Source organism: Carassius auratus, chromosome 15, assembly GCF_003368295.1.
Source record: "Carassius auratus strain Wakin chromosome 15, ASM336829v1, whole genome shotgun sequence".
Classification (NCBI taxonomy): Eukaryota; Metazoa; Chordata; class Actinopteri; order Cypriniformes; family Cyprinidae; genus Carassius; species Carassius auratus.
Genome location: NC_039257.1, coordinates 335,330 through 390,368, shown reverse-complemented (window position 1 = coordinate 390,368; position 55,039 = coordinate 335,330). Strand labels below are relative to the sequence as shown.

General features: G+C 35.0%; 1 long non-coding RNA gene across 2 annotated transcripts; it reads left to right on the top strand.

The window, feature by feature from the left end:
* The first annotated feature begins 264 nt into the window (after positions 1–264).
* Positions 265–29,976, top strand: LOC113114618 (uncharacterized). 2 transcript variants are annotated; one of them, XR_003293771.1, is made up of 4 exons: positions 265–587; positions 13,465–13,612; positions 26,461–26,561; positions 29,485–29,976. It is a non-coding gene; the product is annotated as an uncharacterized LOC113114618 (long non-coding RNA). The 2 variants fall into 2 exon arrangements; XR_003293770.1 differs by lacking the exon at positions 265–587 and adding an exon at positions 12,132–12,187.
* Positions 29,977–55,039: the final 25,063 nt, after the last annotated feature.

Genomic DNA, 55,039 nt, shown 5'->3' with positions numbered 1-55,039 from the left:
CAGAGGATGTGTTCAGGGTCAAACTCACTGTGTAAACGTCTGTCTGTAAAACAACACGCCTGAGTGGAGATTTTTTAACAGTTTGATATGTTTTGATGGAACTCTTTTAAATATTTGCTATGATATGATTTCTCAGTTGATCTGTCTTGAGACAGTTATTAATCTTCCAGTGTCATTCAAACATATCACTCAGTATAAAAAAAACACACAAGTGGCAGTTCTACACGGAGGCCTAGGGAGGCCCGTGCCTCTATAGACATGTCCCTGGCCACCCCCGTGCTGAAAAAAAAGTAATATGATTTTACACGCGAGCGCCAAAAGCGGAACTAATGTGACGCAACGTTCTACACGGGTAAATTAGTGCAGCGCACCCGAACACTTAGGACGTTAATCATATTCAGGGATGCAAACATCGCGCTTTTCGGCGCCTCCCGTTTTTTTCACATCAGTTTGGGTGACTTGGACAGAAGACTATTTACATCATTACATTAAAGTTTACGGAAACGTTGTTTTCCCTCCTCTGCAGCTCTCAATCGTTCTCCATATTCAAATAGCGCGCACCTCGTCCATTTACAGCAGGATGCATGGTAAAACTCTTTCCAATATTATATACTCAAATTATAATGCTTGATCTGTAGATAAAAAGGCTGTGGATTTGCATAAAATGACTTTTATTTTGTGTATTTGTATTTTATGTTTGTTGCTGTTTTTAAAAGACTCGCTTGTGCCTGTTAGATCACACACGTTTTAAAAGCCGTAAACTTTTAAAATCACATTGTGAGCTCAGTTTTGAAGCGTTTCATATTATCATGGTTTTGTGCACTGAAAGATTATTAAAAGCTTATTTAATTTTTAGCCTGCACAATAGGCTACATTTAAAATAAGCATAATTTAATTGTATATTATTTCTGTGTAGTGTTATCATCAGCGATCTGACTCAAGTGATTCACGAACCAGCTCTGAAGTCGCGATCTGACTCAAATGATTCGCGAACCCGCTCTTAAATCGCGATCCGACTCAAATGATTCGCGAACCCGCTCTGAAGTCGCGATCTGACTCAAATGACTCAAATGATTCGCGAACCCGCTCTGAAGTCGCGATCTGACTCAAATGACTCAAATGATTCGCGAACCCGCTTTGAAGTCGCGATCTGACTCAAATGATTCGCGAACCCGCTCTTAATTCGCCATCCGACTCAAATGATTCGCGAACCCGCTTTGAAGTCGCGATCTGACTCAAATGATTCGCGAACCCGCTCTTAATTCGCCATCCGACTCAAATGATTCGCGAACCCGCTCTTAAATCGCGATCTGACTCAAATGATTCGCGAACCCGCTCTGAAGTCGCGATCTGACTCAAATGACTCAAATGATTCGCGAACCCGCTCTGAAGTCGCGATCTGACTCAAATGACTCAAATGATTCGCGAACCCGCTTTGAAGTCGCGATCTGACTCAAATGATTCGCGAACCCGCTCTTAATTCGCCATCCGACTCAAATGATTCGCGAACCCGCTCTTAAATCGCGATCTGACTCAAATGATTCGCGAACCCGCTCTGAAGTCCCAATCTGACTCAAATGACTCAAATGATTCGCGAACCCGCTCTTAAGTCGGGATGTGGTATAGTTTCCACATACTTGTCTAAATTGTCCAATTTGAATAAAGTAAACAGAGGTTTATAGCCAGTAAGCTTTTGTTTATAAATGTGAAATTTAGCTAACAGGAAACATAAATTAATTATGTAATATTTTCCAGTATTCTCTTTTGAATGGTCAAACAATCCAAATGAAAACAAAAAGAGAAGCCACTTACAAAATAACACTGAATAAATGGTAAAAAGTCTGACCAAAATTTTTCAGTGTAGGAGCATTGCCAAAATAAATGAATGAAGACTTCTTCAGAAGAATGACAAAAACAGCAACTCGCGTCAATGTCTAATTTTAGTTGGGTAACATTTGTGAATTAACTTAAATGTTATTTATTTTATTTTGTTGGTAAGCAGATATCTATGATCCAAGGTCCATACTTTCTCCCAAGGTATATTCTCCACAATGCTATTCCAATTAGGTATTATGTAAGGAATTGGTATTATCTCTCTCTGAAAGAGAGCTCTAATTTTATAGTTATTTTTTTCTTGATCACTCAAGTGGCCATGTACTTACAATACCTTGTTTGGTGTGTGGTTCACATTTGTCTGCTGTGCTGTAAATAAACAGTCGTGGAGCAAAAAGCACAACTCATCTGGTTCAATGTGTTGAGGACTTGTTTTTGCATTTTTTTTTTTTTTACTGGAAAGACACACTGCAACAAAAATCCATTGAACACTTCAACATGGATTTGACTATGAATGCTTAAAATCACTTTGTGAGCTCAGTTTTGAAGCGTTTGCACACTGAAAGATTATTAAAAGCTTATTATATTTTAAGCCTGCACAATACATAATTAAAAGCATAATTTAATTGTATATTATTTCTGTGTAGTGTATTGTAAGCATTATAAATATATACACTTCTGAATTCTTGACATTCATATATAAATATTAAATTGTGAAATGTATGATTGCCTGATTGAATTTTATAAGAGTACTAATAGTAATTAGTTTTTATTAACATGTTTAGATTGTGTAAAATTACTGTTCATATTTTTTCAAGAATTACTTTTTGTATTTATTTGCATTACATTTAAATAAAATATGTTGCCATTTTTAATGTGCCCCTCTGGTTAAACACTGGCCCCTCCTTGGCCCCCCTAGTAAAATTTGTCTAGAGCCGCCACTGAAACACACACAAAAGCAATACAAACAGGCAGCACAAAAATGTAAAAAAAATATTAACTCGGGAAAGTACCACTTCAAAAACAACGCTAACAATATGCAAAGTATCAAAAAGAACGCAACTAACAACAAAATGTATCAAAATAATTGAAAAACAGTAAAATGTAACTTAAGGGTTTTAAGTCGTCGTCTACTTTTGATGCATTGCATATTAGTTTTTGTGTAACTTTAGTTATTTTGTGAAACGTTTGGTAGTGGTAAATTCTTGAGTTGATCTTTTGTGATAGCTTTGTGCTACCCTTTTGGATTATTTTTGTGTGCTTTAAAATCCTGTGTTGGTAACACTTTAGAATAAGGTTCCATTAGTTAATGTTAGTTAACTACTTTTCATTAACATGAACTAAGCAAGAACAATCCTTCTACAGCATTTATAAGTCTAAGTTCATGTTAATTTCAACATTTACTAATGCATTATTTAAATCAAAAGTTGTGCTTGTTAACATTAGTTAATGCACTGTGAATTACCATGAACTAACAATGAATAACTGTATTTTCATTAACTAACATTAACGAAGATGAATAAATAACAGTAATAAATGTATTATTCATTGTTTGTTCATGTTAATTAATACATTAACTAACATTAACTAATGGAAACTTATTCTAAAGTGTTACCCCTGTGTTGTGTTTGGTCATCACAATAAAATGTAACACACGTAAAAACCAAACAAAAGTAAAAAATTAAAATAAAATCCAACATGGTAACTAAAAAATTTACAATATGTTACCAAAAAGTAACACAACAAAATACAATAACAAAACTAGCATAAACTGTCTTTTACACACACACACACACACACACACACACACACACACACACACACAAATATACAGTGCCACTAAAAAGTTTGTGAACCCCTTGAGAATGTAATGAGTGTAATTACATTCGGATGACATCATCCTGTTCAGAAGTTTTCACCCCCAGCTCTTAATGCATTGTGTTTCTTTCTGGAGCATCAGTGAACATTTGAACCTTTTTTAATAGTTGTGATTGAGTTCCTCAATTGTCCTCTGTGTGAAAACAAGGATCTCAAAATCATACAGTCAATGCTGGAAAGGGTTTAAAATATGCAAAAAATGCTGGAAAATTGAAGAATTGCTACTGAAATGAAATGTAGATAGTTACACAACCAAACATAAACCAAACAACAAGAAAAATGTCTTTCACACATACATCTATACAACTGCAATTTGTAATCATTAGTAATAATATAATGAATCATTTTTGATAATATAATTTTAGTTAATTTAGTTTATGTGCATTTAAATGTGTGAATGAGTGTGTCGTATATTTGCTCGGCGTCATCATTCAACAGTGAGATGAACTCTGAGTATATTTACATTTGAAATAGAATAGCGTGTGAGAGCTGTGTGCGTGTGTGTGTGTGTGTGTGTGTGTGTGTGGCGGTCACTGTGGTTGAGTTTGTTTTGATGATCAGCCATGGTACAGCAGTATTCTGTAGAACGCCATAATAAACTAATTACACTTGCACACGCTGCCAACACTCCACTCGCTCGTCCAGAAATAACATCAGCTTCCTCACCGATACACTACATCACCACCCATGAGTCCCAACACACACACACACACACACACACTGGATAACACACATCTCAGCATAGATGGGTTAACTTGAAGCTGGGGAAGACTGTGTGTGTGTGTGTGTGTGTGTGTGTGTGTGGGGGGTGGGGGGGGGGGGGTGTACAGGAAGTGCTTTCCACGTTAATGAGGTCACACTGCATCATTAATCTAGTGTCAAATTCATCCTTTCAAACACACACACACACACACACACACACACACAGTGATTGTATTTCAGTTCTGTAACCAGTTGAGATCATTGCAATTAAGTCTGATTATAATGATTACACAAAATTACTAATAAAAACTGTAAATGTATTTGTGTGGGTGCAGTTTTTGTGTGTCAAGTCCCTTAAGGCAACACACTACCCATACAAACACACACACATACACACACACACACACTCACACACACGCACATACACACACAAAGCAGTACTGCTAGAATTACATTAGAGACAAACTGAACATTCACTTGACTGAGATTCATTTCAGTCTCATTCAGATAATTGCACATGATTACACACACACACACACACACACACACACAGAGGAAAACTTGAGTTGTTTACAGACCTGTGTTACATTTAATTACAACTACATCAGCTTTTATTGGCCATGTTGGAATTTAAAGACACACACACAGTTAAAAGCTTGAACATTGTGTGTGTGTGTGTGTGTGTGTAATTGCCCCTTGGGAGTGTATTTTGTTCTCTCTCTACACAATTGTTGTGAAGATAAACACACAATCAGTTGTTATAGACCATTTATTCAGTTTCTCTTCTTCTGCTGTTTGACTACAAGTTTCCGTTCCATATTTCATTCGTCTTTGTGTAAAGCGAGACAAACCTCTGCTCTTTTCTACGTGTGTGTGTGTGTGTGTGTGTGTGTGTGTTTGATTACACGACCTCATGGAAATTGCAAGAAAGACTCATAATGAATGTGTGATCATGAAACAATCCAACCTGAAGCACATGAACATCTGGGGCCTGATGAACGAAGGCAGTTAGACATAAATGTTAATTCACACATCACTGAACAAGTTAAAGGGGAAGTCTCTTAATGATAATTCGGTTATAATTTACTCACCCTCAAGTTGTTCCAAAATTGTATGACTTTCTTTTTTCTGTTGAACACACAAGAAGGTATTTTACAAAACAGCTGCTGGCTTGGTAGCCATTGACTTCCATAGAATCTGTGTCCATATAAGTCCAAGAAATTGTTTGGTTATCCACATACTACAAAATATTTTTTTTCTCTCTTTTGTTATGGGTTACAATAGAAACCTGCCATTAAATGGTTATAGGCTTTGTACGGAAAATTATGAAACACAGTAATTCATGAAACAGCAAAAATCGAACTTCAGTGTACAGTAATATCAAACCATTTTTTTTCAGTTTACACAATAAATTGGCTTGAGACTGTCCCATAGACTGCCAGGTATATAAAAGTGTCAAGGTCCACAAAAGGTAAGTGATTAATGACAACATTTTCATTTTAGGGTGGAGTATACCTTTAATCCGCTATCATTTCCCACTGATTTTAGAAATAAAGTATGGGTAGGGCTAGGTTTAGCGGTAAATGTGTGTGTGTGTGTGTGTGTGTGTGTGTGTGTTGGAAATATACTAAAGCAGTTGTCCTGTATTTTTATCAGGGATGCAGCTTCATAGACAGAGTCTCATCTGGTCCTGATTTGTAACATTTTGGCGACTTCTGTATTAAAGCATGTTGAGGCTGATTCTTACACTGCTGTTAACACTGACACACACACACACACACACACACACACACACACTCTTACACTCGCTCAGTGACAAGTCCAGGTGTGTTTTATTGTTCTATGGGAATCAGTTCCTACCGCGGTCCACTTGTTGAACTAATAGGGTATTACTGTGTGTGTGTGAGCGTACAGCTTGTTTTATAGTGTGTGTGGAACTGACTTTATAATCGCTTACAGACATTTCCCATAAAACCCAGTTTCTTTCTTTCTTCTGCTACTTTTCCTCTCTCTCTCTGTTCTCAGGCCCGGTCCTCGTTATAAGGTCATAGGCTGAGCGGCTCGTCAATCACACACTCATTAGTGCAGTTTAATGACGCTGTGACCCGCCCACCTGCCTCCGGGGCTCCAGCAGGGGAAGTGAATGGGCCGAGGGGCAGACGCCTGTATTGTTTCTCCTCGCTGCGCCTCGCTCTCGGAGAGTGAAACATTATTATCCTCAAATCAAACTATTACAAACATTTCTGTGAAATACTACAACACTGTATGTGAAGTGTAGATGAAAATGTAAAACAAATAAAAATGTGAAATGTTACCTTACTAATAATGAACTAAAAGTAAACCCAAAATAAAAATAAATTAAACCTAAATAGTAATAGGCTATAAAAAACCTAATCAAAATGACAAAAGCTAAAAAAAACATAAAAAATATAAATATAGTAATATAAATAGTAATAAAAAAAAATCTAAATAACAAAAGTGAATAAAATAAAGATTAAACTAATTTTTCAATTAAAATATTCAATAATAAGCTAAAAGATATAAAGTAACTATTATGATATTAGTTAGTGATATTTAAAAAATTTGAAAAGCACATAAAATTACAAAAAACGTAAGAAAAATTGCAAAATAAAAACTTACTAATAATAAACTGAAAATATAAATATAGTATAGTAATATAAAAGTAATAATTAAAAAAGCCAAGACTAATAAAATAAAAAAGCACATGAAATTACTAAAAATATAAGTTATTTACTACTAATAAACAAAGTATAAATAAAGAAAATGTATGTAAATATGAATAAGAATATATATATATATATATATATATATATATATATATATATATATTATATAAATATAAAATAAATATTTTTTTACAAAGTAATAAAAAGGACAAAAAGACATAACATTATAAAAAAATAAACTAATCTTTAAAATAAAATAATAGACTAATTATAAAAACTAATTTAAAATATTAATAAGAACTATAATAATAACACTGCTAAATGAAATTTGGCTAAAATTGCACTGATAAACACAAGGCAAATGCACATGAAGACACATACTGTTTTATGTCATTCGTTGTACTTTTGAAACATTGTATGAAATATTCATAAATTGTGGGATACTCTGGCCGTGGACCAGACCAAGGTCATGGCTTAACTTCTCAGAGGAGTGTGTGAAACTGAGCTGTTCATTCATCATCTCGCTCTCTCTCACACAGAGCTAACTAATTATGATGGCTTGAGCCACTAATAGGCCTGAAACTGTGGATGTGAGTGAGGTCACAGGTCGTGACCTTTCACCCCTGACAGCTCGTTCGCCTCTCCAGCGAAAGGTCACCAAAGAGCACGTCTTCCTGTCTGTGAGCTGATTGGCTCCTGGGGAATTCCTCTGAGCGCAGGGAGTGGAGGAACATTCCAGCACGCGGAGGAGGGACGCCGAGAGATAGATGATGCAAACACAGCGAGAGGAAAAGAAGACAAATTGTTGCGTTCACTGCGGCTTCTCTGACCTCAGCCTTGATAATCGTTGTCTACGGTTTCACGGCGCAGCTGTTGTGTTAGTGGCTAACAGCTAACAGAACGCCGCGTGGACGGAAACGCCAAACACCCACTGAACAGCAGACCCATGCAAATATGTCTGTGTTTCACAGAAAAGCACAAGGTTATTTTCTACAATAGAAATACATGACTTGCAAGAATTCTTGCAGTTCATTGCTAAGATATTTTAATTTTTTTTTTATGCCATTTATAGGAGTATGCAAGTAGGAATTCATGCTATAATCAACAGAACAGCCCCAGTTATGACATACCTTCACTTTTTTGTTATTGTAGCAAATAAACTAAACTTACTTGTAACTAACTTACAAATATAATATGTGCATGTCATTTTATGTGTTTATTTATTTATTAATTAATTGATAAATAAATGTATTTACTTTGTTACTGAACTATTTATTTATTTATTTTATTTACTTATGAATAAATTTATTCATGCATTTATTTATTTATTAATTTTACTTATGAATGAATTTATTTATTTGTTTGTGCATTTATTTATTTGATAATGCATGAATTTTTTAATGAATGCATATTTTTCCTCCATTTATTCATGATTAAATAAATTAATGTATTTATTTAGTTATTATTTAAATTGATATATTTTAGTTATAACACACGCAACTCAATATTGATACCAACAGAGTTTGAGTAAAATTAATATTGTGCAAAAGAGTAAATTTTTAAATAGACCGATCTGTTTTTGTGCATTTTTTATATTGAAAAAAGCAAAAAATACCTATAGCCAACATTTATTCCAGCGTGTCAGCTGTGTTTTAGCACAGAACACTGGTTTAATTGACTTGTCCTGGATTCTGCAGTGTGTGTTATGCTGAGAGTCTCTCTGTACAGTAATTCTGACAGTTATTCTGTGGCTACAGTGAGTCGTATGGCCTTTGACCTCCAGACTTAATGCATTCAAAGTCTGTTTCACTGCTCAACATCAGGACTAAGAAAGAATGTGTGTGTGTGTGTGTGGGAGAGAGACAGTAACTGTTCTTAGCTAGCAGAGATGTATAGTAACGAAGTAGAACTACTTCACTACTGTACTTAAGTACTAAAAGGCGGTATCTGTACTTTACTAGAGTATTATTTTTTTCTCCTACTTCCAATTTTACTTCGGTACATATTTTCGCTGAGTTTAATACTTTTACTCCGATATTTTTTTTTATGTGCTGCATCGTTACTCGTTACAATTATAAAAATGTTACGAATCATTCCATTACAAACCACTGCCAGAACTGTAGATGGCAGGTTTGATGAAGCTGCCACATCATTGAGCGAATCAAGCGAGACTGCGCGTGCTGACTGAACTGCTGTGAAGACAGAAATGAACACCGAGCCGAGCCAGATAATGACTCGTTCACGAATCAAGAACCGGTTGCATCGGTTTTCGGATCAGAGGGGTTACCAGGATGTCATGTTTGGGGGGGCATTTGGCTTTTTTGGGGGGGCAACATAAACAACTGAAAAAATCGGCGCAAAATTAAGCTATACTACACACAGTCTGTTTTAGTGCATATCTTTTTTCTAAGCCAGGAACCCAGAGATAGGTACAGGGCCCCTATTAGACTATATATAGGGCTGTAACATAAAAGTTAGTTAAACCCGGTCAACATTAATAATATGATGATGATATTATTATTATTATTTACAGATTCATATATAGAACAGATCACAGTGATTGCCTGATGATGAGTGACAGGTGTTTGCTTGTGAGAAGACTTGCTACACGGGTAGGCTTTTTTAAAATTAATCTGAAGTGACGTTTGTATAGACAAGAGGTAAATTAATTTGTTTCTTCTAAGCTGTTCCAGACGTAGGTGCTACCATAAATTCACCAGTTAGCCTCTTATAAGTTTCTTTGTGAATGCGGCCCCAGGTAAAAAAAAAAAAAAAATGCATATGCTCATTTGAACAGTATGAGAACAGTATTTGAATGGTATTCTCTGGTTGTAAGTGGCTTTGGATAAAAGTGTCTGCTAAATGAATAAATGTAAACATGTAGGCGGCCTAGATAAAAGGGAACATATTAGGCTACAGGGGGTAAGGAGACTTGGAGAGTTGAAATAAAAGATATTTTTGTGAAACTATAAGAATTGAATTTATGATCTCATTAGCAGAGGCAACATAACTATTTTTAAATATGGTTTTATTTTATTTTATTTGTTTATTTAATTTTATTTATTATTAGTGGTGCTTACATAGGCAAATGTTATTATTATTTTACAGGGGTGTGGAGTCTGTATGGGTTTGTTCTCCCTCAGGGGTTGAGTGATATAATAAAAATCTAATAAGTCTGTTTTTATTTGATTTTTTAGAAATCATGATTTTATCCTGATTCTTTGTCATGTTGTTTTTTCTATTTTGCAAGCTGTTTGAGCATCACGGCCAAACTAATTTCCCTATTATAAAGCATTTTAAGGTAACAAAATATGAAAAAGTATGGCAGATATTTAGGCCAAAGTGCATGGATGAAGATAAAAAGTCTTTGTTATTATTTTATCTTTGTTATTAAAAAATGAGGACAAAGATACACATTAAAAATACAGATATTATACAAATAAAGTGTTTTATTTTCAGGTACAAGAGATGTATAGCAGGAGCATTGAAAAAATTAATGAACAAATATAAAAATATATATACACTGATTCCTATTAAAGCAGCATGTACTGCCTACTGTCCCTTTAAGACCTGCATGCATACAGACATGCATCCTCTTTCAGTTGTTTACTTTCATTTTAGACATATCCAACTTAGTCTATACATAAACCTTGTGTGTTTCGACAGTATTAGCACAGAACATAACTTAGAAATCAGGCACAGTTTGAAGGGCTTTTTCGTTTTCGTGCCGCGCTTTGATTAGAAGAACCGAACGTCAGAAAAGCACACGAATGAAACTTTTAAATAAGCAGTAAGGATTTAAAGCAGATGCAAAATAATAATAATTATCATTATTATTATTATTATTTTGTGAATAAGTGCAGTATCCTGTTTGAGTAACTCTGCCGTTGAGATAACACTTATGTTAATGTATTATAATAATTCCGTGGCGCCAGAACTGCTGCAGCTGATAGAATGTGCGCTGAGGCAAGATCGTGGAGGCATTTTTATCGTCCACAACCAAAAATATTAATATACTACCCTCGGCAGAAATTGAGGACAGGGGGCAGACCGGACCGCGAGGCACTTTAGCGTTGGACCTCAAAGTCGTAGTCGCAGAATTCTCTGACTTTCAAAAAAACCCTGTCTCAGTCAAAATCACGATGTTGCGCTCTCAATGCACTTCGATCCCATACGCTGTTTTGGGGTGGCAACTGGAGTGGCTAAGCTCATTTGTGCCACCCTTGTGGACACGCCACTGCTCTAAGGCTCTGCCAGGTAAACATTTCATTGGCGTTCTAGTCTCACATGATGCACTTTTTCTGAGCCCGTAAGCCTGAAGCGCGCGCGCACTGTCAAACAGCGCCAAACTGGATTTTTGTTGGGTCAGACTCATCTGCTACTGATGGAAAAATATGCACAAAACAATCAACTTTTAAATGTTTATTTATCATCAGAGGGACAGTCCGTTTCTCGGGGAGGCAGGGCTTATCCTAGGGGAGGCACTGCCTCCCCCAGCCTCCCCCTAGACACGCCCCTGTTTCGGATGACCAGTAACGTTAGTTCTTTCTGACAGTTCGATTCAATAAACCAGTTGAAGAAAACAGTTCACCGATTCCTCAGTATCATCAGCTCCTCGGTTCACGAATCGGACGCGTCTGACAGAAACTGTTCTTGACTCGTGAACGAGTCATTATCTGGCTCGGCTCGGTGTTCATCTTCAGTTCTCTCTTCACAGCAGTTCAGTCAGTTTATTGTTTGAGTCAATGAATTACTCCGGGATATTGGTTTGTTTTAACTCAGAGGGAGTGTCAGACACATTAAACAAGTTAACAGCTTAATTCATCTGTGGATTAATGCGTATTGGAGACGCGAACTGTTTAAAACGATTCAGTTCGATTTGGTGAACTGTTTCAAAAAGATCCGGTTACATCGAATGATTCGTTCGCGAACCAGATATCACAAACTGCTTTGTTTTTAACTGTCTTACAACAGACACGGAAGAGAAGACAATGCTGAATAAAGTAGTAGTTTTTTGCTATTGTATTTTCGATGCTTCAAATTCTAAATGACCCTCTGATGTCTTATGGGTTTGAAACAACATGAGGGTAAGTTATTAATGACATAATTTTGCAAATTGGGCGAACTAACCCTAGTAACCGTTTTTTTGTTTACAAGAAGTTACAGTCAAAGGAATTGTGATTGTCCTTTAGGTTAATCATTTGAAATAGTACAAACAATATGTTCAAACTTTTGACTATTTTCTTTAATAGCTACATAACACAATACTTCTACTTTTACTTTCAGTACTTGAGTAGTAAATTTTAAAATAGACTACTTGCAATACTTAAGTACAAAAAATTTTGAATACTTTAGTACTTCTACTTAAGTGTGGTGCTTAAAGAGCACTTCTACTTCTACTCAAGTCACATTTTTGATAGAGCACTTGTACTTTTACTCAAGTATGGTTCTCTAGTACTTTATACATCTCTGTTAGCTATTGACTCATCTGCATAGCATCCTTCTGAACACAAATGCATGCTCAGAAGAGACTGATTTGAAGTGTTTTATACAGGCCATATAAAATTTGTATTTTTATTTATTTTTTTATTTAAACGTGGTGTTTAAGTAATGCATATTGTGTTAAAGTTATTATTAATATTTTTTTAATTAGCTTTTAGTTTTTTTTTTTAGACATACATTTTTCTGTGTTTGAATTAAGGTGATTTTTTTGGTAAAAAAATTGGTAAAACTAGCATTTGTGTATTAATTTTTATTTTCTTATTTTTAAAACATTACTATTAATATTATAAAATGACTAGTTATATTTAAGTACATAGTAAGTATATTAATTACAAAGTTTTTCTTTATTTTTGTTCAGTGTATTAGTATATTGTGATTTTAATTTTATTTTAATTTTTAGTAATATTATGTACTTGTGTTATATTTAATTAATACTGTTAATGAATATTACTATATGTTTTTGATGTAATGTTAGCATGTATGCTTATATTTATGTAAACTAAAAAAGTCTCAAACCTTTGAAAAAATAAACATTTTTTTTTTTTACTCTGAACTAATTTTAATCAATACCTGTCATACTGAATGACAAGTATATTTATAAACAGGTTTTCACCATGCAGGATATAAGCCATTCCACCTTTGAAGGTTTCCAAAATAAGGTTTCTTAGTAGGCAGCACAATTATAAGCACGTATAATTATGCTGCCTACCTTTAAGAAGGCCAGGACCGCACCTATGATGCCTTAAAATGCTGTCTAGATAGGCGGCATGTGGGTTCAAACAGAGCTAGTGTGTGTGTGCATGCATATATGTATATATGGGTGTATTCAGGTTCATATATCAGTTTTTTTTTCTTCTTTCAGAGGAATAGGGAGTAACTGGAGGAATTTTGAGATGGAACAGATTACCCATAATTCACGGGGATAACTTAACTGGACCTGTTTCCTGTCTGTCTGCGGATCTGAGCAGAGCTGAGCGTTTGGAGCTGGTTTGTTAACTCACGTGAGAAATGTAAAGAACAACTACACACACAGACTTTTCAAACTAGTTACACAAACAAGATACTCACATTTTCTAACACAAAGCCTTCACAGATTATGTTTTTGGCTTATTTTGTTAGCCTTATAGATATTTTTGACATTCAAAATGTTTTGTTTTAGCAAAGTGGTTAGCGGTTTAAGACTTTTCCCCAGTTTAACACTGCATGTAAACATCTTGACTGTTCATATGCCTTGTGTTTGATATCAAAACTGTAGGATGCAACGAAACCCAACAATTTCAAAATGTACGCGTGTTTTCTTGTGTTGTGGGCTTTTATAATTAGCGGGTTTTTGATAGTTATCAGTGTTTTGTTGTATGTAAACACACTCGACACGCACTGACAGCAGTTTGACGCTACAGTTGCTAACATTGCTAACAACTAGTTGCCAAGGCAGTGTTTCTCAATTTCATTTAACTTGATGTACTAAAATAACTAAAACTGAAATAGAAATTAGTATCTTTGAAAGAAAAAAAAACTAATAAAAATTAAAGGGAAAGACAACACAATTACTAAAACTAAAACTAAAAAGGAAAAATATAACAATAAAAACCAATTCAAAATATTAATAAAATATAATAATAGTAATATATAGTAAATGGAGGTTTGTGTGTTTATGAGTTCAGTTGATACCAGTGTTATTGTAGTATCATTTATATACTGTTGTAATATTTATTCATACCTTAAATGAGATGTTTTCAGTTTCATTTTAGTTTTAGTACCTTTATGTTTTTGTCCTTTTTTAAATATTTATATTTCTAAATTTCAGGTTTAGTTACCAAAACAACATTTCTCAGTTTCATTTTTATTTTCATTTAATATTTATATTTATTTGTTATTTTAGATAAGCACTGAAAACACATTTTAAAAGTTGTAGTTTTAGTTAACGATAGCTAGGTTTCCATCCTTTCCATACATTTTTTTTTTCATTCCACTCCATAAAATCTTTTTTTTTGCGATATAGATGATGGAAATTGCATTTATCCATAAAATTTTTGATGTTTTGATATTGACAGCGAATATGAGTCAAAAAAAAAAAAAACCGTTGCAAAATTTGCTGTCAAAATTGAAAATCCATCTAACTTGCTTTTTACTGATAAAAATGTGTGATTGTTGCATTAGTTTAGGTGTATCGCAAAAAAAAAAAAAAAAAAAATCATAACCGATAACCAATGTTCGTTAAGCCATTATTAATCATTAACCGACTAAATTAAATTACAATTAAATTATGTGGCTGTGACCTATTAAAAATACCTAAGTGACAAAACAAGAAGTGGCAGCCTATATGCAGAATTTTGTTTCATTTGTGTGATGCTCTCTTGAGAAACCACCATCCATATTTTACTATTTCCTATATTTTACAAAAACACAATATTTTTTTATTCTGAATGAAAATAAACCAAATATTTAAAATGGTTGCAAATTATGTCTTACTCTTATATGACCACAAAAGAATAAATATTGTAAGTTTTTTCCACTTTTTCAAACAGAACTGAGAACAAAACAAGAATGAAAATATAAGCTAACAAGCTAATGTCAAATTTTGTAGGCCTACCTTTTTTACAAAATTAATGCGTAATAACTTGCAACGTAAAGGCAACACCACGAACACGGACATTGCCTGTAGGTTAATTCTGTCATGTTACACCACATTTATTTTATATAGATTTGAATGCACTTAAACGGAAAAAGATTGTCGACACATTATCCATCAGCTATATCTGTAAAAATTATGAAGCGCTAAATATTTTTCCGCAAAAATTCCTTTAATGGAAACCTGGCTCATTTTTATTAGGGATGACATCATCACGCACACCATTTTATCGGTAAAAAGCAAAGTGGATGAAAACAGTCTGGAGACAGCAAGCCTTTTTTTTTTTTTTTTTTTTTTTTTTTTTTACATATATTCTCTTTTTCGATAACAAAACATTATAAATAAACTAGATGATAACTCGGCTAATAATAAAACAGGGTATGTTTAGAATAGCATACTTGCAAACTATTTTTGCTCTTTTTGCAGTATGCACAGTATTTGTTGTCTTTGCCCATGTAATAAAAAAGTGCATTATACAGTAAACCATACTGTTTCCCACAATGCAATGCCTTTGACTTGACCTTGCATGTATAGTTTGATGAAAGCACAAGTAATGAAATCAGCTGCCATTTCCTTCTTGACAACTTGATATTCCATCAACATTTCAGACAAATTCAAAACTGTTGTTTAAAATACAAAATAATATTTGTATGCTGCCCACTAAATGAAACATGTCACATTACATACTCCATACTGTGTCACACACTATTATTTTTATGTTAAATGATCAGCCAGTGTGCAGTATGTAGTATGTAGTAAGCAGCACATGTGTGTCGTGTCACGTCAGGTCGCTCGGTTTTGGAGTGAGTCCAAACCTGGTCTAATTTAATCAGAGTTTTTGGCAGTGCTCTCTCCTCACTCAAACTATCTAATTAATTCACTAAGTTAATTAACTCTCCTCAGCCTGAATCTAATTATGCCGTCCGTTCACAGACGAGTGGCTCTAAACAAACATGTTTTATTCCCTCATTTACTCTCCGTCTCTCTAGGAACAATTAGAGAAGGAGAGCTTTGTGTTGGTCCTGCTCTTTTTCTTCGTGTCTTTGTGTACGCAGTGGAATCTACAGCGCACATGCTCAGGTTTACTCGGGTTAATGTTTTCTCCTGAACTTATCTTCTCTGTCTGACCCATTTCCTCTGGATAATCACTTTTGGGAAAGAATCCCAAAGTCTCTCTCTGTCTATCTGTCCGTATCTCTCTGCTTCTTATCCTCTTTTTCCTCATTCTTTGGTTTATGGAACTTAGCGGGTTTTTTTGTTGTTGTCTTGTTCTTGGAAGCTTTTAACCCTATAAAGCCTGCTGTGTTGTATTTGATACACAAGCCTCTAAATGATCAATTATTATGTAAAATCTTTCAGTGTAATTGTAGAAACGTCCAGCTTCAGCTTCTGCTTCTGCTGTCAAATCTTGACTGATTTTGATCAAGTAAAGTTCAGAATTACTGCAGTAATATCTCCAGATGAACTCTTACTGGACTGAAGCAGCTCAGCTTTACTTGATTCTCCATCAATCATGTTTTAGAGTCTCAAATCTGATCCTCAGGATCTTTTGAGGAGCATTTGTGTCCAGAAGCTTTCACTTTTTCACTACTTTCACTGTTCCTCAGTGGAGGAAAGATCTTCACAAGCTTCCAGAACATCTCACATCTTCTGAGGAAAATGCATTTCTTCAGCTCTCAATCACTGCATTATATGTTTGGATCTTTTAGATCTCATTTTACTAAGACATTATTGGAGATACAGAGCGATGATTGATATTTTTAGTTAGTATCTGCACCAAATGGCATAGTTTGGTCCGTTTGATTCTCTAATCAGTGCATATCCTAAATATATTAGACTATATGAGCCATAAAAGCCACCTGCTATATTCTCAGTGTAGTTTAAGGAAGTAATTGAAAATTCATGATTTGTTCACCCTTATTTTTAGAGAATATGTTAAAGAATAAACCCTGACATGATTATTAGAGGAACCCAGCTAACAAGGAACATTCTTGAAACTTTAGCTAACCTTCAGACAAGGTTCTCTCAAACTTATGCACAAACATTCTTCCACAAACATTGATAGAATGTTTGTTCAGAGTTTTCTGCTCTTTAAAATGTTGGTTCAATACATAGTCCATGGAATGTTTTATGGAACGTTCATCTAACGTTTTTTAAATGTTAACTGTTTTAGAACATTCAGAGATTCAAAAGTAATACTTGTTTATGTTTGGAAACGATACAATGGAATGTTCATGTAACATTTGCATAAACTTTAAAAATACACTGGACATTTTAAATGCTCAGAGGACATTCAGAAATAACTTTTCATAACTTAATGGGAACATTAGCAAAATGTTCTTAGAACACATTTTTGTTAGCTGGCAAGTCATACAATGTTTTTTCTTGTAAAAACAACTCAGCTTCCAATTTTTCCGTCCACTTTCAGTAAATTTGTGATGTATTGTGTAACAGGACACACTGTGCATTGACTATCCGAACGGCATCCCTTGTAAAAACATGCGTGACCTTTGACCCTGCGTGTGTTTTGATAGTGGTCATTCCTGAGGTTTTCATCACACTGCTCTGTTTTAAATCCTTCTGATGGCTCACACACACACACACACACACACACACACACTGTGTCTCCATATTTCCGTGAGTCACTGGGATGATGGTTTGTTGCTGTTTGGATAACTGGTAAAGCATACAGACTCCTGCGTGTGTGTTGAATGATTGACTGTGACGCCTACAGGTCATGCTGTGTGTGTATCACCACACACACACACACACACACACACACACACACATTTCCTCGAAGGTTTGTTTCTGTAAACACTGATTGTTTATAATGAAACTGCACATAATGAGAACACATTTACACACTGTATTCAATATTTACAGATGCACACTTGCATGACCATTCAAACACAAAGAAAACTGTCATCAAGTCATCAAGTTAAACTGATTATTTTGCCATGTATACACAGTTTCTACATCCTGTACAAAATTAGTGTGCTGCAAATTGTCTGTGTCAATCTGGTCTCCAGAAATGGTTTGGATCTGTGTTGTTTTGTAGTGTAATTTATATAATATTAGAGCCATAAACTGTATATAAACATGGACGTATTGTAGTGTCCGGGACGTCACCCATAGGTTTCTGAAGAGCATTTTTGAAGCCAGAAGTAGGCGGAGCTGGCCGTCGCCATCTTGGCAGCATGTCACTGCGCGTCACTTCCAGATAATCGAAAATGTGCAAAGAGGCGGGATCTGGTTGCTGAAACCACGCCCACCTAGCTCGACAATGGTGACAGCAATGGCAATCCACCTGTCACTCAAGTGGCCACGCCCTTAATTATGCAGAACTTCAAAGCTTAATATAATTTAAATGGATGATTTTTTTTATCTCACAATTCTATTTTTTATTCAGTGAGAGAAAAAAGCTTTAGACTCCTTTCATATGAGTCTTATGTGTTTTATCATTCAGCAGCTGAAAACAGTGTTTGTTCAGACTCTGTCCATGTTTCAGCATGATCTTGCTTCTGTTTTGATACACACACACACACACTGAGCGAGAGAGACACACACGCACATAGAAGGTCAGAGATACTTGACATTATGTTAAGCATGTCAGTCATCCTTCAGTCTCTCTCTCTCTCACTCACACACACACACACACACACACACACACACACACAGTCCAGTGGGAGCCCTGTGGAATCTGTCCCATAATGCACCATGGGAAACACCGAACTGAGATCTCTTCATTCTCCTGCTCTCTCTCTCTCTCTCTCTCTCTCTGTGTGTGTGTGTGTGTGTGTATTTGCAGAATCTTCTGGGTTGATATTTTCTGAGTATCTCATTCATCAATGACAGAAAAAGTTGTGCTTCATCCAAAAAAGCTGGCCAGCAACTTTACGCTGCCTTTTAAAATACCTCAATTTAGTTCAAATATTAGGCAGTATCATATTTATTCTTTGCCGAATATAAATAAATATATGAAATACTTATGTCATTTAATATAATATAATTTTCCTTGTAATTAAAATATTTTACAAATATTTTACATTATATTTTTTCCTGTAATATTTTACATTTTTATATTTAATTACATAATGATTTATGCATATATGCAACACTGAAGTATGAATAAAATGAAGAAAATTATCTTTTTTCCAAAAATAGCATCGTATGCTTATTATTGCATTAAGTTATGCATTAATTTAGCTACCTGATAAAATCAAACTTGGACTCCAGTGTAAATTAAATCAAAATCCCTTTAAGGCAAGTACGTTCATTTGGCGGCAGCTCAAGCACAACTCTTCTTTCCTTGAACTGATAAAGATGGAAATCTCCAAACCTGTTTGTCATGATTAAGTTTCAGTGTCACATTTCAAATCTGCAACAACAACGTCATATATTTTGCTACTTTAGCTCAGTTTAAACTATAAATCTATTTCTTTTGAGCAGATCGGGCGAATGCATGTGTGTTGTGGAGTAAACACAGTATCAGATACTGGCTTTTTTTCTATGGATGCCAATTTGTTACATTTCCATTGATTTGAAGAGGCTTGTCTCCTCCTCATTCTGACTGCAGATGCTGCCTGTAGTGTTCAGTGTTTTGCCCTTTATACAATATAATATGCCCTTATTATTCATGTCTCTCTTTAATTTACGGTCTGTCTAGGGGTTCCTGTTTTTGTTCTGCTTAATGTGAGCTGAAGTCACAGTTTGTTTGTGTGTGCAGTATGTTTTATGGTGCTAGTGGATACACATATTCACACACACACACACACACACACACACACACACACACACACACACATACATCAGTCATTCAAATCCAAACGAGTCTTAGATTCTTTGACCTATAACTTTCTCTCCACTCTTTTCCTCCCTTGCTCTTCTTCCTGTGACAGAAATAACCATTTCCTGTTTGGCTCTGGCTGCTTAGGCTTCACTCATGTGGATCTAAAAAGGTCCAAATCAATCAATCATTAAATAGATCAAGAAAGTTAAATGTACAAACCTTCTTTTGGTTTGAAAATTTGCAATTAGAAAATATGTATTTTTATTCTGAAAAGAAATTGAAATGCAATGCTAGTTCAGTTATTTAAAATTAAAATGTTAGATTATATGTTTAGAAAAATATATCTATAAATATTAGACAACTAAAGGAATTAGAAAAGCTGCCTTGGAAAATGACAAAAATATTTATAATTTGGATCAATAAAATGATTAACTGGAAATAAAAATAATACTGAAATAAAAATGAAAAAATTCTTAATAATAATTTAAAAAAACTATTAAATGACAAAATTTAAATATTCAATATAAATATAAAATAATGTAAATAAGTGGTAATAATATATATAATACTATATACAGTTCATAAAACCAAAATAACACTAATATAAATCTTATCTTTAGTTTTAATGCAATTTTGCTAAAAAAAAAAAGGTTTATTTAATTATTGCTTCATTTACAGTTACAGTATTTACTACTTTTATTATTTGATTTAAACTACTTAAGCTCTTCTATATACAAAATAATAATAATAATCCACAATTAGTCTATAATATCTGCTTCTACATGACACGTTTATTTTAATCTGGTTTCCCAGTTCTCATACTTAAACACAAAAATGTCTGATCTGTCAATGGTTTGTGGGTATTATCATCTGAGCATATTTTCAACACACTGTGATTTGGCTTGACCGATCTGGCTTGTTATTCGGGATGCATTTGGGATGTAATGCTTTAGACTCGGAAGTGATGACAGTTCAGCTCATTCAGCTGAGAGCTCCTGCTAAACAATGAGAGAGAAATCAAATACTGCTCTAATCTGTCTAATCTACACCGTCTCACACACACACACACACTGAGAGGAGGATGTCGGGACAATGGCCTGGTCTCAGGGGCTTCGCTATTGTGTGAGTTTCATGTGGAAGCTGACCCGTCTTTCCCTTCCCACACCCCACCTGAGAGAAACCTGAGCTCTGGCTCTATCAGTATCACTCTTTTTGACATAATTACACTTACTTTTCATCTGCATCCCTGTTTAATTAATGCTACTAAACCATCTGGCTAACTCAACCATCACTAGTACTGTAGCTCATTGTATAAATGTAAATCAAACGTATAACACTAAGTATTCTGAAGTAGCATAATCACCCATAATGCATTGAAACCATTCACTTGAGACATGCAAAATGTTTTAAAAAGTGCTTTTATTTGAATTTAAAAAAAAAAAGTCACATGGTCTTCAGAAATCATTCTAAGATGTTGATTTGCTGCTCGAGAGACATTTCAAATTCACATTTCTTTGTAGAAACTGATGCATTTTATTTTTCAGGATCCACAGATAGAATAGATTTTAGCATTTAATTTTAAATCGTATCATTATAAATGTCTTTGCTGTCACTTTTGATCAGTATAATGTGTCCTTGTTTAATGAAAGTTTGAATTTAATAACTTGATTAGTTTATTACTGTCCTCTTGCTGTTTGAGTTTATATATCTTGTTTTTTTTAGCGTGCATCATGTTCTCATTATCAGCTGCGTGTCCTGTTAATCAACATGGTTCAATCACTTTATTGAGGTCAAGTGTTTGTTAAAAACATAAGTGTAATATAATCTGTGCATGTGAATGAAATAAAACACCCGTTTGGATTTGATTGACAGAATAAACACAACACATCTCAGCATTTAATCGGAGACAAATTGAGTCCAGATGTAGCGGGAGAGTCACACACACACGAACACGCTCCGATTCCCGCTTTCTCACTGGAAGATCATGAGCTTTCCGTTGCCAGTAGCTCAACAATAAATCCCTAAATATCTTTTTCCAGTCGTCTTTATTGATCTGTGAGTTGGACGCTGCTGCAGCTGTGTGTGTTTTTGGATGTTTAGTTTGTTATGGACTAGTCATGTGAAGCCTAACTGATTTCTATCAGTGCAGGTAATGTTAGTGTGCATTAGTGAAGGAGTGCTAGACTCTCGCTCATTGTTGGGTTGATAGCAGCTGGTGGGTAGATCTGTATCAGTCCACCTCTTTCTCTCTCTCTGTAGGGTCAGTCTGAGGTCAGTGTGCTGCCCACCTGTCAGCAGGTGCTGGGACACAATGACACACCTGTCCCTGCACACACACACACACACACACACACACACACACTGATGAACTTTTGCTCATGAGGTGCGTTTGCACTGCCAGTCATGAAACCTACTGAACACAGTGAGCATTGAATATTTTATCTTTCTGTTTCCCTCTCCTGTCCATCTGTATGTTTTCTTGTCCCAGAGTGCATTGCTGGAATATGTGTGAGAGTGAACAGGAGATGAGGTCACAGGAAGTCAAGCACTTAGTGTGCAATTGTGTGGAAAAAGGACACTTCCTGTCCACTTACCCAATTCCTTATGTGGAAGGTCATTGTTATGTTGAACAGCAATAAAAAAAAAAAGAAAAAGAAAAAAAAAAAATATATATATTACATATACACTTTAGTTTTGTCTTGTTAGGCTGGCCTTTTATTGTCCACACCTGTAATAATCATGATTTCTAACCAGCATCTTGGATAGATTATCTCGGGAAAGTAGAAGTGCTCACGAACACAGATTTAGACAGATTTGTGATCAATATTTGAGAGAAACAGGCCTTTTGTGTGCATAGAAAAAGTCTTAGATCTTTGAGTTGAAAACGGGGGCGTAACTAAACTGATGCATTTATTATTTTGTTCAGTGTAGGTAGATAAATTAACGAATAGTGTCACCAAACAGAATTAAAAACAGTATAGTAAAATCTAAAATAAAAAAATTCATGAATAATAAAATAATTTACATTTACTTAATAAAATAAAATATAAATTAAATATCGCTATTGCAAAAAGTGTTTTTTGACAAACAAAACTAATATGTTTTGACAGCGCCACTAAGTCACAAAGTATTATTTTTCGGCCTATGAATGGAGCATTAATCTTGAAAAATGCTTTTACAGTAAGACAAATTACACAAATCGCCTCTGTCTTTTTTTTTTTTTTTGCTAACTTTACACAAAAACTCTTTCCCGGCTGAAACACAGCAGACACACAGTGAGCAAGGAGAAAGGAGTTCTGAATAATCTGCTCTAATGTTCACTTCTTTTCACAGTCACACACACACACACACACACACACACACACTCGCTGTCTGTGAGAAGCTCTCTGCAGTGAGAAATCCGACCCGGCATAAAAGCTTGGGAAAAATCCCCACAGCTACTAAATGGGTGATTAACATGACTTAGATGCCTGGATTTGTGTGTGTGTGAGTGATGTGTGATTGGTTGTGTGTGTGTGTGTGTGTGTGTGTGTCGTCTCTGCCTCTGTCTCTCTGTAGTGTATGATGACAGTGTGTGTCAGTGGTGTATTATTGTGGCTCCAGGTAAGTGAGATCTCATCTGACTGTGTGTGTGTGTGTGCGTGTGTGTCTGTGTGTGTGTGTGTGTGTGTGTGTGTGTGTGTGTGTATGTGATTTGTGTTCACTCTGTCTTCTGATATCACACAGTAGACACCTGTAACTCTGCTGGCATCTGAGCTATCATCAAATATTAAATCGCACACACACACACACACACACACACACGTTTGTTTTTGTGAAAAGTGTGTTCATCCCATAGGTGTAATGGTTTTTATACTGTACAAACTGTATATTCTATCACCCTTCACCAACCCTACAACTAACCCTAACCCTCACAGGAAACTTTGTGCATTTTTACTTTCTCCAAAAAAAAAACTCATTCTGTATGATTTATAAGTGTTTTGAAAAATGGGGACATGGGTTATGTCCTCATAAGTCACCCTCTCCTTGTAATACCTGTGTCATACCCATGCAAACACACAAACACACACACACACACACACATTGATATCTTCAGTAGATTCAGAATGAAAGAAATAGCTCGTCATGGCATCATTAGCACACTAGACACTCAAAAGCTGTTCACCCAAAGTTCACCCAAAAATGAAAATATGCTGAAAATGTCCTCCAAGCTCCGAGTTTGTTTCTTCATCAGATGGGTGTGGACGGTGAATGGGTGAATGGGTGCCGGCATATAAAAACATCACAAGAATCCACACCACTCCAGTCCACCAGTTCATGTTTTGAGAAGACAAAAGCTGCCTGTTTGTAAGAAACAAATCCATCATTAAGACGTTTTTGACTGTTGCTTCCAGCTAAATAATAAGTGCATGGGGTCAGTCTGTGATTGAGGATAAAACCGTCTGTGTGTCCGGAGAGATTGAGACAGCACTGCTGATTGATCAATACTGTCTGCTGTCTGATTTAAGAAATTGTTTTATTTTTTTTTATTTTTATCACTGATGCAAGATCAGTGTCTCAACTATTTATAATGTCTGAATTGACTGACAGACAAACTCTGACCTGACTCTGATATATCTGTCTGTCTTTTGTATTCGAGTACAGATTTAAAACTATGAAAATGTTCACGATGCTTACAGTGTGTATTGTGTTCTGCCTTCCTGTGTTTCTATTTGTGGTCTGTTTGTGCCTCAACCGGTCACTCTGGGTTAGTGTGTGTGAGTGTGTGTGTGTGGGTGTGTTTGTGTGTCATGACCTCTCATTGTTTTCCTGTCATTCTTTCACTGGGTAGAGAGAACTCAAGAGGTCAGAGGTCAGAAAGTCAGTGAGTGTGTGTGTGTGTGTGTGTGTGTGTGTGTGTAGCTGCACTGCTCTCAGACATTCTTCCGGCCTTTCCCACAGAAAAACAAGAGTCAGTTTTTTGAAGAAAATATGAATGTGCAAAACCCAGTGCCACGATGTTGGAATGTTGTAAGCGATGTGTGTCTGCGGGATTTTTAAACCAACTCAATTCAGCTGCACTGACACTATTGAATGAGAACAGAATTAAACTGAGTTGAGCTAACATACTGTCTTTATACTGTCTTCTTTAGAGCTGAATTGAACTTGTTTCAATTTTATAATTAATGAACTTTACAACACTTGAACTGAATCAGCAATTGATTCTGTTATCTTCTGTAAAAATGGTTATAGCTGAAATTAAACTCGTTTCTGATTCATAACTGATGGGCTTGCAACATCAGTGCTGGCATTGAACTGAATTGAATCAGCATTGAACTGAATTGAGCTGAATCGTACGTAGAGCAGTTTTAGAGATGAATAGAACTCGTTTCCATTTCATAATTGGATTTTGCAACACTGACACTTCTTGAATTAAATTACATCAGTATTGAACTGAATTGAGCTGAATAATGACATGAACTTTGCAACACTGACACTGTTTTTGAACTAAATTGAATCAACATTCAACTGAACTGAATTAAAATGGTCTTCTCCTTTTCAACACTGACACTTAAATTGAATCAACTTGAGTCAACATAGACACTTATTGAACGGTGCTATCACTGATTAAATTTGCTTTAAAGTGAATCTCATTGAACTGAATTGAATCATCTTTAAACCAAACTGCACAGAATCATTTCAGTTTCATTGCTCAATTGCAACACTGACTTTTTTTTAGCACTGTAAAGATTTATACGTCATTTCATAATTTCATGACGCAATTTGCTACATTAACCCTGATTTTCATGCTTATTACTGTGAAAACTGCTTTGAAACGATCTGTAATCAATGTGACTTGACTTAAACTTGTTAAGACACTTTTTTGATCACCATCTGATTCGATAACAGTACCATCATGCTCTTCATTGCATCAGTCCACACACTTTTCGTCAGCAGCGTAAAGAAATGAAAAGCGTGCTGATTGCCATGGCAGCTAATCTCTGTCCATCACTGTGGAGACACACACAATGGGACGCAGGACAGCTGGAGCTGTGTGTGTGTGTGTGTGTGTGTGTGTGTGTGTGTGAGAGAGAGAGAGAGAGAGAGAGAGAGAGTGGGAGAGCTTGTCTCTATTTGTAAAGCGTAATATCCGAGGGTCTCCTGAAAAAGAGTCATGCAGAGCACAGTCTGTGTGTCTGAGATGTCGAGGTGTGTGTGTGTGTGTGTGTGTGTGTAAAACACATCTAATCTCCTGAACCACCACCTCATCATTTAACATGATAGTAACACACATCAAAGCGCTGCTGCGGGCCACACACTCTCAACCCTGCATGTGTGTGGGATTATGCAATTACACTTCCCTTTCTTTTTCACTCATTCCAGTGTGATGTCATCACCTTCAGTCTTTCTTTCATCTCATGTCTTGTCTCTCTCTCTGTCTGTCTGTCCGTCTGTAGGAGGGTAACAGTAGCTGTGGCGTCTGCTTCACTCAGATCGGTTCGAGGTGGAAGGGCTTGTTCGAGCCACATTTCATCACGTTACACTGGATTTCTTAAAGGTACAGCATATGAAATGAGATAGTGTCATGTCACACGTGTAGAACACAGAAGAAGATGTTTAGCAGAAGCTCCAAATATAATGAAAGAGAATGGGGCTATCCAGCTTTAAAAAAAAATGACACAAAACCACCATTAAAGGATCATAAAAGATCACATTTCCCTTCTGGTGCATAAACATTTTCAAACAAAGATGTATCAACCCAGATTTGATGTTTTTGACAAAATGGCATTAGATTGAGAAGAGTAAAAACATTACCTAAACAACTGAAATAAAATATAAATGTATTTTATTTCAGCTAGTTGGCAGATTTTTTTAGTTTAACTTGAAGTACTTATATAACTAAATTAACTAAACGTAATACGTATATATATCTATATATATATATCTATATATATGTATATGTATGTATCTATATATTTATATTTGATTGTGGTATTTATTTATTTTGAACATTACACACATTGCACCATTGTTCAAATGTTTTGAGGCAGCAGAAAATTAATACTTTGATTTAGCAAGGACACATTAAATTGATTAAAAGTGACAGCAAAGCCATTTATAATGTTTCAAACGGTTTATATTCCAAATAAACACTGTTCTTTTGAACTTTCTATTCATCAAAGAATCCTGAAAAGTAACATGTAGCACAGTTTCCACTAAAATATGAACTGTTTTCAACACTGATAATAATCAGAAATGTTTCTCGAGCAGTAAATCATCATATTTTCATGATTTGTGAAGATCATGTGACACTGAAGACTGGAGGAATGATGCTGGAAATACAGCGGAGCATCACAGGAATACATTATATCTTAACAAATATTCACATAGAAAATAGTAACCGCAAATTGTAATCACATTTCACAATACAACTGTATTTTTGATTAAATAAATGCATGCTTCTGGTGAGCAGAAGAGACTTGTAAATGCTGTTATAGAGTTTTCTGACAAGATTTCAGACTTTAGTGGATCACATGGAAACTCTCGGTCAGTGTTCGGTCGTATTTCAGCTCCAGGATCTTTCCCCTGATTCTCTCTCACACAGAAGTGACTCTGCTAGCGGATGGTTCACGTTATATTATAAAGAGAATTACGAAACTGCAATTTTCCTAAAGTTACTGTTCCACCTCATGCGATCCGCTGCCAGCATTCATCCCCTGCTTCATTACGCCGTTTGAGACTCACACGGGACGGAGTTTGAGCCCAAAACAGCCCTCGGGGGTTAAGCTACACACCAGTGGACGATGACATCATGTGAGGGCACACAAAAACACTCAAGATGGCCGGAAAACACACACACACACGTAGCCTGAGGTGTGTGTGTGTGTGTGTGTGTGTGTGTGTTTTCCGGCCATCTTGAGTTTCCTCAGCAGTGGAGCTCCAGGCCCCTGGCTGTCGTGACTCTGTGTGTGTGTGTGTGTGTGTGTGTGTGTGTGTGTGTGTGTGACTGTGTGTTTCCTCGACTGTCGTGCGCTCAGAGCTGGAACATGTTTCTAGAGGAGCATTTAACAAGCGATCACGTTTACCAACCGACTCACACTGACTAATGCAATACAACACCACACACACACACACGTTTGTTTTTGTGTAAAGTGTGTTCATGCCATAGGTGTAATGGTTTTTATACTGTACAAACTGTATATTCTATCACCCTTCACCAACCCTACACCTAACCCTAACCCTCACAGGAAACTTTCTGCATTTCTACTTTCTCAAAAAAACTCATTCTGTATGATTTATAAGTGTTTTGAAAAATGGGGACATGGGTTATGTCCTCATAAGTCACCCTCTCCTTGTGATACCTGTGTCATACCCATGTCATTATACACACACACACACACACACACACACACACACACACACACACACACACAGTAGAGTTAGTGGTGAGTCACGCTAATGGCGAGTGTGTATTGTTTAAGTTATTTAGAGATATACAAATACATTCAAAATGTTGGTGAGCATTTGAATCTTTTTGAAAAGTCTTTTCTGCTCACCAAGGCTGCATTTATTTTATTTGATTAAATACAGTATAAAATGTGACATATTATTGCAATTTAAAATAACTGTATTCTGTGTGAATATACTTCTTTTCTGTGTAATGTATTCCTGTGATGCTCCGCTTTATTTTCAGCATCATTCCTCCAGTCTTCAGTGTCACATGATCTTCAGAAATCAGAATTATATCATGATTTAATAATCATTTCTGATTATTATCAGTGTTGAAAACAGTTGTGCTGCACAATATTTTTGTGGAAACTGTGATGCATTTTATTTTTTAGGATACTTCGATGAATAGAAAGATCAAAAGAATGGTGTTTAATTCAAATAAAATATTTTGTAACATTATAAATGTCTTTACTGTGACTTTTGGTCTTTCAATTCTGTCCTTTATATATAAAAGTTTTAATTTATTTTTTAAAAAATGTATTACTTTTATATATAAAAAGTCGGAGTTACCTTTTTTAAAGTCGAATTTTCAGTGTGGTTTTATAATGAAATAATCTGAGGCTTAATTTACTTTAAATGTGGCTAATTGTAGATTGAAGATTTAATTAAAGGAGTTGTTTTTAAGTGACAGTAGTCTGTCACATTTCACCAATGAGTGAAATGTGACTGTAGTACACTTCTAAGTGCACTTAAAATGTGTACCTAAAATTAAAAGTGCACACTATACTGACTGAAACTTTCCTACAGAAAGGAGAAAACTTAATTACACACTTAAGTTACTGAACCACACACACACACACACACACACACACACACACACCAGCCTCAAGATCTTATCTGATGCAACAGTACTTAACAAAAAACTTAAGTGAAACAAGACCCTGAGAGAGACTGAGTTAGAGAGAAAGAAAGAGTAGAAGCTAATGCCACGCTGCTGATATCATCGTCATCTTCATCATCTTCTTCATCAGGTTTAAAACAATGCGCTGCGGAGGGAGGAGGCGAGTGAAAGGAAGAGCTGCGTCCCTCTCACCTGCTCTGAAGGTGTGTCGGTCTGACAGCTGAAACCAGAGACGCTTTTAAGGTTTCCGGTTACAAGCAGAAAAATAGAGTGAGACCTGGACTGCTTCCTTTTATCTGCTGGAACCCGACTGAATGATGAGAGACGCGTGGATGATGGATTCAGTCGAGAGCAGTCCAGTGCTGTCAGTCAGAAATCAACAGATACCAGAACTACTGCAGTTATTCTCACTGATTTAATGGGATAAGGAAAAACGGCAAAAATAACGGCTTGAAGGAGATCAGATATTATTTACTATGATTTTACTGTAGTAACAACTGCAGCGGGTAATGTGCTGGCACCAGTGATGGTACTTTATCATTTCCATATTTCTACAGCATGTATTTACATGGTTCTCCAAGGTACTTTTCAAAATAATACTATGCTTTTACCTTTACAGATATCCTCAAAAAAAAAAAAAAAAAAAAAAAAAAAAATATATATATATATATATATATATATATATATAAATGATAAAACTTGCATTTTTCTAAACTGAACCATAATTATAGCCAAATAAATAAATATTTAAATCAAAGTAAATATTTGGTTACTGTGAGGGTTAAAAAAAGATAAAAAATAAAAGTTAAAAAACCTTAAACTTATTTTGTTTCAGTTTATTTCATTTTTGAAATAAAAAGTAATTAAACTTAAATAGAAATATATATGAAAATTTTAAAATTCAAACTATAATAGTATCTCAATAATACTAAAATAACAATATTCAGAGAAATCATCAATTCTTCTTTCAAAAGAATTCAGATTTGTTGAGACGTTCATGAGGGTTCGATACTGAGCTGTCACTGCACGGATGAATCTAACACATGCTTGTGTGTGTGTGTGTGTGTGTGTGTGTGTGTGTGCATTTGCAGCTGTTTAGTTTGGCTTTGCTTCAGAGACATTAATACTATTGCATCTTTCCTTCAGATGAGTGGAGGGAGAGTCAGATTTCTGTAGCCCTACTTACACACACACACACTCAAACATTTGCCATACATAAAAACACATTCGTAAACATAAAATCACATACAATTACAAATGCACAAAACACAAGTTTACATATATAAACATATTTAGGTCACAGGTCACCCAAAAAACCTAAAGAAATAAATATTACAAATGTGAAATTTTTAAATATTTGAAATATATTTTTTAAAAATGGCAAATATATTGATCCTAATAAATGCTTTATTTAAAAAAAAAAAAAAAAAAAAAAATATATATATATATATATATATATATATATAGCCATTTTTCCCTTTTTTTATTGACAATCATTCAATCAATCATAAACTGACTAGTTGCATGTGTGACATAAAATCAAGTTTAATGTCCTTGTGAAATGTTTTCTTGCAACTATAGATATAAGACAGAATTTGCATTAAAGAAGTGTTGAATTAAACACTTCTGAACATACCTTCTTTATGTCTATCAGGTTTGCAAGAGAAGCTCGTCCAAATCTAGAAAAACGCCTGTCTACATAACATTTACAGCATAATTTTTGCATCAGATGCGAAAGCTGTTCTAAAAAGTAGGCGGCATAATCATATCGCCCTCTAAGAGCCCTTATTTTGGCCAGATATATGGCGGCATCACATTGTAATCCAGAAAGGATTGTGTGTTTGTGAAACACATGTGACTTAAATTAAAGTATATTCCAGTTTTAAATGTGCATCTGATTACAGATAGCCTGGGATTACACAAGATTTGTATTTTAAAGACAACCAGTTCTAAGGAAGAATCATTAGCTTTTTGGGTTAAAAGAATTTCTTTATTAGAGATAAGACTGAATTGAAATCTACACGCTAATACACGTTGTCACGCGATGCTTATGTTGTTAACATTATAAAGGGGTCATCAGATGCCCACTTTCCACAAGTTGATATGATGCTTTAGAGTCTTAACGAAAATTTCTCAGTGGGAGTGTAAAACAACACCCTTTCTACCCTGTCAAAATCAGCTCTTTTCAAAGCACGCAGTTTTCTAGCTCTTTCCTTTAAATGTTAATGAGCTCTGCTGACTCCGCCCCTTTCTTCCGAGCCGCTCTCTGAGGGACTGTTTACTTCAGCTGCATTTATCATGATTTCATAAAAAAAATATATATATAATTACTATACTCACTTCTTCTGGAGGTGAAGCTGGATTATGAATCAGGGTTGTGTACGTACAGTAGTCTACGTGTGGGGCGGAGATATCAAAACAGGGGCGAGGTTCTGTAGAGCTATGGGCGTGTTTATTTTGGTGCTTTCAAGTATCAACATCGTTTGGCAAAAATCTATTGGTGCACAAAAAAACGGACCATTTTCTGTGTATTCTGTCCATGTTTAATATAATACTGTGTAATTGCTTTAGCAGCATGTAAATGTCAAACTCTGTTATAATCAGTGTAGAGCGTTTCGAATCAGCGAGGATCCGTTTCATTTCTCTGTCTGTGTAGCTGCAGACAGCAGGGCAGATCAGTGGGGTTTGATACGGAGCCAGCGAGCGAGAGCACGAGGTGATGTGAGGTAGTGACACACGAGGAATGGAAGTAATTTGCGAGTCAATTGGCTGACTGATTTTAAAGCAGTCTGTGTGGAAAAGCACGCTGTGTCACACACACACACACTCTTGCACGGACTCGCCAACATCTCATTTGCTCTCGGAGAGAAAGAGAAAGAAAACATGAGGTGTATTATTATTTTACCAGTCCGAAAACAATTTTCCACATCTTAGAATAATAGTGCAGCGATGAAAACCCTGAAATAACACAAATGGAAGAATGGGAGTGATGTAGTGAGCAAAACATGTGACACGAATGAACCCTCCTTGAGTTTGAAACGGCAGGAAATTTCAGGACATGCGTCCCGAGATGCTTTTAAACACATTTAAGTTTAAACACACATGCACAAATATTCATAAACACACTTTTGGAGCGTCTCATTTATATCGTGATTTGCATCGTTAATGAGCTATAAATTGCTCAGATTCATGTCAGATTTATAAAGGTTAACGTTAAAATGAGTGTGCACGAGTTAACAAAAGTTTCATTCAAACATGCATACTGTATATTGTGTGTGTGTGTGTGTGTGTGTGTGTGTGTGTGTTTTATTGCCAGAAGTATTGCTCGGACCATCTCTCCGAGGAGACACACGGAATTCTCTCCTCTGCCAGATTCCCAGAAATACTGAACACACACACACACACACACACACATAGAGAGAGAGAGTGAGAGATATTCCCATTCCGAGTCTGTGCAGCATTCCAGTTTCATATTTTATTCCAAATGTGAAAAGCAAACAGGATCTGAGCACAAGTCACTTCAGTATCATTTCCTGAAATCCATTCTTTATTATTCTGACTGTGTCGCAGACTGAAGGAATAACTCACCCTTGACCTGTGGACTGACTGGAACACGAAAGGAGATGTTTAGCTGAATGTTCACGCTTCCAACAAGCAAAAGCACGAACACTTAAGAGCACATATTTGGGTCTGTTCCTGACGTAAAGCTGTTTTATAATTTCAGAAGACCTGGAATGTTGTGTATTTTCCAGAATATAAATTGCATTTTTCTATCATCTATTCCAAAAGTGACTTAACATGAAGCATGCAAAACATGTTTTGAAGATGACCAATGCATTTCTTTGTTTTTGTTTTACACTTTTGAGACAAATTTTGCTATTATTAATGTTAATAATGCTTTTATGGAGCTTATTGTCTTTTTTTGGGCTTATACAGCTCTAGTCTCCTTCCGCTTTCATTGTTTGAAAAACAGCAGCGTTAACTTTTGTCTTTCACATGGACAATACTCCCATAAACATAACCATGGTAAAGTCAGACTGAAGGTACTGAAACAGTGCAAACACATCCTGCACCGGCCTTCGTTCTCTTCGTCTCGTCTGGAGGATCCTCAACATCTCTCCGGAGAGATTACTCAATTTCAAATGTGAAATACCTGGAGTGTGTAACGTCTCACACAATCCAGTCCGTGCTTCCTGTTGGGAAAACCGTCAGCTTTAATGTCCTGAAAGCTGGAGAGTTTATTGTCCCCAGGTGACTCTTTTTTTCTGCCCTTCTATCCATTTGTTTCTGTTCCTCTGTTCCAGAATGACTTTAACAGCCCAACAGTTCAGAAGAATTATGTGTTTATGTGTTGTGTGTAGTTGTGTCGTTTCAACACGACCCTAACAAACACCAAACAAACCATGAGGGGACACACACCCTATATTCATACAACACATTATTTGGCAGGACACCACTGGGACTCTTTGTGTTATATGTCCAGAAAGAAATACTAGTGCACTGCATACGCCTGCTGGAAAAACAGACTAAACCAGTCTAAGCTGGTTTGCTGGTCTTCCTGCCTGACAAAATGTGATGAGGCCCCTGTAAAAGCAGCCAATCAGTCAAAAAACGAACTTTATTCTGCCTTCTATAGATTCTGTCATTGTATGTACTGTATAAATGAAGTTAATTTGCAAAAACAGATAAATAATGTTTTTTTTTTCATTTTTCATCTCAATCAAACTGCAGTTGAGTTATTCTGATTAGGTTGAAAAAAATGTGCTCATATTAAAAAAGATTTTTTTTAATAAACTCTTTGTATGCATAAATATTTATCCCTGGAGCAGAAAAACAGTCTTAAAATAATTTTGCATATTACATGAAGATCATGTTCCATGAAGATATTTTGCACATTTCCTACTGTAAATATATCAAACCCTAATTTTTTATTAGTAAAATGCATTGCTACAAACTTAATTTGGACAACTTTAAAGATGATTTTCTCAGATTTTCTAATAGTTGTATCTCAGCCAAATATTGTCCTCCTAACAAACCATATGTCAATAATTTATTCAGCTTTCAGATGATGTATAAATCTCAATAAAAAAATAATAAAAAATACACTTACTGGTTTTGTACTGTAATTTATGTTTTTAATATATGTTAAATATATAAATTGTTAAATTAAATAATTTATGTATTAAATGTATTATTTTTGTGTGTATATGAAGTTGAAATTGACAAAAAGTATTAATTATGAGGAAAGAAGTCATAATTATGAGATGAAAAGTCAGACTTATGACATTGTTTTATGCCATAATCATGACTTTTTATTTCAAAATTAAAAATGTTTTCATAATTATGATTTACCAAAGCCTGATTTTGTTTCATATATAATTATTATAATTATGAGATAAGAAAGTCAAGCATATGAGCACAACAACACACGGCAAAACATTAAAGTGTTTCACATGGAAAATTTCTGTATAAAAGTTAAAACTATGAGATAAAGGTATTTTTAATTATGACAAAAGTCCAAATTATGAGATAAAAAAAATCATAAATGTGGGATAAAAACTCATAATAATGACAAAAAGTCAAAAAAACAAAAAAGTCAAATTTATGAGATAGTCAGTATAATACCATATATGGGAATTTATATCTCAGAATTTTGACCTTAATTTATGTATTATGACATTTTATGTAAAAATTATGATTTTGTTTCTAATATATTTATTATAATTATGAGATTTCATGTCATAATTATGGTGTGAGAAGTCATAATTATGACATGAAAGTCAAAATCATAAGGTAAAAGATCGTGACATAAACTCAAATTTATGAGATAAAAAGTAAGAGTTATGATATTGTTTAATGCCATAATCATGACTTTTTATCTCATCCTTTCAAATTGTGTCATAATTATGATTTACCAAAGCATGATTTTGTTTCATATATAATTATTATAATTAAAGTCAAGATTTAGAAAGTCAAAATTTTAAGATAAAATATCATCATAATTACAAAAAGTCCAAATTATGAAATAAAAAAGTCATAATCATGATAACGTCAAGGTTGCAAAAAAAAAAAAAAAAAGCTGTCTTAAAAAGTCATAATCCTAATATAAAAGTTAAAACTTTGAGAAAAAAGGTCATACTTATGACAAAAGTCAAAATGATGAGATAAAAAGTCATAAATGTGGGATGAAAATTCATAATAATGACAAAACATTTTTATGAGATATAAAGTCAAATTTATGAGATACTTTTGATGCCATATATGGGATTTTATATCTCAGAATTTGGACCCTAAAGTATGCATTACAACATTTTATGTCATAATTATGATTTGCAAATCTTGATTTAGTTTCTTCTGTGGCAGAAGTTTTCTAAAAAGTTAGCGTGTGAAACACTTGTATGTTTTGCCGTGTGTTGTGCAGTGTTGTGTAGAGTTTGAATGATATATTTAGTGTAGAGTTGTGCATGAGTGTGTGTCTGTGGTTGGGTCTCCATCACTTCTCCCCTGATACAGTTACAAGGTCAGACATTCTGCCGTCCCATCAGCCCCTCCCTCGCCCTCGGCGCCCCTCGAGGGGTAAAGAGAAGCTGTTAGCATGTTACCAGGGCTATGAGAGCACAAACAGGCATGGGAAGGTTTAGGTTTCTCTTGAGGGGAACGCTTGACCCGAAATAACAAAATAAAACACTGAACCCAGACCCTGGAGAAACAGACGCTCCAGTACAGACCCACAAATGATCCTGTGTTTTCTTTGCTTGAAGACAATGTGAGATTTAAGTTTATTTATGCTCTTAATACATATTCCTGGTCTTTGAGTATACTGTAAGAACTCATTCCAACTCTGAAGCAAATAACTGCATTATAAATGTATTATATTAAAATATAATTGCATTATAAAATTCTAATTTAAATGAATTGGTGCAGACGATACTTACTTATTAGTTAACCCACAGGAAATTAAGATCACAAATTGGATTTCTATCATTTCTAGTGCATTGTGGATATTTATTTATCATAGAATGATTATCATAATAATTATGAAATACAATAATATTATTTTATATTATATATTATTAGAATGTTATATTAATACAAAGTATTAAAATGTATTTTAAAATTATGTTTTATATATTAAAATATATTTAAATTAACATTTTTTTCATTCAAACAAAGTATAATCAGAGAAATCAGAGTATAATTTTTTTTAATTATAAAAAAAAGAAAAAAAAATAATTAAGATAAATAAAGAATAAAATAAATTGATATTTTGTATAAATATAGTTTATATTTATAATATATATATATATATATATATATATATATATATATATATATATATATATATATATAAAAATTATACTACATGCAAATAAAATTATATATAATTATTTTTATTTTATTTGCATTTAGTATAATTTTTATATATATTATGAATCATTATTTTATAAAGTAATAATATTTTTGATTAAATATATTTTAGATACATTTAATACAATATACATATATATTTAAATTATATATTATTTAATATATAATACAAAAATACAAAAATACACCATGTCCTATTGTATAATGCATACTATGGGAATATATTCATTTATTTGGATTTTCTTTTTCTTTTATTTTTCTTTTTCATTGTTCTTTGAGCTTTTTTTAAGGATATGAAGATTTTGAAAGAGCAAATGCAACTTTATCTTTAGTCTCCTGCTCTTTTATTCTCCTTTTCTCCCCTGTGATCTCAAATGTGTCCCTTATGACTGTATGCCAACAACTGATTTCTCTATTTTTCCTAAGACATTTTGGGAAAAAACATCTGAGCCAAATTTGATGCTTAAATCCAGCTTATCTGAGACCTGAACTCTGAGCACTTAGTGTGCACTCTAGTGTTACACAGATCTGTTTGTGTCTCCCAGATACGGACTCATCTTTACATACACTTTTCCTCTGGATCGTGTGCCATGCGTCCCTGGCAGAGGCTTCAAAGCTAACGCTAATGCTATTACTAGCTCAGTAATGTGTATGTCTCAAAGTTAAAGCGCTGCAGTTCAGATATGGAGACCATGCTGAGCGAAACGTCTCAGTTATGCTCGGCGGCGTCTCAAGTTAACCATCTGAGTTTAACATGCATTCTCAAGAGAAAGGTCGAGTCTTATGCACGTCTATTAATACACACACATTTAAAGACGGTCACACATGCACAAGGATGAAACCCAGAGAGAGGACAGCTGTTAGTTTTAGCTGCTGATCTCAGGCCCTTATCTTGACACCGAATACACACATATTTCTCAGTGTTTTTCAAGCTGTTGTTGACACTAACTCTTCCTTTGGCCAGAACAAAATTTGTTTTATAGTTTTATAACACGTTTAACTCTAGTAGAAAAAAAGTGATGGGTAAATGAGGTGTGTTAGGTCAGTAATTGATGATTTATCTTGTAATCTGTCATTTTACTGCCGCAGAGGATGATGGGAGATGTAGTTTTTGTCCAAGACCTGCGTTGTTATTATTGTCACTATTCTTCATCAACAGTAATTTGGATAATGCTTAGTTGTACAATAAATATTCACAATTGAAACTGAATATATACAACTAAGTATATAAAATAAAATTATTGGAATAAAATGGAGTGAGGATTTATTTCATTGTAATTTACAGGAAAGAATGAACAATCACCTCCCACACTGTAAAAAAAAAACGTGCAAAAAAAAAGATGTTTACATGCACTATTGTGCCCAATTCTTACAGATTTTTTTTTTTTTTTTTTTTTTTTTGGAGTGTTGTTTTAAAGTAAGTCCTACACCATTTTTATTTTTGGTGCATTTTAAAAGTCTTTTTTAGTGCACATAAATGTATATGTTGATATTGGAATATTCCAAATATAAACAGCATTTCTATCCATAATCCAAAGTATTTTCTGCTCACCAAAGCTGCATTTGTTTTATTAAAAATACAGTAAAAACTGTGAAATTATGAAATATTATTACAATTCAAAATAACTGTTTTCTATGTTAATATATATTAAAGTGTAATTTATTTTTGTGATCAAAACTGAATTTTCAGCATCATTCCTCCAGTCTTCAGTGTCACATGATCTTCAGATATTGTTTTACTGCTTAAGAAACATTTCTGATTATTATCAATGTTGAAAACAATTGTGCTGCTTCATACTTTTGATACATACTGTGATACATTTCATTTTTTTTTTAGGATTCACAAAGTTGAAAAGAACAGTATTTATTTGAAATCAAAATATTTTGTTTTGTCTTTACTGTGACTTCTAATCAATTTAATGCATGTGATGAATTTAAGTATTTATTTAAAATCTAAATTTATACAAATATGGAAGCAACCACTGAATGTTAGTGTTTAATCACTGATGTTACTTGACCGTCATGCTCTGATGCTTGTGTGTGCGCAAAGGTTTCTGGGTAGGTGTGTGAAGGGTTAAATTCCTCCAGCATCTCCTGGGTCTGGCGTGAACGTCCTGTTTAATGTAAACAGTGAAAGAACACACGGATGACAGAGTGATTAATGAAGGGGAGGGAGAGGGAAAATGTGATGTGTAACAGAGTGGGAGGAGAGCGATGATACGCAGTGAATTACAGCATGTGTGTGTGTGTGTGTGTGTGGGTTTATTTAAACATTAAGCTCTATGAAACACACACAGCTCTGATCTCAGTCAGATATCGCAAACACACGGCTGATCTCTCACACTCAGACACACACCGGCATCCGTCACTCACAGACGGAGAGAGCTTGTGTTTAGCCTGGCTGAGAATCAGACACGTTCATCAGGCTTGATTGATCCAAACATGCTAAAATGCTGAGAAAAGAGTCAGATATGTTGGAAAACTCTGCGGCATTCAAAAGCTGCACGGAGGAAAGCGAAAACTTTCTGAGGCATTTATGGTCTGTTAGAGAAATATGAAACAAGCTGTAAACACTCATTACCAGAGAGACTATACAAACTAACAAAGAGCACACTGTTCTCCGCTCTTCACGTTTGGATTCACAACAACTTTTTGCCATCCATTACCACAGACGGATATAGCTTTTGTACAAAGAGACATAAACTACATTTAAGTTAATTAATAATTTACCCCAAAATGAAACTTTGTGACTAAAAAATGAACATGTGCTCACTTTCATGAGTTTGTTTCTTCATCAGATTTGGAGAAATGTAGCATTGCATCAGTGTCTCATCCATATATGCGCTGCAGTGAATGGGTGCCGTCAGAATGAGAGTCTGATAAAAACATCACAATAATCCACAGCACTCCAGTACAGCAGTTAACGTCTTGATGAGAAACATGTCCATCATTAAGACGTTCTTAACTACAAACCATCGCTTCAAGCAAAAAAGCAAAAAAGAAGGGAAAAAAAGGCCATCTCCTGTTGTCTCTCACATCAAAATCCACTTACATATTTAGTTTGGAGCTGTTTTGGCTTGTAAACACTTATTGATCTGTGTAGATTTATCTCCTGATTCACACCAGACCACTTTTTCACTGGAGGAAGCGTTATTTTGTATTTCAGACGTTAAAAACATCTTAATGATGGATTTGTTTCTTATAAACACACAGCTGTTGTCTTCTCAAGATGTTAACTGATGGACTGGAGTGCTGTGTGGATTATTGTGATGTTTTTATCAGCTCTCATTCTGACGGCACCCATTCACTAAAGAACATCTGTTGATGAGACACTGATGCAATGCTACATTTCTCTAAATCTGAAGAAGAAACAAACTCATCTACACAAACAAGTCAATCTTGCCCCATTGACTTTCATTTAAAGTATTTAATAACTACACACAATATTTCCTCAGTTTTACAAACTGAAAAAAGCACTTTTCTTTAATGATATTTCAGTTTTATCAAATTTATTCCTGATTTACAGCCTTGATTGTGTTTGTGTAGTACTTTTAACTCGTTTGGTTCCGTCTTGGTATTTTTATTTAGCTTTTATTTTATATTTTCACTTTTCACTTTAATTTAAGTTTTACATGCGTTTGTGATTTACTGTATATTATTTCAGCTGAATTGTAATAGTTTTTGTAATGTTAGTAGTTGCAAGTTTTTCATTTCGAGTTTTGTTAAATGTAACTTTTTCATGTAATATATATGTTTTATTGCCAGCAATGAATGAAAAAGTTTTAGCTACGAAAAACACCCAGGTTGAGATCAGATTAATCACATGGTGAGTATTATCATCCAACAGCCATGTAATGCAACAGCGCCACCTGCTGCTTCTCTAATGACTTTCGTCTCAGTGCAACAACAGTTTCCATTGTTTGGAAGCACCACTTGTTTGTTTGTTTGTTTGTTTAGAATTAGAATTCCAAATTAGAGTTGCTTTTAACTGAATACATATTCAAGCATCTCTTTTCAATTTCCAAAGGTATTTTTTATATGTTAAGTCATTGTGTTCTAACAAAAAAAGTACCAAAAACCACTGTGGTATTGCCATTTTTTGTTTTAGACATGATACAACGGCAATTCCATGTTTTTTTGGACATGTACAGTACCACAGCAGAACCAGAGTATTCCTAGAAGTACAATCAAATGATTCACGAGTCTGACAACATTACAGTACTTTTCTCTCCAGCTGTTTTGTCTTGACAATTATTAGCTGCATGTTTAATGAGTGAGTGAGTCTTATTCCTGGAAACAGGTTTATAAAGTGGGTTGAGGTTGTTAGTTGACTGTACAGTACGTTAGCTGTGGTTGCGGTTGTGTGTGTGTGTGTGTGTTTTGGAGTGTGTTCAGTACCCCCGCAGCCACTAACTCAGAGGAACCGTAACGTTTCATCACTAACACGGTTGACATTTCCCCCATCTCTCTCTCTCTCTCTACTGCGATAAAAACTCCCAGACTGTCAGCCAGCTCCTCCACCGCGCTTGTCCAGATCCGTGGAATGTGTGTGTGTGTGTGTGTGTTTTCCCTGGTGGGGTGATTGTGCTTTATTTTATGTCCATTTGGCTCTTTCCTGGAGTCTTAATTCCTGTGCGCCCAGGTTCTGAGTCCTGCAGCTGTGCAGAAACACACACACACACACACACACACACACACTGTTCAACATCCATGCATTATTAGGGAGAGCTCGTCTAAGGTCAAATAAGACTGTTATACTGGGAATAACTGGCGCTCAACACACACACACACACACACACACACACAATTTCCAGCATGCTGCAGCTGTTCTCTGGGTTTGTGTGTCTCCGAGGTATTTTCCCATATTACAATAAGCCCATTAATGCAGCTTTCCCCCCTCCATCTCTCTCTCTCTCTCTCGCTCTCTCTCTCCTTCAGTGTCGTCTCGCTCTCACATCTGTGCTGTTTTGATTCCTCCCCGTCTCTCTCTCTGTCTGTGAAGTATTACAGGACTGTCCCATGGGGGGTTTGAAGGGATACGAGGGCGGGACTGAGACCCTTACAACGTGTTCAAGCAGAATTATTGTGCTTTTCTACCTCAGACGTCTTTGAGTGTCCTTTGAGTGACAGGCAAACCATATCACAGAAACCATATTAGTATATTGATATTAAAATATCTGAATATTGCTGAGTAGATTTATGATACACAGACATGATTGACCTCAAGCTTCAGTCTCTGCTCACAGATCTTGAGGTCGGGCTGGGCTCTGTACTCAGACACTCGCACCCAAAGGATTCTGGGAAATGGGGTATTTTTCGGAGACGGAAGTGTCGAGTGAGCTCTCATGGCTGAGCGATATCATGTCATCTCAGCTTGTGTTTTTTTGTGCATTTATACTAGGGATGCACCAATCCAGAGATACGCATGCATCTGTCTCATGGTGCACACATCAGTTTTTCTAAACAGGGGAAAATTTAGCATTTCCAAAACAGTGCTGCCTGATGGGCACGGAAATTTCTGTGGCGACGAGCGCAAATTAAGAAAAATCATGTTGCATGATGCTCTCCTCTCATAAATTTATGGAAACGCTTACAAATGCATGTTCAATAAAGTCAGGCGCAATAATAACTGTGTCGTCTCTTCAGTGATAATACGTCAATCGTGACAGTACTATTTTAATTCTAAAAGACGGTTTGTGATGGTGCAAAACTGTTAGTAAAACTGAACCATGGTTCCTAAGTGATAATGATACTTGACTATTTAATATATCCATTGAAGTAGGCCTACGAATGAGGTTATTTACAGGCAGAGCTCTAGGCAGGTTTTCACAGAGTGCATCAGCCCTTATAGCTACTAATGTTGTAGAAACGTAGTATTTTCTGTAAAGCTGCTTTGCAACTATTGGTATTGTTAAAAGCGCTAGACAAATAAACTTCAATTGCATTGAATTGAACTATTATATTGAATATTTTACATATGCCTGAATCTGTGTTCAGCCCTTGTGTGTCTCATCCGTGGCTTCAGCAGATCAGGAAGCAGCTGGAAAGCTCAAGACCTTCATAATAGATGCACAGACCGTCCACAGCAGGTGCACACACTCACACTGATCTCGTTTATACAGACATCTGACTTTTTGTTCTTATCACAGCTTCTTCTAGCCAAGAGCTGTCCACTTAGACAAGAAGAGAGCATCTCGACTGAAATACAACAACAAAATAAACAACAATTATAGACAAAACATCTTCAAGTAAGAGCTCCGCTCCTCTTGATGTGTTTTAAAGGAACAGTACACTCAGAAACCCACACAAACATTTACTCGCGCGCATTTTTCGAAGCGTTTTGCAGCAAATCATCATATTTTCATGATTTCTGAAGATCATGTGACACTGAAAACTGAAGGAATGATGCTGAAAATACAGCTGCGCATCAATTACATTTTACAGTATCTTCTTGTAATTTACAGTTCACAACATTACCGCATTTTTGATCAAATAATGCAACCTGAGCAGAAGAGACATCTTATTCGATTTATAATCACGGTGGATTCCAGTTAAATTGCAATATTAGCACACAAAGGGAATTTCAGCACGTAAAGGTCATGAACTGAGGTCATTGTACAATGATTGTTGTAGAAAACACCTTAAACACCCACACACACACGTCTACTTTACACCACACACGCTTAAAACGGAGCCGACTGCTTACATGTTATCATAAATGCTGTGTAGATGTGCAGATCGCTAGTTTATTAAGATGAAGTCTCTGTTTATTGCTAACGCATACTCATTCTTGAAATGCTGTCTACTTTCAATTGTGGTTTAGAAAACACTTGTCAAAGGTTGTTCTTGATGGGGAATCCTGGCGCACAGACTCACTTCTGATTTCTGCCGCCCACACAGAGGGGAAACGAGGCAACACTTCCTCTTTAGCAGCGAGACTCACACACACAAGCCGCTCTGTCTCAGATCTGTGTCTCTGCTCACAGCAGATGTCCGATCATCGGGCAGGTGCTGCTTTAATTAGCCGTGTAAAACTCTCTGTACGCCGATGCTGATCCGTCATCATTAACTCTCACGCGCTATAGAAAAGTCGCCTAATGTAGCTATGCAAAACAGTTTCTAATGAGTGTGCTCTTCCCAAACCTGAAATGACAGCTCAGCGTTTTGCTCATTTCTTCATTTCATGAGAAAGAGACCTAATAAAAGCTTTTGCTAAATAATAATCAACTCTGTTTTGCTGGAGTTTTTTTTTTTTAAGTGGCTAATAACAGAAGGGTATCTTTGCAACCTTAACTTTGAGATTTCCAGCTTGTTCCAAAATAATCTCCATATATTATATATTCATATGAATTAGTATCTGTGTGAATGGCTTTCTTCAACTTTCTAGAAAATAAACTCCTTTAAAGTAGCGGTAAGTAACTTTTGACGCTCTAGCGGTTAATAAACAGAACTGCTTGCGTCTTGCGGAAGAACATCGTAGCCGGATCTACTTCTCTCTGTTTATGTCTATGAAGAATCACAAAGGTACTGGGTTACTCCGCCGCGGTACCCCCGAAGCAATCTAAAATAGTCCGAATATAAACACTTATTATAGGTGTACCCTAGTGATTCAGGACAAGCCAAAAACACGGTTTGGAAAATGGATGGTGTACTCGCTTATTATATAAAATTTTCTACATTTTGAACACAAACAAAGTTACGGACCCCAGCTCTGATTGGTTGTTTCTTAACGGGAGCGATAGATTTCTGCAAATGGCAATAGGACACTGGGAGGAGCCAGAGGAGCTTGATTTTTTCACAAATTATCTGTCTCATATTCTACTGTCAGGACATAATGACAGGTTTAACAAATATGTAAAAAATATATATTTTTACAAAAGTTACCAACTGCAGCTTTAAAGGGACTGGTTTTACTTCAGTGCCCAAGTGATTTGTTGCACTAAAGTATGACCTTTAATGACCTTAAAATAAATATATTTGCATGTCAGCAGGATTTATGAACCGTGCTGATCAAACAATATGCAAAAAAATGACTGAAAAAGGAAAAAAAAGCAGTGTTATTGTTTAATATTGTGACTAAAACTACTAAACAGTTGTTTTCAATAATTGAAATAAAAATAATAAATATTAGATAAAAAGATTCAAATGTTGCCTTTGCAGCTGACGGAAATAAAACAAGTATAATTCGAAGGGGATAAATTTAATTAAACTAAAATACAATAAATAAATAAATTAGTTTAAAAAATCCAATAAAAATTACAGAAGCACAGAAACTTAATTTGAAAACTGAAAATATATGTAAAAAATAAAAACTGAGTAAAATATTAATTATATTAATAATACTATAATAGTATATAAGTAATGCTGTTTTTGTTGTGAGTCCATATTAAACATCATCTGGATTGTTTTGCTGTTACTTCGGTAATTTTGGTAATTTCGTCCACAGCAAAGCGGTTAAAACTTAAAGTTAATAGATTTCATCTTTAATTTTAATTTTAATTTGATATTTGATGTCCTTTTAGGATATATATAAAAAACTTAAACTGTTAACATTAAATGAAGTGAAGATGAAATGATGTAAGGGACAACTAACTGAAATAAAAAGGACAATTTTTACAGACTGTGATGACACATTTACACAGTACTTTTTTTATATTTCCTTTTTTTAAATAAAAATGCAATTTACATTTATAAGACTATACACACATCAGAAGAAAGCTTACAATAAATGCTACAAATAAATACAATGTTGAAAATAAATATTAAAAAAATGCAAGAAAAATAAATAAAATAAAATAACAAAGGCACATAACAAAATAAAATAAAGTTAAATAGAAATCATTTGAAAAGAACAAAAAATGGAAATCACAACAACAAAAAAAACAATTAAATAGAAAAATAAAAAACGTATTAAAAGGATAAAAGCACATAATAAAATTACTAAAAAAATGTTTAAAGTGAAATATAACAAACTCTAAAAGCACATAAAATTGCTTTAACTATATTGCTTTAAAGTATTATATATAAAACAAATATTAAAAATCTTTAGATTTAGAATAAATAAAGAAAGGAAGGGACCTGATGTGTGACCCATACTTGGAATTTGTGCTTTGAATTTCACACACACACACACACACACACACACACACACACACACACACACACACACACACACACACACACACACACACACACACACACACACTTATACTAACAGGCACATTCTGTGACAGACAGATGTTTCCAGTGGTGTTCAGTAGATCAGATGGTGTAACACTGACCTCTGCTGGTCCTTTATGAACTGTGTGTGTCCATCGATTTAACACTGCTGTCCTGTGTGTGTGTGTGTGTGTGTGTGTGAAAGAAAAAAGAAAAAAGAAAAAAAATAATAATAAAAAATACACAATATATACAAATAAAAGTACTTTTTTTGTAGTTCTGGTAGTTGTCTTAAATTTGTGCAATTTAATGCTTTTTTGCTTTTTCATGTTTTTGCTATATGATGTAAAAAAAATATTAATACAAATGCAAAAGTATATTATTTATTACTTTGAAAAAACTTACCTCAATACTTTATGGAGGGGATTTTGCCCCATTGCACTGCATCTCATGTTTTTAAATGGAAGAAGTATTCTGTGTGATGGGTTTTCGGCCTTTTTTCTATGCACTACAAGTTGCTGTTTGTATAGTTGTTTAAGCAACTTAATTATAATTAGTTTACAAACATTATGCACTTTTTTTTCCACATGCATGTTATTTGAATAAACGTGCATTTGTAATATTTAGCTCTATGCGCCTTCTTGTGGATTATTTTCACCCTTAGGCCCGTGTCCACTGAAAACCCCCAGCTGAGAGCGCCTTTTTAGACAAAATATTCCTCAAAAGGATGTCATCAAAGATAATAAATAATTACTATAATTGGCATTCATTGCAATTATAATAATCGTTTGGTCCTCATTTTGAAATGGTAAAAGTGTGTGTGTGTGTGTGTGTGTGTGTGTTTCAGTGACACTGCTCTTTCAGTGTTTTTTCTGACTGCAGGTGATTCTGAATGAAGCCTTCAATCTTCTCTCTGCATATTTACAGCATTCACTAATTGTCTGGTTAATCAAATGAACGAAGTGATGTGAATATCCATAAAGCTCTTTACTCTGTTTATGAGCTCAGGGTTTATTCACCATAAATTCAAGTAAATGGAGCTTCTGATGAGTCTCAGTGTTAACAGTGATTATGGCTAATTCTGCTTGTAAGTCACCCTGGAGAAATTGTCCATTACAAACACTTTATACGCCTCTGTTTGATACAAACACATTACATGCTCTCCACCCCGGCTCTGTTCTTCAAATGTGTTTATGTGTGTGTTTTTGAGGACTCAAAAAGCGCCTCAAATGAACAAAACTGGCTTATGGAAAATAATAATGATATAATGTGACTGAATGCTCAAACAGTGGAAAGTAAGGAAGTAGCATGATTTTATTTTTTATTTATTTATTTCTTTGCATTTTTTAAGCACCAAAAGTGCACCAATGTTGGATTTGTTTATTGATTTGTTTAATGTTTTTCTGCGACTGAGACTGCAATGATTTCATTAAAAATTCCTGTTAAAACAGTGATATTGTAAAATATTATTACAATTCAAAATGTGTGAAATGTGAATATATATTGTCATTTATTTCTGTGATGCTCCGCTGTATTTTCAGCATCATTCCTCCAGTCCTCAGTGTCAAATGATCTTCAGAAATCATGAAAATATCATGATTTAATAATCATTTCTGATTATTACCAATGTTGAAAACAGTCGTGCTGCACAATATTTTTGTGGAAACTGTGATACATTTTATTTTTCTTGGATTCTTGATGAATAGAAAGTTCAAAAGAACAGAATTTATTATTTGAAATGTTTGTAACATTATAAATGCATCCTTGAATTTTCTTGTTTTTTTTATTTTTTTTTCAAAATTGTACCAACCACAAAATTGAACCATGATGTAATTACATGCTGATTTTGTTGCACGCCTGTAGACTTACCCTGGACACATTACTGTTGTATTTTTATCACTTGGGTACCACAGATGATGCTGTTCAGTCTCATATGATAGAAATGGATCCTCGGGCTGCATTTTTGCTTGAACTGACCCTTTAAGTGCTACGATCAGTTGTTATCGAGAACAGTTTGTGGCATCTGAGAGGGGTCCGAGAGCGAGGACAGTTTGTTGAGGGACTCATCTGCAGTTTGGGAGGAAATCTCACGCTCAAATGCTGCCAGAAGTTCACCAAGTCAGTCCGAGCTGCACTGATTTATGGGAAATGTAATTTCATGCCTGCTCAGCCGTGCCGCCCGTCATTAAATTGAGTAGCCGCTTCCTTAGATTAACGCGTATGACCAGTCGTAATTTAAACCTGGAGTTTTAAAGAAGCAGCAGTGTCTGTGGCAGTGAAACTTTAATGTGAGATGGTCAGGGGTCACAACTGTCTACATTTAATATCATCCACACTTAATGTCACTCAAGGTTTCTTGCGGCATAATTTAGTTTCCTTCGTCATTTTATTGCCATTTTCTGACCAGTAGATATAAACAGGCGGTTTTGCTATTATGTTTTAATACATCTATATGCAAATGTCTTCTTATGTATCAGACGGGTCAAAAAAGGTGGATTTTTGGGTAGTTCAGTGGTCCTTAACCTGTTTAACACCAAAAAAATATTTCTTTAGTAATTCTGCAGTAATCCTGACAAAGCGGCTTGCTTTTATTAACAAAAAATGGGATATATATTAATCAACAATTAATTTTAGGATTTCAGAAGTTTCGAGAACTGTATTTTCTTCTTCAAAAAAAAAAAAAAATAAATAAAATAATAATAATAATTCTGGTGCGGACAAATTAGAAAAGATAAATCATTAGTTTTTTTATGCATTTTATGCAGTTACAGTATTGTAATAAATAATTTTTTATCTTTTTATTAACACTTCTTTTTTGCTACATTTCTTTAGCTTTTTAATTCAGTTACGTTCTTTTAATAAGTAAATACATAAATGAATAAATGTTAGCTTTCACTTTATTTTATAAACAAAAAATAAAATAAAGGTTAACTGAAGCAAAATAAAATTATATATATATATATATCTATTTATATATATATATCTATATATAGATAGATATATATATATATATAGATATATATATATATATATATATATATATATATATATATATATATATCAGCGTGTTGCCAGCATGTTATAACCAACTAAAACTAAATAACTAAATAAACTGAAACTACAAAATAAAATAAAACTAATAAAAATATATAGAACTGATAAAAAAGACAAAAAAAAAACAAATACTAAAAAGTTAACTAAACTGAAAGTGTAAATATAAAAAAAAAATCTAATTCAAATTATATTAATTAATCAAAATTATATTATGCAATGATACTAAAATAAGACCTGATCATCTGAAACTGATCACACAGATCTGTATTTTGCATAATTTATATTTAATCATGTTAAAAATAATGTAATATATTATATAAATATTTAATAATATAATGTCTAAAATATTGTAATTTATTTAATAATTATTTATTTAAATAATAAAAAAAAATCTTATGTTTTTGTATGAATCTGATCGCATAGTTCTGTCTTCATCCAGGATTATTATAGTTTTAATTTTATTTTTCCATTTTACAATTTTAGTTCTGAGATCATGAATGTGTATTTTATTTTCAGTTTGTGTTGTTGACAGCAGTCCTGATGGTATGAACACACGAGTCTGTCTGATGAAGTGTGTGTTTGTGTGTGTGTTGTGTGTTTATGTGTGCTGTGTCTCGATGAGGAACATTAAACCAGAGTCATCAGAGACATCAGAGGTGAGAGAGACAGATGTGAAGTGGTCTTTATAAATCATTCATGCTTTATATTATATTTAACGGCCGTAACCGAATGAATTCTGCCTTTATTTATGGTGTTTATCTCCTGCCGGGAAATTAAACTGTCATACTGCTTATTACACCTTCACACTCTTCAGGCTAAATGAATCCAATCTCATTCTAGACTAATTAATGCTTTTAATTTAACGCGTTTTCATTGCAAATAGCCGTGCGGAGATGTTAGGTCATTTGCTTTCGGTTGAAAACATTAAATTAGGTGAATAATTGAAGAGCTAATGGAGTGTCTATAAACAGCAGTTTCTTATCCAAGCGAGGAGTGAGAGAAGACATCGCCAACGTCACTCACGAAACACGACACACACACACACATGCACACACACCTACAGACACACTCACACACACACACACACACACACACACACACACACACATGCACACACACTCACACACAAACAGACACACACACACACACACACACGCACACACACACACACACACACACACTCAAGTAACAGACACACACACACACACACACTCACACACTCACACACACACGCACACACTCACACACACACACACACACACACACACACACCTACAGACACACTCACACACACACACACACACACACGCACACACGCACAGACACACACACACACGCACACACACTCACACACACACTCACACACACACACACACGCACACACACTCACACACGCACACACACCTGCACTCAAGTAACAGACACACACACACACACACTCACACACTCACACACACATACACACAGACACACACACACACACACACACACACACACACACACACACACACACATGCACTCACGCATACACACACACACACACACACACTCACACATGCACACACACACGCACACACACACACACAGACTCACTCACACACACACACACACACACACACACACTCACACACACACACACACACACACACACACACACACACACACACACACACACACACACACACTCACACACACACACACACACACACACACACACACACACACTGTGCCTGTAGTATGTTTATCCTGTCTCAGCTGTGTGTATGAAATAAGACATGCAGGCATTTCTGAAGCCTCCTCAATATGCTGCTGCATGTGTGTGTGTGTGTGTGTGTGTGTGTGTGTGGAGCAGATACGGCTGAGTCTATCAGGGACCGGCGGGAGGCAGATAAACCAAGAGCTTCTCAGCACTTGGATGAGGAGAGAAGAGAGAGACGGAAATTAAAGTGTGTGTACAGACTGCTGCATTGCAGACGTACAGAAGAGACGACACACACACACACACACACACACACACACAGTGTTGTGTTCTGTAGCAACCAATCTGGCAACCCCATAAATCCTCCTCTTATTCCAGCCGGGATCTCACACCAATCTGGGCTGCATTCATTAAGACTGTTGTCATACTACTCTTTTTTATTTATTTTTTGCAGTACACACTGCATGCTGTGCTGAGTTTGGGGATTTGAGGTCTGCATAGAATCAGTGTTATTTTAGTATTATTTATATAATGCTACAGTATCAGTCAATTGAATGCATCATTGCTGAATAAAAGTATCAATTAAATAAATAAATAAATAAATAAGAAATCATCATGCCGCCAAAAACCTTTGAATGAAAGCGTTCTGATTGGCTGTGATTTTTGGCATTCTGCTATTTGTGTGTGTGGCAGGTCCGAGAAATGTGTGCAGATCGGAGACAAAGTCATCGACTATAACAAGGATTTCCGTCTGTTTCTGGTTGAACTTCACCATCACCAGAGCAGGACAATGAGGACAGGTGACACACACACACACACTTATCACTGCTCTGACTCCATAAAGCTCATCATTATCACACACGTGTGTGTTCATCAGCTATCCTTGACCGTCCAGCAGGAGAATAAGGAGCTGATTGTGTCTCTGAACCAGTCTATCTCTGACTGAATCGCATCGCCTCACTCGCTCAGGTGATGCTGGGAAACAGAGCGATTCTGGACAAGATACCAGGAATGAATGCAACAGCAGGTGGCACCAGTGTAACATCAGTCTCTCCGTGTGTTTGTAGGAAAGAGACGCATACCTGCTGCAAGCTGAGACGGCCAGCAAGATCTAATCTTCTGTCCAAGATTCAGTCTGGCCTCTTTCCTGCGACTCTTTCACAGAGTCTCATCACACACTGACACAAAAATGAATTAGTAGCTAATTGTGTGTGTGATGCAGGAAAGCGAGAGCACCGATGTAAGGATCTCCATGCTGGAGAGAGTAAGAGTATATCTGACGCTCACTTTTCAAGGTAACACACACTGAATCATTATCATTATATTCCAGTAGAGATGACCCCGCCCACTTAAAAACCACAGGACCAACCAGAGCCCTCGTTATGTTCCAAATAGCAATGACCCCGCCCACTTAAAAACCACAGGACCAATCAGAGCCCTCATTATGTTCCAAATAGCAATGACCCCGCCCACTTAAAAACCATAGGACCAATCAGAGCCCTCGTTATGTTCCAAATTGCAATGACCCCGCCCACTTAAAAACCACAGAACCCTTGTTATGTTCCAAATAGCGATGACCCCGCCCACTTAAAAACCACAGGACCAATCAGAGCCCTCGTCATGTTCCAAATAGCAATGACCCCGCCCACTTAAAAACCACAGGACCAATCAGAGCCCTCGTTATGTTCCAAATAGCAATTTTGATGACAGGTTTCCATATTGCCCAGAAAAAATGCTCTGAGCAAGTGATTTGTTCACACAACTTGAGGAAAAAGCTAATAATTTTTTTTATTTGGTTATATTTTATACATTTTTTTAATTTTATTGAATACATTATAAAACATTTTTTTATATAAAATTAATTATTAAAATCAATTTAATTTATTTTCATAAATTTAAAATAAAATAAAATATAGGAATATAGTAATATAATAAAAATAATGAAAATGACAAATGCACAGAAAATGATATTAAAATGAAATATAAAATATAAAAATAAAAGCTAATTGAAAGTATTAATAAACACTATAACACTACATATATATTAAAAAGTGTCTGTTTGGAAAGTTTTTAGAGTTGCTTTGTTTGCAAGCGGACAGAATAGCTTTGGGTGTTAATTTCATTATCATTCATTATCCCTGTGTCATTCATCATATTTTGTCACAACAAATTCTCTATGCCTGTGACTTTTTTCCAGAGAAATTAGTCTAGTCATATTGTACAGTCCAAAATAAAAAATTTAAAAAAGTCCAAATTTAATTCAATGTATTTATGCCACCAAGAGCTGGTTCTGCTATAAGAGACTTTATTTAAAATATAATTGATCTAAATGTGGAATAAATAAAATGCATGGCAGTCAGTTAATTCATATGATGTTTGTAAATCAGCTTATTCAATGCAGCACAACAGAACTTCATTGATTCTAGCGACAGTGATCTAGTTTGGTTTTTCAGATTGAGTTGTTGTTTTATGTGTTAAGGAGACTCATTTTTCCAGCACGTAACCTGCTCTTCTTTAGTGCAAATGTGTCTGTGTCATATTCATTCATTTATGCATTTAACAGACCCCTGTATTTAAAGTGATTTGCACTGCATTCATCTTTTCTCAGTCCATGCATCCCCTAGGAATCGAACCCATGATCTTTATGATGCTAGTGCTGTTTTCATCTAAAATGATGGATCTGTGTGTGTATTCACAGGCGGATCAGTTGATGTCTGCGCCGCACTTTGTGAAGGGAATGAAGCCTGATCTCTTCCAGGAGGACGTAAGTGTATGTGAGCGCTAAACTCTCATAACTGATCCTGAATGAATGATGACGTTTCTATTTCGGGCCATCTACAGATACCGCAGCGGCTCTGACAAGACAAATGTGGCGTTATTAGTTCTGCCAGTAAAGCAGAAAGAAACCAAATCACTCGTATTTGTTTGTGTCTCATGCAGAGATGGGACGTGTTCCCTGGCCTGATCGTTGGAGATGTGATTCGTGAGATGGTATGAATGTCTTTTCTCCATTTAAATAACACACCTCTCTTCTCTTCAGTTGTAGAAACTCTCTCTGTCTTTCTTCAGTTTCCATCTTGGATTGATCTGGAGAGGCTGATGGTCGTGGCTCTGCTCGAAAACGAAAATTACAGAATAAAATGTGGATTTGATGAATAAATCCAGAGATGCACTGAGAGTCACTGAATTTACATTTAAATGATAATATAATATTGTCATATATTAGCCGCTTTGGGTGTGAGAAAAGCACATTATAAATAAAATGTATTATTATTATTATTTTATCATATACACAGAGAAAGTCAGGTATTCCCGTCCACCTGTCAGAACACAAATTTAGATTAACTCTTTTGTGCAGAATTGTTTACGGAAAAAATAAAAGTTATTGTGTAGTTTTCATTTTGGTTACATTTTAAAAGATTAATACAGTTTTTAATGTAAATTGTTTAAATTGTTATATGCCTTAATTTGATTATCACCATTTTTGATAATTTATTTGGTGTTATAATATTATTTTTTGTTATAATCATAAATCAAGAAAAAGATAGCATAGATTTTCTGGATAATTAAAAATAAAATAAAATAAAATAAAATAAATAAACAAAAACTCCTAGATACATTTTTAATATATTGTTAAGTTTCATAATTTAATTAATAAGAAATGCTTTTTGATTACTAAAATAAATTTAACCCTTAAAATCTAGAAGAAGAAAAATTAACTGAAAAAATGTTAAAACCAGAAATATTACAACGTAAAAAAAAAATATTTTTAATAATATTAAATTAATATTTTATAATTAAAAAAAAATTTTTTTTACTTTGACCATTCAAATTAAATCCAGAAAAATGTAAACCAAAAGACGGAAACCAGACAAAAAAGCAGAAAAAGATCACACCAGAATTTAGAACAAATATAAAATGTATTTCATAAGGCCCTAGCCAATCAAACTGAGCCATACATTTGACTAAATCATCTAGTTAAGCCAGGGCTTTCCTACTGCTCAAACAATAGAGCATGGCTCTAGCAACACCATGAGAAACAAGAACTAATCAAATATAAAATATGTACCTTAAATGCAGTGCAAGTCACTTTGGATAAAAGCATCGGCCAAAAGCATAAATGTAAACAGCTATAAGCATTGATTTTTCTGTCTTTATCTAGTATGTTTATTATTTCTGTGTCTCTTTATCAGACTCTCTGTCTGAACGACTCGTACCTGTGGCTCCCCTTCTCACGCAGTTCCTGCTGTGAACAGGAAACCCCGCCCCCCGTTGCCAAGAAGATCTCCCTCTTTCAGCAGGTGAGCTGTCAATCAAACGTCTGCACCAATCAGAATGCTCTGACTCTATCTCAGTCTCTTTCTCAGGTGTTTTCACGGCCGGATCGCTTACAGAGTGCAATGGC